The sequence below is a fragment of the Dicentrarchus labrax genome, unplaced genomic scaffold, assembly GCF_905237075.1.
Source record: "Dicentrarchus labrax unplaced genomic scaffold, dlabrax2021, whole genome shotgun sequence".
Lineage (NCBI taxonomy): Eukaryota > Metazoa > Chordata > Actinopteri > Moronidae > Dicentrarchus > Dicentrarchus labrax.
In genome coordinates, this window is record NW_026136710.1 from 15,427,192 (window position 1) to 15,498,423 (window position 71,232).

Sequence of the window (71,232 nt, forward strand, 5' to 3'; positions counted from 1 at the left end):
TGGTCAATGCACAAACCAGGTTTGAAAGAGCAATACACATTACTCCAATTCTTTAAACTTTGAGAACATTTTATGGCAAAGGTAAAAGCTCTTTCAGTATACCGCCCGAAAGTTTTGCAAACAGAGCCCCAGGTGAATTAAAGAGGGATGATAGTGTAGATATTGTTTGGATTGCATGAGAGAAGGGTGTGTGTGCATTGGGAAATAAAGTTTGAAGCAGCACACTGGAATAACAAGAACCCTGGCCCTCTGGTCCTTGAAGTGAGCATCTTCTGTGTGACTGCTCTGTGTAATGTAAGTTTAACAGCCCTCCACAGAATGCATGATATTTCACATCTGACTTCTACCTATCTAAAAAGAAAATTGTTTTGGAACAGAGAGGTGCTTGTGCCACGACAACTTTCTGTCTCTATGTGATAGGAATGAAACCAAAACAGTCCCATACTGGGAAATGTAATGGAAGTGGCCAAAGAGCCCAGTCCACAAATGGACTGGCTAGCTGGTTCCCATCTGGACACCATTCTGTAACAATAATGACTTTTATGAGGAACATTTTTCCTACTGTTAGTTTTAGTTTTTGCTGCCTAGCCTGACTTATTGTTAATTTATTTGTTTTTTTTGGGTTCGTCTGCCCTCTTACATTTTCATGTATTCATGCTGTTTTTAGTTTCCTTTTTCATGCATTGAAATATGCATCCCAGTCCTATGCCAAACCCACCATCCACTGATAAAGTACATCTGCCCTTTCTAACTTTAGATCTAACTTTACACCTCACAAGTCTAGCTGTAATAATGCTGTTGTTTTTAGTATATTCAATGTATGTATGTAAGACTTTTATTTATCAAGATCTATATTTCTTCACATTGCTTTTACATTTTTCCAACTGAATCTTGGTTAAGCTGAGGTCAAGTTTACACATGCAGAGACGTCACTTTCTAGTAACTTTTTTAGGTCTAATATCATCTGCCCCTCTTATAATACTGCATGATATAGCAGATATTCACTTTTGTTCATTAGCTTTTGGCATTTTACTCACCCTAATTCATTTGATTGATTTATTTGTTTGTGCAGGTTTTCCCATTGTCTAAATTGTCCATAGGTGTGATTGTCCTTGTTAACCTTTGATAAACTAGTGACCTGTCAATTTGCCTTTTATAAAGAGCACTGCTGGGATCATTAACAGGATGGAGACTAAATGGATGTAAGAAAAATTTCTACACCAGTTTTGTTGATATTTGTGTCGGTGATACATGTTGTCCATTAAAACTAAAACCATTTCGGTGCCATTCGCCATAACCGAGACTGCAGTACAAGTGAGATTCCTAATGGCAAACCCTCAGAGCAGCCCAGTTTTGGAGTGAGCATTTTTACCTTGCTGTTAGCATATTTTCCTGATCCTGTCTACCTACTGCTTTTCTGACAAATGTCTAAACACAATAAGGACTGTATGCACATTTGGGGTTAAAAATGTACCAATGAGGCCTGAGAGTAAAGAACCTAATATGCAATTTAAAACTGCATGCAATTAATTGTTCATCTCTTAAAGGAAAATCTGAAAAGGCTTTAAACATTTCCCAACAATCTGCTTGCTGCTGATTGTTTCGACTATATTCCTCCAGCAAGTAAAAGTACCCTCACAAAAAAACTTCAGTCATAATTTTTTCCATATGTCTTTGTTGCCCTTGGCCAGTAATAGCAATACATAAAGAGGCACAACTGCAAATGTTCCAGAAGGCATCATTACCTGCCACTTGAAATGTCAGCAAATAATTCATGTCACATACGTTTCCTTTTTTATATGTGACAAATGTTTCATATGTTGGCAGAGAAGAAGCAGAGAGCTGTTTCTTTAAAGGCAACACTGACAAGAACCAACACACCAATGGGCATCTGATGTTGGTAGAGAAGTAAATTTAGAGGTTCACCACCTTAGTCTTCTGTTGTTGTTGTTGTTGTTGTTGTCATTAAGTTTTTTTTTTTTTTTGCTATTAGGGTTTATTTCACATTCTCTTGGTCTATTTCAACATTGTCTTACTTCAAAGCAAGATATTTGACTTTAAGTGATGCACAGAAGCTCACTGAGTTGCAATTACAGAAGTCACCGGAAAAATAAAAACATAAGATGTAAAGCCATGCAATACAATAGCCCTACAAAACCTTAGTCAAAATGTTTGTGTTGTGTCAAATACCGAAGCTTACCAAAGCTCACCTCTTTCAGTCTCTTTGTCAGTTAGGTCTCTCCTGATTGAGCTCGTTTGGTGTTGACTTAAATCAGAATTTAAGGGGTTTGTATATTTTATTTTATTTTGTTCTATGTGTAGTCAATTTCCTATATATTTCCTGAAGTAAATGTGAAAAATTTGTTGCAGCTGTGGCTTTCAATTTTTCAATAAAAACCTTGCTTTTCTGTCACAGGCACTCTTTCAGTTCCATAAATCAAGTTGTGTGGCTAATGTATGGCTGTTGAGTTTATTTCTCTCGTGCATCTACCATTTAGTCAACTAACATATTAGCAGATGTTTTTGTTGTTTCTTTTACAAACATTGTTTATATCTCCTGACCAACTGTATCTTCTGTGAATGTGTAAGACTCAAACTTAAGGCAGAGTAGAAAATGAAAGCAATGATGAATGAGGTTGATATAATCAGTCACTCACCTGACATTTACAGTGGAGAAACTTACAGCCTTTACTTTTGTGTACCTATGACAAAAGCTTATTATATCACATCATCTTTCTTCCAGATCATGAGCAAGAGAACTTAGAGACAAGGATGTGTGTGAGAGAGAAAAAGTGCACAAATGAACACTGCTCAGAATACTGCAGGACTAACTGATGTTAATTGTGATGAATTATGTGCGTGGGGTCTTAAAACAATCCATCTTATGTGCGTGGGGTCTTAAAACAATCCATCTGGAAAGTAAATTCACTGCATGCTTTACACCCGACTCCTGCACTAACCAGCCTCCTGAACTTGCTCATTATTTACTGAGACTGACACCCAAGATGACCTCAGGAGTCAGGCAAGAGGACAGACTCAACAGAGAAATGGCTGAGGAATGAAGAATAAGAAGAGAAGCAGAGGGGAGGACAGGAAGAAGTGAAGTGAACTGGAATGGATGTTAAACGATACATTAGAAGACTGACTGCAAATATGTATTATTATTTAAAATGTCATGCATTATTATGTATTATGGGAAATGTCAAAAGCTGAAGGGCCTCAAGGTTGTACAAACTGAGAAGACATATTCACTTCAGTTGAATATGTTTCAACTTGAGCGCAAAATTCACACTCATCCTGAAGCTGAATGACTCCATGCTGTTGAGTTTTCACACATTTGTTTGTGTGCATTTTTTACTAGAATATACAAAACCTCTGTGACAGCCATGAACCTGATTTTATAAGAGAGATGTAGCCTACTGTAGTTAATCATAGAATCAGATTTTTTTCCCTGTGCCCATTTCCCAACACACTTCGGTCGATATTCCCACTCAACTTTTGGCTGGAGGAAACGTGTGTCCAATACACATGATGTTACTCGCCTCTTCTCTTTTCTAAATGCAAGAAAAGAGCTCCACCAGGAGGGTGAAACACGTGGGTGGTTTACATTCTCCCCTCTCTTCATGCAGGCACACTAAAGAAGCACTAGCTGCCCAGTATCCCTAGGAATTACATTCATATTGGACAATTTTGCAACTCACAATTTAAATCCAAATCCAGTGTTCTAACCCTAACATTTTCCATGATCAATCCCCTAACCATAATCAAGTGTTTTAGTTACTTAACCTTAAAGTTTTAAGCCTTAAGGGTTTTATGAAATCCAACCCCATTTTTGTATACTGTTTATGGTACAGTAGTCACACTGCAGTCTACATGGAGTGCTCCTCAGGCGTCTCGACTGGATGTACTGAAAAGTGAGGTTTAAATATGTTTTGTATATAGTTCTATACTTTTCTTTTGCTGTTTTGCCCTGACTTTGTTTTGGATTTTTGATGTTTGGTTTGCCCTGCTGAACATGATCTGTCATGTGACTTTACCTTTCAAACTAATCATGTGAATACTTGCCAACAGGTATAAGAATCAGCCCAAGGGCAACCATTCTGTATTTGCCCTGGAGATGGCCTGAATGGCTAAAACACGTAGTTACTATGAATAAATAGCTATGAGATATAAAAAGGTTTTTAAATTACTACCTTCTGGAGTGCCTCTGATTTCTTCAACAATTCTAAACTATTTAGAATTATCAATTTTATTGGTAGTGGCGGGGTCTGCCATTCTGTGCTAGATTCATTATGCCTACCTACACACAAGTGATTCACAGGAGAATGATGCATGCATGTAATTAAGCGCAATTTTATCTAATTTATAACAGTGTCACTCTTCACTGTTCAGTCTCTTTACACAGTGTCAGCTACTGCTAATGCAAATAGAATATCCTACAGCCGCTACTTCACATTAAAGGCATTCAACTGTCAAAACAGCCACAGAAAACACACACACTGCTGTGTTTGTCACAGCATTGCTCATAAAAAAAAATGTGTCTACAGAACAAAACAACAACCATTTTTGGCATTTTTTTATTCAGTGGATCACTTTTAATTTTTGTAGTAAAGTATTATAAGCTGTATTGTGGCTGCATGCAACAGGCTCCACATCTTCAACCCCTAAGCAAGGTAAAAGGAGGAAAAGTATTCATGCCATGAATGAAATTAAATCTCAGTTGCAATTATTATTGTTTATCTTTATTAAAACAAAATGATTGTTTGGCTGCGCTATGAACATACATCAGTTGCTCTTCTGTTGTATTTCTGACAAAGAATTTGCTCAAGGACAATTCTAGTATTAAACCACACTTGTTGTTACCACAGTAACCATGAATATCACAAAATCTGTGGGGGTTACAATATGTAAACCAATACCAAAACCACATTTAATTTGTCATAGCCATGTTCTGTCCCTTAATCATAGTAAAAATGTTGAAACTAGATGTAAACCAGGGTTTGGTAGTATTGATGTTCTTATCTGTCGATAGGGTTGCCAATAGACATGATCTCTTACTGTCTTTGCACCCATGAACACTGTCATGTCTATGAAATACTCAAATGATATATATGTATGGATATGTTAAGTCCACATTGTTAAACTGAGAAACTATTAACTGTTCAAAGTTGCAGTTCTGTACTTTGCATATCAATGGCATCATGGTGAAAGGGTAACCTTTTTTCAGTGGCAAGAGGAAAAAGAGAAGTTGTAAAAGATAGATAGGTAAATAGACTGAGAGAGAAGGAGAGGTCACCTGCAATCATTAATTCAGAAAAGTGTGCTCCTGTTTACTTTGTTGTATATATGCAATATACACCAACTTATCAGAGCAACCCACTGATGCGTGAAGGCTGAAATAATGTTCAGCCTTCAGGTACACTCTCTATACTTGTGTGGATGTTCTACTTTCAGCAACCTCTTATACTGTAGAGTAATTATTTTGTTTTAGCTGCATGCAAGCCAATTCAAAACACTGCTGTCAAGGATGTCAAGAGACTTTGAGATAAATATAAGGGCTTTACTAGCTAAAGTTCATCATATCCAGCTATGTACATTGATTTCCATCTGACTACAGAGTCACTCTTAACAGCTTAAATGTGACGGATAGGGGATGCTGCCATTTTACAATGAACATTTACTGTGAACTGTCTGCCAGTAAACAAGTGGTTAAAAAAAGAAAGACAGACATTTTTTTTGTATTTAACCTTACATTACACATAGGGCAGTTTTTAAGACATGCAATATGGAGTCCATCAGAACTCTTTAAGGGAGACCAGCAACTCATGAATCTCCACAGCAAGCAGTCTGAAGTGACAGTAACAAAACCTGTCTGCCAACAATCAGCAAATCTGTCCATGTTAGGGGGAGAGCAGAGAAACAAAATGATGCCAGAGCCCTGTCAATCCACGTAATGATGATAAACAAACAAAAAATGGCAGCTTGTTTTCATTCAGTGTATCAAAATCTGTGTGTGGAGGGATGGATTCTGCGTGGTCTCTGTCTACCTGCTAGTTACTCCTCCATTCAGTTATTTATAGTCTCAAGAATGATGAGAGACATGTTTGTGTGTGCAGGAATGTCTGCATTTCAACAAGGGCAATTACTGTTAGACTGGGCATGATGTTTTGATTTACCCTGTTACATGATTTCCTTAAACAAACGTGTTGAAGCATTAACATCGCATTGCTTACATTTCAAACTGAACACAACATTGTTGATGAAATACAAAGAAAATCATACTGTTTATGTAGTTAGGTAATAGCTATAGCTATAGATTGGCTAATGCAGCACCTACCTCATCAATATAAATGCCTTATATCACCATCAATTTGAGTACAACCTCCCCACTACAAATTTGCTGTTGCAAAATTAATTTATTAGTAATTTATTTTGCCTTTTGATTATGCCTGCATAAAATCATTTATGATTTCTGCTTGATAATATAGAACATTACATTGAAAGGAACCAGTAACAGTATGAGATCATTTCTATTAGAATATACGAACAAATGTCTATTGAAGGCATAACGTTTCGTAGTATTAACCAGATGAATCACCAGGCTGGTCCGCATGTTCCGCTTCTCCTGCATGTTTCAGAGTCTTTGCACGCAATTTTTCTCAACATCCACCCTTTTTGTCAGTCTGTGCTTCATTTTTACTTCATCCTGATCTGCATGGAAAAACAACAGAGTCAGACTGACAGTTATTGATAGGAAGAGGGAAGACACAAAGGAGAGCGGGGGAGGCAGAGACAGCCACTGAGGGGGTGAATCCATGGAATAGAGTTCACTCTCTGGAATATGAACAGCATTGTATATTGTGCGTAATGCTGGAAAATGAACAGCGTCTTTTAGAATACTGTTGTTGATGCTCACAGCCTACGGGTTTGTGCTAAGTTGACGGAGGTGGGTAGTCAGCAACCAGCAGAGAGCCAGCCAGGAACATCACAGAGACTGAAGAGAAACCTGCATCAGTCTGGAAGAATCCCCATCAACAAAAGCAGCAGAGACAATAATGTGCAGGGAGCCATATTCATTTGTCAACATCTGGTGTATTTTTCTATTAGAACCATACCTGTGAAAAATGTACCAATGCTGTCTAAATAAAAGTATATATCTGGAGGGAGATTTTTGTTCTGGACATTCTGGAGTCCCCCAGCTTAATATAAGAGCTATACTAAATCACTGCATCACTCACACTGCAATGTAATGCTCTTGCAATGCTTTTTTTGCATAAGAAAACTACATTTGGCAGAACTCACCAAGCCTCGCAGACTTTTTCTGTATTGTTTTGCTTAGTTGTTTTCACCATATTGAATATTTCAACAAAAGGTTCCCTGCATGGTTATTCTTACCTACATATCTGCATGTGACTCAAGTGTTGTAAGTGTGTGTGGTTACAGTCATGATAACGAACTAGCTAATAAACTAACTGGTTAGAGATGAAGGCGAACACCCAAACGTCCATCCACTATATTACTACCAAAACTTCACTTTCCATTAAATGTGCACATCATACTACCTCCTGTGTTGGTACTAAATGCAGGATATTTACTTGTTATTTTCCAGCAGACAGGGGCAAACAAACTTTTCAAGCTTTTGGAACCCACTGTTCCCAGTGTAAGATAGAGACAGACAAAGACAGAGTAGTATTACTGATATTTGCACTGTTTTCCCCATAGGCAACAGAGCTGTGCTGCAATTTGTCTTCATGTGTCTTTTTACTCATTCTCTCTGCTGCCCTCGCTATGCTTAACTTGATGTTTCTGTGTTTGTTGTTTATCTCCTTATTCTTTCCCCCCTGCACATCCTTGAGGAACACATTGGGTTATATTTTTCATCCACTCCCCTTTCCTCCTCAATTATTTTAATGGTTGGACCTTTTTGTATTCTCTGTGAGTCTTTTTCTTTTTCTTTTTCTTCCTGCTCCCCCTCTCCCTCTAAGCCCCCTCCTCATCCTCACCAACACCCCCACCAGCAGCCCTCCTGACAAAATGAGTAGATAATGAGACATGCTGTGCCAGAGTTGGACACTGTGTCACTGTCTACTTCCTGTCTACTCAGCGTTTGGGATTATGTTAATTGCCATGCCGCCTCCATGTCCGATACAAATGTAAGACACACGCATACACACAGCATAAACAGCAGGTAGTGTTGTTCTAGAAAATGCCACCATATCTACATATTGACATGATAAAAACATCTGTTGTGAATGACATTTCTACAGAGAAACTATGAGGATAAAAAACAAAATAGCTCAATACTGAGAGTGGGTAGGTGGCCTAGCAGAAGTTGTAATGTTTGTTTGTGTGTGTGTGTGTGTGTGTGTGTGTGTGTGTGTGTGTGTGTGTGTGTCTCAAGTCTCAACAGTCATTCCCATGGGGTCACTAATGCAACGGCTGGGGTTACTCTATGCTTTCCATTTCACACAAGGCAAGTGTTTACCCAGCGTTTACAGCCCTTTCTCACCTTCCCTTTATGTCTCTGTCTCACTGTTTTCTCTCCATCTTTCTTTTTTCTCTCTGTCACTTTTTCACAGATATTGGAACCATTGTGAGCACCGATTCAGTATGTGTGACAGGTGTGTGTGGTGAGTCTTTATTGTCTCCTTTGCTATTGCAGTGCTCCATATTCAGGTGTGGAAATTAATATCAAACGCACTTAGAGCTGCTTGTGATTGGTTGTTTGTAACCACCCCCCACAAACACAGACAGGAGGTAGATGATAAATGAATAATACAGAATTACACTGCCTCATATTCCATACATTACAGCTTATGTGCCCATCAACTTGAAGACCAACAAGTATTTTTTGTCTCTGTCTAGTTATTGCATTTACTTTTCTATCAATTTCTATTTGAAAATATATCCTCTTCTCTCTCCCATGCCCACCACGCACAAGGGAACTGGGGAAATTATTTCTTGTTCGGGCCAATATGTTATGTACACAAACATTCTCTCTCTCCTACAGATAGCAATGGGATAAGGAGGCTTTCCAAAGGTATTATCATATATTACACCTCCGTCTGCTGGGCTGTTTAGATGACACAGTTTCACCCCAGTGGTCATGCATGGGTAGATGTATATCATATTCTTGATTTTTTTTTAGCTATTTATTTATGGGTATTGTTTAAAGTGTAACTGTTTAACTTTTAGTATCTTTAAATGAAACACGTTTTATTTTGATTTGTCTAAAATATGTGTGTGGTAGTAAAGTGTTCTTTTATTGATTACAGCAACTACTGTTTATAAGAGCCACTCCATTGATCCCTGCAGTGGGCCTTGTGTTTACTTAAACCATGTCAGGTAGCAAATGAATCAATGAGACCATACTGTCTCTCTCTCTTCTAATCACAAGGATCTAGTACTATTTTTTTCATCAAAAGGTATTTAAATCAAATGTGGATTTACAAGAGGAGTGTGTATTATTTTAGCATAAGATGTTGCACATTTATTAAATAATGAAGTATTGTGTATAACATATTAAAATGGATATCATAGCTCAGAAAACATTACAGTTAGACATTACAGAAAACGCAACTAAAAAAACTACATCACAAAAACATATTACACTGTCAAGCAAGAAAAAAAAACTATATTAGAAAAAACACAATGGCATTTAAGAAGAAGACAATATTTCAGAAAACACAATGGCATCTCAACAAACGACACAAGAAATCACAAAACACAACAGCATTTGACAAATAACAAAGTCACAGAAAAACATTTCACAAGACAATTGACAAATAAGACAAGTCAGTCGCATTTTACAAAATTACATCATCAAAAACACACCAGCCTTTTAGAAAACATATGTCAGAAAATGTTATATCAAAGAACATGACATTTGAGGACAAAAAAAAAAAACCTATCCATGAATAGAAAGCAATATTCCAAGCTGCACCACAAAGGTTTAAAGGCTCGTACTAAAATCGAAAATTAAAACTGATTAATTTTGACAATGTGATTGAAAAGCATGATGTGCCACATTAATGACACAGTAACTTCAGGTAATCCAAAGCAGCTGCAGAGAAAGAAGAAATAATGATTTTTGCTTCCCTGTAGCGTTCTGCTTTCATTGATAACTACAACATGTTTAGCTCAGCAGGTACTTGGCAGTGGCATCCACTTTAGAGACACCTGTTCATTATTTCAAATGTTTAAATGTGTGGACGGGGTTCGGTTACGTGAAGGATTGTAAGGTCCACTGTGTAAGATTTAATCACATCTAGTAATGTAGTTGCAGACTGCAACCCCCTTTCCTCACCCTACCCTTCCAAGGGTGTAGGAGAAACTACGATTGTTTGGTTTGTCCGTTCTCAGCTACTGTAGAAACGTGGCGGTTCAGCATGGCCATAAAAGATTAAAGATTAAAAAAAAGTTAAATTCAGATCAATTCTTATTTTCAAGTGATTATACACTGATGAAAACATAATTATGAATATTATATTCAATTTCTACCAATAGATCTTTATATTACTCATAAACACAAAATACTGCAAACTCACAATCAAGTTGTGCACAGACCTTTCCATGACATCGTCCTTTGTATTTGCGCCTCAGTTCAATCACAGTTTATTTTCCTTAAGGTGTTGTTCATTCTTTGGCTGCTCTGGTCTACACTTTTAAACAGACTTTCATTTTAAACATTCTCAGCCCTTCATCTGACCTTATGGGAGCCTTAAGCAGAAATATCCACTTTAACATGACTCAAAGCTCTGGTGAAAGAGGCTTCTAAATGACCGTTTGACCTCAGCACAACAGTAGCTGTGGCAACCTGTGAACTCTGATACCAGACACACACATTCATACACACACACAATTTACATGGCTGCACTGTTGAGAAGCACATGCACTGAAGCAGAAAATTGGCAGGAATGTGAGGGGTTTCATCTGATATGATCTATGAGATGAAGCAGTGAAGCTTGTCACTCGATATAATCTAACATGACAGCACCATCCCTAACCATCTCTAATCCATTAATCACACAAAAGCACTCTCACACACATTGTTAAACACTCAAACGCGCACTTCCACATAAACAAAGAGACACATACAGTATCAACTGAACTTTTGCTATTAACTGATACAATTGTACCTTCACCTGAAAAAAAAAATTATATCCAGTATTATTAATCTGACCTCTGACTAGTTAGATAGTTGACCTGTGCTAAGTCCCGCCTCTTTTTGCTCTGTGGTCCAATAATAAGTGAGCCTGGGTCAACTTTCTCCTTTCATATGCTTTATGCTAAACTCGTCCATCGTGAAAAGACAACCAAATTGTGAAGATTATTAAAAGATAAAACCGACATGTTTAACTGATAACAGTTACCAAAATGCTTGCTAACTAGCTAATTTATGCACATCAATCATTAGCTAGCTAGTTAGTTGGCTGGTTAGCTAGTTAGCTAGCCTTTTGCTACAGAGCAGAACACTAGCAAACTAGCTAGCTACTCTACATTACTGCGTTAGTTCACTTAGATTGTTACATCCAATAGGTAATAATAGCAAAAACGCTAGCTAACTAGCCAGCTAATGATTGATGAGGATTAGCTCGAAGGCCCAATTCTCACATAAAGTAATGTTTATGAAACAAGTCACAATAACTTGAGTTAACTGAGTTTAAGCCTTTCTGTCTAATCCAATGGTCACTGTTCTATTCCCTGTAGAGTTGCCGCAGTGTTGTTTTCACAGCTCAACTGTGAAATACACCTTTATTTGTAGGACAAGATTGCATAATTAACCCAACCTTACAGTTATAATTATGCAAATATCTTATTTCCAATTCCCAGAGGGCATATGCTGTAAAGAATCAGAGGTGTCTTCAGACTGAATGAGAAGTATATTTAAAAGAAGGCACAACGGCATACACAAACTGGACTGGATTCACAAAGGGACACAAAAAGACGCAGATTCGCTCTATGTAGAAACGTCCCTATCAATTAAAAACAGCTCGACCAATAATGTGCCTTCCCTGAGCTTATGACTCCACTTCATGAAAATGAAAAGATAAAATTGGAAAAGTGAAGCTAGAACTAGCCTCGAACAGCTCCTGTACAAGGACTAATGCAGGCCACGTCTGAGGGTTGATGGCTGTTTGCATCACTCGTCAAACAGATGCAAATCCACTACCATAAGCCCTGTCTGGGGTCAGTGCACTATGGCTATCACAACCACAGCTTAAAAGATAACACTGTTTCTCCTTTGAGCTGCCAGATCTTTTACTTTGCTGAAAAGGCGAGACTGTAACTCAGAAGGGGCTAAGGCCACACTTTCCCTCAAACAGAGTGGCAGGAGTCAAGAAAGGTGGACGTAAAGAGGTAACATTCTGCTGAGTCTACAGTTTGCACAGTTTGGATCATTATGCAAATGACAGCATCTCAAACTGGAGTACGTTTGCTGGTTATACAACAGCAGTAAGAGATTTGCTGGTGGTCAAATCCTGGAGGTGGGGCAGGCTATTAATGCGAAAGAGAGGGAACAGTGTTACGTTATTTGGAACAACAATCTTCACTTTTCTGATATTTGCTTTTATAGACTTTCTTCTGCACTAGCTCAACAAATATGGGTTTCTAGGATGCTGCCTTTCTATAGAACAGCTTAAATTTTCAATTACGATGTGGTTTGGCAACTTCACTGGCCAACAGAGTAGACAGCTGGATAAAATTGTGCACTCAGCCTCAAAAATCATGGGATGTGAGCTGACTATCATCTCTGGCTCCTAGGAGACTCACATTTAGTGTGAAGGAAATTTAAAGATACTAGCAGCAATTCAGCAAGTGCACCCACCTTTCCTTCTTGGCTAAAGGAAAAGGCAATCCAAACAAAAACTATTCATTTTCACAACAGAATTTACCACATGAAAGATTAATGAACAGCTACTCAACTAATACATTAGCACAAAATAATCTCAGTGTCAGTTATCATATTAGGAAGAAAAATGTGTTAAAATGTTTTTCCGGTCTGGATGCTGTGAGGGGAAGGGAAGGGAACCTCACATCCAGGTAACTTTTATTAATTTAGACTTAATCTTAAAGTGAAAACTTAATGGTCACAGACTTCCAAATAGGTGGTACTACTGAACTTTGGTGTGCTGTAAGATATTTTCATTATCTTATATTAATTTAAGTGGCTATCCCACCTCTCATGAAGTGCAGGAAGCTGTTTCCTCGGTGGTGAAAGTTTCACCATTCCTCAAACAGCAACAGCTGAATCCAAATGTGCAAACTCTGGACTGGCACACCGAGCCCTCGTTGACTGTGGTTTTATGTATTCTGATGTTGACTGGAGTGCTCAGAATGGCTGCGTGAGTTCACAAGGGTGCAGCGGTGTGAGACTGCACAAAGGAGATGAATGTGACAGCCTTTCCAATACAATCCTTACATTGGCAACAGCAATCCAAAATATGAAGTAGAGCAGCCAGCAAACAAGTACACAGGCACCATAAATATATATGCAAATCTTATTATGCATTGAGGAATCGGTCACCATAATGCCAGAGAAGAAGTATGAAGAAATGTGTAACACCTGCTGTGTTGATCAGATCTGATGACACCACTGGTACTATAGAAGAAGATATCTGTCCATTTGAAACTGCTGTAAAACTGGAAATCAGCAGATGATGACGATTTCTTCCTTATATGGGAGAACTGCAGAGTTCTTAGGTATGAGACTCGAACTTTTCAAACTTCTTTGGCATACAGTATGATTGGGATAAGCTTATCAGTAATTGTGTCCTGTACCTATAAAATGTGGTCACACGCAGATAGTGTGCTGTATACCTTATCTCTGTGGAGCGCTGTGAAGTGTATCTGTCTGTCTGTCTGTCTGTCTGGAAGCTTCAGCCTCCATTTTCACCACAGCTTCTTCTAGACTAGAGGAGGCTTTTGAATGTTTGGATTTAGGATGATAGAAACAGTCCGGTCAGTAACTGGAAATACCCAGGAGTCTATCCAGTTCCCAACAGCTCACAGAAGTCCCGTAATTCACAATCTGCCACTCCTGTGTGTGTGTGTGTAGTGAACTGTGTGTGTGTATACTGGCTTAGAGTTAAATGACATACAGATGCAGCTGCCTAGCATTGCCGGCTGGTCCATGACAGGCCCTTGCTTATCTGAATGGAATGAATGGATATATCCGGCTGGCAGCCAGCTGGGGTGGCAATTCTGAGTAGTTGGTACTGTAAATGCATAGCTTTGTACCAACTGCACAGATGTTTGCTGTAAGCTAATTTGCATCTAATCGTGTCTTTACATTGACTTCTGCGCAATTGTGCACCTCTAAAATTTGCCTTGCAATCTGTCTACAGACACAGTAACAAGTAGGGCTGGACAAAATGTTAATTTTACCTTTTACAGACTCCCAGTGGAATTGTATCGCGGCAATATGATCATATTATGTTATCAAATTCTGTTTTTCAAATAAATGGTTCCAAGCTAATTCTAATTAAATACTAATGAAATTAGTTATTGAAGTTTTTGTTTTAGAGATATGAATTGTGTGATCAGGGATATACATATACCATATTGTGAAATATATCAATATTAGGTGAGATTAATATCAAATTATGATATTGATTTCAATCATATTGCCCAGCCCTAATAACAAGCTTCATTATCAGGACCTGGATCAGTCAACTCATTAAGTTCCTAATGGAGGCTAAGCTGCTCTTTAATCAGCCGATTATCAGAGCTGTAGAGGAGAGTGGGCACAGTCAACAACATACAAACACGATTTTTATTTTGTATCTTTCACTGCTTCATTCTGCTGTGTGTTCCGTCGCTCTCCTTTACCTGTCCTGCTTTATCTGTTCTGTGTTTAACTCTTTCCTCTTGTGGGCATTCTCTCTGCTCCAATCAACCTTTCATTTTTTCTCTCATACTTTGACTGACACTTTAGCCATGCTGAAGGATTTTATATCTGCTCAGCTGTCCTCTGATCTATCAGTTTCCAGCATCCAGTTAGACTATTCATCCTGTGTTCCACATGAGATGATTGATTTTTTGATTTCCTGCCATGGCTGTATTTTGGGGGGCACTGCTGGAGGCAACGTCGGAACCGACTCTTACGTAAAGTTGCAAAGTTCAAGACGTGATAAGACGAAAGTATGCAAATGTCTCCAGATCCCTGTGCGTGTATGCAGAGTTGTCTCTGCTGTGAACCATCCAAATTCATTATAAATTGCTGGGCACTTGTGGGAGGGAGGTGCTGGCTGTCTTATTGATTTTTCCGCAGCCCTCAGTTTCTCCTCGCTAACCTCAGGCCTCATGCCTCTGATGGCCAAAGAGTTCAGCATCAGGCCAATAAAAGAAAGAAACTTCTTTGTGTATTGGCTCCAATGATTTAAAGGTTGAGGATTTTGAGAAGCCTCCTCTACTGATCTTAAAAGAAAAGTTCAAATAGACGAAGGGAGTTCAGTTTCAACTAGAGACTGCTGCACATCAAACAGAGCCACATATGTATGCATGGTATTCTGTGCTTTCTCAGACTGGGTGTGGCCATTCCTTTCCACTTCCCTCCCTCTTCCTCTTCTACCCATGTCGAGGGAGAATATAATTGATGGTTGGAGAGAAATAATTCAAAACGAGGAGAATAATGATAAGGCTGAGAAAGGCTATATGAGAAACCTGCGAGGAGTGGCAGGAAGACTTTGGAGAATGACACTGTAATTTGCTAATCATCATTTTCATCTGGTGACTATTATTCTATATTAGGCAATTACAGTAACTGTTTAGTCTATGAAATTGCCCATGAAAAACTCCCATCACAATTTCCCAGAGCCCAAGGTGACACACTAAAATTGCTTGTTTTGGCAGAACCACAGTCCAAACCCAAATATGTTCATTTTACAACAAAATACAACAGAGAAAAGCTGCAAATTGTCACATTTGAGAAGCTGGAACCAGCAAATGCTGGCATTTTTGACTTCTGCTCTCACCTCTGAGCAGGATTCTCCTGTATCCTGACAAAGCCTTGGAGTCTGAACAGAGCTTGTTGAAAAACAACCGTTGTAGCTGCAAGAATCGGATGCCAGGAGGTGGTTATGTTTGTCATTGCAGCACCATGATAAGCAACCACCACCTTTTGGTGGCACCCCAAGGGGCTGGTGAGATGAAGAAGGGGACCCTCTGAGCCTGGATTGGACAGGGTGCACTTGACTCAACAGAGAAGTACTGGCAGAGAGGCTGCTGCTGTTGCTGCAGTATTAACAACTATGTGGTTACATAATGTAGAATAAAACTCCCAGGCTTCAGGAAATTTCTAATTCTCCCTTTAGAAATCTCAAGCGTGTCATACAATTTGAGCAAGTTTGGGTTAGTTATTTTCTAATCAAGTCTTCATTTCCACTTATTAGCAGATTTGTGGGGAGTTAAGAGGCTAAAGATATGCTTGTCAGCATCTATCCTGTTGAGTGATACGGTGTGTGTGTGTGTGTGTGTGTGTGTGTGTGTGTGTGTGTGTGTGTGTGATGCAGGCGGCTGTGACTGTACATGAGCATGTGTGTACTCAGGCATACTGTATAACCCTTCAATAAATGCTTGTGTAACTGGCTGACGTTTCCCTTCAGTGCTCCAATAATAGCCTCTACTTGTTTCTCTCCTTGTATGACCCCTTGCATGTCTCCCTCTGTTCAGACACTGTCGATTATGTTGGTGCCCCTTTTGATTTACTCAGGGAAAATGCAGAACAATGTCTGGGCAAGCAGACCCACATGGGCACAAAAGGAAGTGTCAACCATCCGTATAGGCTACAAAGTAGGATTGTAAAAATCAAAATCAAGTGTCCACCCAGGGCAAACATATCATGTGGCATAATGTGTGGCTGTCCCTTTTATGCCTCGAATGTTGTAAATATGACACGCACAAATTCAGTTTCTTCCAGGAGACTGTCCTCTGTAGACTTGTTGGAGCCAAACAAGACAAGAGGAACTAGTGTGATGTTATAAAGCCATGTCGTTTATAGGTCAATAAAATGTGAAACTACAAGATGGGAGTCAACTATCTTGCTTACAGTTTCCCTCCAACTGTCGGCGTTGGTGTCTTTTAACCATTATCATGATCATTCCCCAACCAATGTAGTGTAACCGTGTGGACAAAGATGACCAGAACAAAGGTGTCATTTTAACCCAAACCCCTTTTCCTAACCATGTTGTGTTTGTGTCTTAGCCTAACCAAGCCTTAAATGGTAACTTATTTTTAAACCTGAGCCCTATTTTCCTGTGTTTTTGTGTCTAAGTGACTAATGGGGACAACAATTTTGGCAATGTACGTCCACTAAAAGTGTTTGCTTTTGCCACTGACAGCCTGAAAGTGTCTGAAAACATTATGGAAAGGATCCCTACAGAGATAGACCTTTCTGTCAAAGATCAAGATCATTGTTGTTCAAGCAGAAACAGCAGCTGTTTTCAAAGTGACCACTATTGACAAAAATAGTAATTTTACCTCAATCTCAACACTTAATTCAAACTCTACAGAAGGAAAAATAAAAATCACTAAAACCCTGTTTTTTTCTACTGTTCCAACAATTACCAACTCTGGTTGGGTTGAAATAAATAATTTGTGTGCTTGTGCCACTTGACTAATTTCCCGCTGTGTATTCAGACACTCTCTGGAAGCTTATTCACCCAAAGACAGAGTTTTTTTGCTTTACCTTATTTCTTTCTTTTTAAATTCTGCTGAGACTGACTCAGAGAGAGAGACTACAGGCAAATTGGATTGTAAACATGTTCAAGGTCCTGTCACTCAACAATCACTGGCTTTAATCCCCAATCCACCTAACACCTTGAATATTACAGGTTTGATGTTTAGCCTCTGCACCAAAAACAAGTCTTTCTCTTCAATCTTAAATCCAGTGCTTCTGCTCCCTAATGTCCCTTGTACGAAAGAAGAAAACAATCCAATATTTGCATGGGAGCACTAGAATAAACTATAATCGTTTTTTTTTTATGTTGAATGTTGAACCACAAAATGCTCTGATTGCACAAATTTTAATGAAAAAGTTTGGAGGTCAATTAGAAATGAATTGAAGCGAGAACACATTTTTTCATAGCTTGCTGCTTTTCAATTTTTGGTTTCTACCTTTGCTCTGTGCAGAAAGTATGTGTCGTTTTTTTTGCTTGCAAATTTAAAATTTAGTAAAGAACCCATTATCAGCTAAGGCTAACCCTATGTTTTAAAATATTAATCTGTCAGTCTGAAATCTGATGACATCTGGGAAGATAATTCCTGATAAATCCAAGCCCTTGTCACAATTTTCATTCTCCTGTGATGTTGCTGCATCAGTGAATTGCTTTTCAGATGCTTTGTGTGTGAATGTGTGGCTCACACAGAGTTGTTTTTAATCTCTGTCACAGTCTAGACAATCTGCATATGCAGGTTTATTTCATGTCATTTAGTCACGAAGAGTCCTCTGGGTAACATAGTTGATGAAACAAAGTGCCTTTACTGAGACAAATCCTATATATTTCTACATAAATTCCATTAACAGCAAATTCGGTATAGATAGAAGTAAAGATAAAAACACATGTATAGTTCATCTGTCCTCATGTTTATGCAAACTGGAAAGGGAAAAAGCCACAGCCACCTCACTTTTCCCTTGTTTTGATTTTATTTTGCCTTTAGGCACCTGCTCAGTACATAAATCCCTAAAACACAAGGCGTATACAGAAAACAAAATTAGCATGGTGATCTAAAACATAAATGAAAACCAAGCTAAGTTAAAGCTTCTCTCTAGTGTATACTGAGGTTAATGGGATGATGGCAGGCATTGTTATGGATTAAAATGTGGTCAGCACCCAGCAATTCACCATTCTCATTGTTTACTTAGTGTTTTAATTTAGAGTAAGGTACATTACATAATTAGTATCTTGTACACATTTTCTTAGCCTGGTAAACATCTCCAGGCCATTTGGCATGGACAGTAGAATGGCTTTTTCGGTTAAGTGAGATAGACTGTGCAAGTTACCTTTTAGTTATTGATTCTTGCTGTAGTTTAAAACTAAAGTTTCAGCTCTCATAAATAAAACACATTGGTGGTGCCTAATATTTGTATTCCCATGTGCATCTCTTAAGGTGTTGTCTGGTTCCACAGGGCTCAGAGGCTAATATCTTTAGAAAATAGTATTATTCTTCTAACTTCTCTCAAATGGCTGCAGAATGTTCCTCTTACATACCAAAATTAAAAGTTTTAAATTCCGTTCTCTGTATTAGAACTGCATGTTTGGATGAATAGAATACAAATGAGTATTATTCTGCTTCATCTTCACTTACCCTCCTTCCTGTCCTTACCATTCATCAAGAGTACATGTGTGGTGAAGAATGACAAACGCAGGACACACGTCTGCACAAGACCTGGGAGGGGTGCACGCTCCCACAAGTGGGTTGAGTCAGTTCCATGAGATTCTTCTGCATGCCCTCACATGTGGAGCTGTAGCCTTTAGTTTTAAGGGGATTCGGTGAAATGCAGCTTCCTCTGTTTCTCTATCGCTTTCTCCCCTAAATTAATTCCCTTTGTCCATTTTCTGTTTCCGCCCGCCTTTGCCTCTTTCATTTTGCTACAGGCAAAATGAATAAAAGATGGGGGACAGGTGAAAGGACGAGCAGAAATGATTAAACAGACCAGTGATTATGGTGCAGGAATAAGAGGTGATACGAAAGGAGAATAGATATGATTAACAAGATCACTTTGGGGATCTAGAGGAAGGGCTTTAGTTGTTTATTCTTTTAGTTGTTGTTTCTTTTTAGAAATATTGTATCACGTACAACTAGAAACTAAGAAACTAATTTTGTGTACTTGTTGTTACATGTATTAACTGGAGCTATACTGGACAGATATTTGCAGGGGTTAAAGGTACGGTCCAATAAAAGGTGCCCGTAGGAAGTACCAGGAAGAGGCTGCCTGTCAAAACCGTCACAACCGCAAGAAAACATATCTGCTAATGTGGTCAACATAGACAACAGTTAGTTTTCTTCTTCCAGTGTGTTTGTACCCAACACATACCTGTGGGTTTTTAATCTGGAGAGCTGGAGGGAACCTTGCTGCCTTTCCAAAACTAACTCCTGTTGCAGCTGACTGTCTGACATCAAGTGCCGGGAGTTTTTCCCGGCAGTCATTTCTTGCAAAATCATCCAAGTAAAATGACACAGACGGCTAACTCTGGCATATAAATGGTATGTTTGCACATCTTTACTTCCTTCTTCTTTACTTTGCTACACACACAGTGCTGAAGGGTGTGTTTGATTTATTGCTCCCATACCTTCAATTTTCTGTCCCAACCAAACCACACCCTTTATTGACATAATTTGCACCGGGGGCAGGGATAAATGATAAATGATTCACCAAAATTCCAAACATTTTGAGACTTCTTTCATTTACGATCCCAATGTTCTGAAAATTTAAAGAATTGTAAACTGTTCCCGTTGTCAATTAATTAATTTGGAATTTTCTTCTAATTCAAAATAAAATAAATGTGAAATTATTATGTTATGAATTGGAAAGTTTTGTCAACATTCACAAATTATTATGTGTTTAAACCATTTAAATAAATAATTTGCTATGCTTGAGGTCAACTGTTTCTAATTTCTTTCTACACCATGCAGGCGTTAAAAAATTAAACTGAAAGCGTGTGTTCACAATGAAGCTGGGGGTGGTAAGAGAGGTGAAGCGATGACAGCTGGCGTAGTAGCACTGACGAGAGGTTCTCTTGAATGGGTTTAAAGATGGAGGAAGGTGTTTAACGGAATGTAGGAAAAAAAACAAAAACATACTTTGGGCCAACAAATTTCTGTAATCCCTCCTTTTGAATTATGAAACAATTTTTTTGTTGAATGGCTCACGGCTGAGACATTGCCCACATAATACAACCTGTTACCAGAGGTCATACAGGTCATACAGATCAGTGGACATTATTTCATTTTAAGAGGTCCCAAGTCGAAAAGGTGGAGGAGCTATGGATTATTAATCGCAGCAACATTACCGCATGAACCTCGCCATGAGGTGAAAGGAGGATGGAGAGGAGGATGGAAATCAAAATCAGCTCATCCCCTCCCAGGTCATCCAAGTGTGGGTGTTCTTTTGTGCCAAGGTTACCTGTGACAGTGATCCAAGACAAGGCCGCCTCACCAGACTGCATTGAGACTGAACTGATCCAGCATGTTTAACATTCCACAGAAAGCTCTGGGACTGATTTAGAGCCTGAAGAAAATGAAAGCCTGATGGGGTTTCAGAGGGAGGCAAACTCAGTTTCAATCAGCATCACATAACGAAGGTAAACAATTGCAATTACAGTAATTAGTGTTGGTTAAACTTCAGCTTTGCTAGACTTTCTGGCTGAAAATAGAATTGTTTTTTTGTTTATGTCAGGGGAGTAAAAACTCTTCACTCAAGACTGCCATCTATAGTTCAAATCCTCCCTCCACTGAGACTGGAAATCTCTCCTGTGCCTGTTTGATCTGCATATCTTTTTATTCCTGCACTTCCAGTCAATATAAGATAAATACAAATTAACTTTCATTGAAATCGGTATTTGAGTTTGATTGACTTTCCTACAAATAGTAAATGTGACTTTCATCCACCTCCATTTCTCATTTCCAGTCGTTTTCACTCCCTTTTCAGTGCTGTCATGGCTGTGATCAGTGATGCCTCCAGGAGTCGATGAGGTTCATCTGCTGCGATCCTACCTTGTCAATGTCATTCTTGAATACCTGAGGAGCCTTGAGCCACAGTTCACGGCTTACTGTAATCATTTGCCTCGGCTGAAAAAGAGAAACGGTGCTTAAATCTAGCAGTTTCTTCTGGAGCAACTGAAAAAAAGCTACCAGCCTTATTTGACTAAACATACACAGAGGAGGCTGTCCATTTGGCAGACGTGCAGCGGCACCTGTTTGGGGTTGTCGATTATGGCAGTTGGTTTATAATAATGAGATTTAAGGCCAGGGTGTGTGTCACCAGAGTGTGTTAGTCTGTCACACTGTGATTTAGACCTCTATCATTGATTTGTGAATGATCTTTTTCTCCAAAAGGAGCTTAAGAACTTTTCTGTTCCTTGCCAGCTTTTTGTTTTATAATCCTCACAATCTATTTCTCCATGTTCAGACTCACATGACTTTAAACTCTTTGGCTGTCTGTAGTGTATTTTTCAGTATATAAATTTTCTTTTGTAAGTCGATGAAAAGCGTGTCTTCTTACTCCAGTTTTGTTGCTGGTTTGAGAAAGAAGCAAAATAGCCAAAAGAAGGAGTTGTTATTCTGCAGCTTTTGGGTGTGGAATAGGTCAGACACCTTAATTTGAAAAACAAAATGTGAGATATACAGGACATACTGAATTGGAATGATAAAAAAAACAACAGCACAACAAAGCACCCAAAAACAAAAATACAATAACACTGATTTCTATCAGGTCTTTCCCTCTAGTTCCTTTTTTTTCCTCTTTTTCAAACTTTGTTTTCTCCTGATATTCCACTTTGTTTGTTTGCAAACTACTATCAAGATGTGAGTATCTTGACATGATTCTGTATTGTATGAACTAAACAAAGTAGCAACCGTGCAAGAGAGAGGCACATTTTCACATCTGTAGCGTTGTGATGTAAAATAATTCAGGTTGGGTCATTCCTCCTCATTTCCTTCACAATCATCCTCCTCCAGGTCTTGTTTAGCTGCTATTCGTCATTTGAAGCCTTCAACTACAATCCATCCTGATAAATTACAGGATCTATTCGTGGCGAGCTCAGATGGAAGAAAAGCCATTCTAGAGTGTCCCTTTATTGTCCCTCTGAAACTAAAATGAAAGCACAAAAATTTCTGCAGTTTTGTGTTAAAGATGAAATCATGAGCTATTTACATAAATGGCGCCGGCAGCTTGTTATAAAAGGTAATGAAACTGGGGGAGGCAGATTGCCTGAGAGCAAACACTGAATGTAAAAACGTCTTTCTGTGACAAAGCCAAAGCGAGCAAACATGCCTTTCTGTATTGATATGTGCAACTTCCTCTTACAGCATCCACAAATACTTCAAAAGGATTATTATTAGATTAGTTATAATAGGAGTGGTAGTACGGCTGTAGCCTGTATGTCAATATATGGTATAAGACGTATAAAACAGGCAGTATCAAAGTAGGGCTGCAAAAACCGTTTATTTTAACTATCAATTCATGCTGATCTTTTTTTTATTAACTGATTATTTATTTAGTCACTAACAGTGAAAGTGACGGAGAGAACAAATGAAATGAAAAGCAGAGAGACAATAACACCCTTCATCTTCGTCTGACAGGTAAACATCAAAGCTAGTGATATCTGCCTTTGCCCTCCAGCATGGCTGGGAGACTCAGGCCAATATAATATTTTACTGATTTATTTTTCTGTACACAACATCACAAGGTAGATTTGACCATATAACTTGGAGCTGGACTCAGCTGACATTCACATTGCATTCTGATAGAGCAGATAGACCTTGTGAGGTGGCCTTGCTTGCTTTGCTCTTAATCTTTACTTTATTGTGCAATGTTTTGATGCTGGTTAGTCTAAGGAAGTTATCATACTTAATGTGGAAATAATAGATTTCATGTTAAAATATATAAGAAGTATCATAGACTAATTTCCTTTTTTAAGCTGAGTGAGCTTTGCAGTCTCTGAATAAAACTCAAACTAAAATGTATTTTGGCTCAATGAGCAGCAGTGCTTCATTTTCAGCTTGAAGAGTTCTTCAGTTAAGGTGAGAGGAATCTTGAGAAAACGTCCTTCTCACATTTGAGGGTTAGAAAAGGTAGAGCGGAGTCTCGCAGCTGTTGCTGTATGAGGTGATGGAGCTGACCTGTAGGAAAGAGAGAGCGGCTCAAGGGTTAAACTTTGAGGCCAGTGTTATTTGAATTTTTTATGCGTCCAGAACAAGAACGCCACACTTGCATGTTTGTGTCTGATTTTGTGTCTATGTAACCTCAATTTCCCACGTGTCAGTGATTTTGTGCCCCACCATGCACACAATTTAATCCGCAAAACACACAATTACAAGAGTGACAGAGAAGTTAATGAATAGTGTTGTGCTCCACTGAAGGACTCCCAAGGGTAGATCTGTTAAGCATTAACAGCAATCAGAGTTTTGTTTAATATATGCCATCAAGTGATAATGATGTGTGGTGAAATGTAGCGTGCCCATGATTGTCCAACATAGCATAAAGTGGAGAATGGAGTTATGATTTTACTTCCTGCTTTTAGGCCATGTTCAGTTTGATGACTGGACAGCGAGGCATGTAGCACTTATGACAGAAATTTGAATTTTGTCTGGTTAAATACACATGAATGCAGCTCCTCTTTAGCTCAGATAATGGCCAGTGTTGGGCAGTAATGCATTACTTACAGTAGTAACACGTTACAGTAGCGTTACTTTTTTCGTAATTAATAATTTAAGGGATAACAATTTGAAATTTAGTAAGTCGAGGTAACAGACTGTCTGTTACCTCGACAATTTTGGGGTCCAGCTAACTTGGCACAAGGCTGGCGGTATGGGTAGACAGCTAGCCTCTATCAAAAGAGGAGAAGTTAAACTCCCTGTCTGTGTCTTGTGATGTGTCTGTGATGTGTCTTCTTAGCTCACTTGCTAACATTATCCAGTTGTAAGCCTAGGACATAGCTGGTATTGTTCAGAGTTGGAGTCAACCTCGCAGCTTTACTGTAAGATGCACGCAACTTCTGGAAAGCTGCATGTGATCACCGTTACACTAGCTGTTGGTGGTCAGTAAATGTCATCAATGTGTAGGCTAGCTTCTTGTTAAACATGTTGGTCTAATATTTCTACATGTGTTAAATATAGAAAATATGCAGAGCTCCCACGCATCATGGGAAACTTGGATAACCTGGAAGTTGTCAAAAAACCTTTTTCACAGCAGCCATTTTGACATGAAATAGTAGGGTAAACACGTGTGTTATCAATTATATTAGGTACGCCTCAGTTCGATTTAGTGTAGCAGAGCCTTACCAGTGAGACAACATGTCCCCTGAGTCTGTTTGACCTCAACGGAACGTAAGGTCTATTTAAAAAGAAAAAAGTAGGACATGGAGTGTCCCATAAATGATGTGAGCAAAAGTTTGTGAGAAAAACTGTCCTGAAAAACAATTTCTTAAAAACTGGGGTTTATTCAGCACACACACACACACAGGGGGATGAGGGCGGCCACAGCAGGAACGGGTGGGTGAGATGGCGGAAGAGACCGGAGACACAGAGGCACAGGAGAGCGGACACAGGAAGCCAAACGGGGCGGGGAGAAACTACAGGAACGCACAGGGATAACACAAGAGACTGAAGCCTAACTCAAACGAGAGGACCACGAGAGTACCACCCATAGGCTGAAACAATCTGGCGATGAATGGGAGGAAGACCGGGGTTCTTGAAGACTGAGGCATGATGAATGATTGAGAGCAGGTGAGACAGCAGGCAGCAGGTGAGGAGAATGGAGGCCGCACCCTCAGACACACAGGGAGGGGGAGGAGCAAAGGGAGCAGGAGGGAGCAGAGCCATGACAGTACCCCCCTCAACGGATGCCTCCTGGCGGCCTACCGGGCTTGTCAGGATGGGATCGGTGAAGTCCGAAAGAGGGAGGAATCCAGGATGAAGTGCCGGGGAACAGAACGCTCCTCCGGCCCGTACCCTTCCCAGTCCACCAGGTACTGGAAACCCCGGCCCCGCCGTCGGACGTCCAGGATCTGGCGAACTGTGTAGGCTGGGTGGTCGCAATGAGCCGGGGCGGAGGGGGTGGCCGGAGGGCACAGAGGGCTGGAGGAGACAGGCTTCAGGAGAGATCGTGAAACACAGGATGCACATGTAGTGACGGAGGGAGTTTTAACCTCACCGCCACAGGATTGATGATTTTGTCCACTTCAAAGGTCCAATAAATCGTGGAGCCAGCTTTCGAGACTCTACCTGCAATGGCAGGTCTCGAGAAGACAGCCATACCTTCTGACCAGGTGTGTAATCGGGGGCAGGGAGTCGGTGGCGGTCCGCCAGGCGTTGGTTTCTAGCCGCTGTCCGTAGCAGGGCTGCACGAGCCTCAGTCCAAATCCGGCGACAGCGGCGCAGGTGGTCCTGTACTGACGGGACCGCCACCTCCCTTCTGAGATGGGAACAATGGAGGTTGAAAACCATAAGCTGCCATGAATGGGGACATACCTGTGGCAGCGCAGGTGAGGGAGTTGTGAGCATATTCGATCCACGGAAGAAATGTGCACCAGGAGACCGGATGTCGGGCGGCGACGCAGCGCAAGGCAGCCTCCAGTTGCTGGTTAGCCCGTTCTGTCTGGCCGTTGGATTGTGGGTGGTAACCTGAGGATAGACTGACAGAAGCGCCCAAGGCCTGGCAGAAGGCTCGCCAAACCTGGGAGGCGAATTGTGGACCACGGTCTGAAACTAGGTCTTGAGGGATTCCATGTAGGCGGAACACATGGGTGACCAGGAGTTTGGCAGTCTCTAGGGACGAGGGAGCTTGGGCAGAGGCACGAAATGGACAGACTTAGAAAAACGGTCAACAATAGTGAGAATGGTGTCATTACCTTCAGAGGTAGGCAGTCCAGTAACAAAGTCCAGGGCGATATGGGACCAGGGGCGACTTGGAACGGGCAAGGGTGTAATTGTCCAGCTGGCAGCTGGTGGGAGGATTTCCGCGGGCACAGACAGAACAGGCGGCTACAAAGGCTCTGTGTCTCTCGCCATGGATGGCCCCAACTTTTTCTCCTATAATTCCTAATAAAGCGGCGGTAAAGTTAGCAAACCCAGAAGCGCTGCAACTGTTTGCAGTGGTGGGTTGGCCAATCAGCCCGGCCTGAATTTGGCTGGGTCAGCCTTAACCTGCCCCCGCTCAATAAAACCCCAGAAAGACACGGATGTACATTGAACTGCATTTCTCGGCTTTACGTAAAGCTTGTTCTCCAGGAGTCTTGGGTCCTGCGGACATGCTGACATGTTCCTCCTGGGACTGCGAAAGTGAGTATGTCATCTAAATAGCCAGGAACCTGTTCAGCATGTCTCTCAGCACATCATTACCATGGCTGGAACACAGCGGCGCATTGGTAATCAAGGCATCACCAAATATTCGAAGTGGCCTAAAGGGGTGTTAAAGGCAGTTTCACTCATCTCCTCTCGATTGCTGATGGTATCGTTGGGGTCTAATTTGAGAACACTTTAGCCTTATGGGGTTCAAATGCGGGTCAATGAGAGGAGGGGTCTTATTTTAATGGTGATGTCATTAAGCCCTGATAATAATGGGGCGGAGGGACTGGTCTTTCTTTGTTACAAAGAACCTGCCCTACCGGAGCGGGGTGAATAAGCCCTGCCGCTAGTAGTCACTATATATTTCTCATGGCTTGGCTCAGGTTGGAAAGGTTATACAGGCGACTAGACGGCAGAGTGGAACCAGGGAGCAGCTCTATTGCGCAATCATATGGCCTAGAGGAGGTATGAGCGGCACGATTTTACTAAAACTCCTAGGTTGTGGTATTTACAGGGACGGCAGATAGACAGGGGGCTGGGAGGTTTGGGAACAGTGGATGTGTTACACTAGCGGACTGGAACAATGTGAATGACAGTGGCACTAGCAATGAGTGAGCCAGTAGACCAGTGGATTGGGGTTGTGGAGTTTGTAGCCAGGGGTAACGTAATGCAACAAGTTAGTGTTTGCTGGTGATGAAATAACCAGTAAGCTAATCTCCTCGTATTACAGAAGGATAAGTGTGGGGACGGTTGCCGAGTAATGTTGGCTAAATGTTTCCCGTCTAAGGCGTTAACGGGTTGGTTGTCAGGAGTTTGATAGTGGAATGTTTGCCTGAAGCACGAATGCGAGTCAATGAAACTCTCCTCGGCACCAGTCACTAGTGCTGTGAGGGAATGGAATTTAACTGCAGTGAAGGGATGCTTTTAATTGAGCGACTAAGAGGGGCAGAGGAGGAAGCGGGGACTTGGCTACAGGAGCAACACTTCTGTTTCTTTCTTTGGCAGCTGGGGCAGGCAGCCAAGGTGACCGTGCTGGCACAAAATCATAACCCGGACCTCATCCGGCGTTGGCGTTTGCTGAGTGAGGCGGGTGACCAATGCATAGGCTCTTCTACGGGCTCGGGGGTACCTGGCTGGGGGTTTGCATGGGGCTGCTAACTGGGGATCTACAGATGGTGGCTCTGGGTAAGGCATGGAAAGGAGGCTTGTGGCCTTACGCGTTAGAAGACGTTGTCGCCTATGCTAGTGAGATTAGCTGTCAAGGCTAGCAGCGTATAGTTGTTTAAACTCACAGCATAAAAACAGTCTGCAACGCTTATCAACCACTCTCTGCCGCTAAACAACAAAACTGATGCTCTTTTTTTTTTTTTTTTTTTTTTTTTTGCGGGTCCTCTGGCCAGATTGTTCTGACAGGGCTGGTGTTAGACTGGACCCAGGAGCAGACACCCAGACAGTATGGAAGGTTTAAAGGGGTTTTATTCCACGCACACACACACACACAGGGGGATGAGGGGCGGCCACAGCAGGAACGGGTGGGTGAGATGGCGGAAGAGACCGGAGACACAGAGGCACAGGAGAGCGGACACAGGAAGCCAAACTGCACAAGGGACCCTGGGGCACGGGAGAGAAACGGTTAGACAAGGGGACACGCACAGGGATAACACAAGAGACTTTTTAATTAAAAAAAAAAAAAAAAAAAAAAAAAAAAAACAAAAAAAAAAAAAAAAAAAAAGGAATGAAAGGAAAGAAAGGGGGGGTTTTTTTAAAAAAAGAGGAAATAAAAAATAATGAAGAGGGGAGAAAAAAGAGGGGGGGGGGGGAGAAAAAAGGGGCCCCACCAAAAAAAAAAAGGGGGGGGGGAGAAGAAGGGGGGGGGGGGGGGGAGCAATGAAATTTTGGGTTTTTTTTGGGGAAATAAAAATTTTTTTTTTCCTGTGAAAAGAAACCTTTCAATGAGTAATGTGAGGCTAATTCATAAATTTTTTTTTCAATTTGCCCAATACTGGTAACTAAGCATGTGGAGGCAAAAAATTACCCTCTATTGGTTCTATTAAATGAATACTGCCTAGAAACACTTAACACGGCCAGGCTAATTAAAGAATCTACTGTGCAAAATGTGTAAGTGTAGACGGGTTAAAGCAATTATCTCTAGAAATTTGTTCAGGATACGCATCTTCCTCCCTCCTTTTCACACTCACCCCAAGAAGCATTTCTCAAATTTCCTAGAAGGCGAAGCCAAGATGAAACAGTCAGTGGGATGACTATTTAAGTTATTAATTACTACTGTTACCGCTAATTACTCATTAACAATTAATTCACGAATTAAAGAATAATTTATAGTCTGTTAATGAGTTCCTATGTTGTGACTGATAACACTGTTAATAAACCAGGAGTGATTGAATGCAACATGAATAGCATGTTAATTAAGTCTGTCATTAAGTTATGTTTTGATATTATTTTATTGTCTGGTAAAGAATACTGATTAATTCATATATTCTGGAGCATAATCAGGCAAAAAAATATTATTTCATATTTTTCTGCGCTTTGTCATACGTCTTTTTCATGATCAAACAGTAAAGCCTTGTTCCTTGTTTTTCTTGTTTGCTTGCTGACATTTAAGGATCACACAGAGATAAATCCATCATAAAGGAAACATATATCCAAGTCTCCATCCATAATGCATTACATCTGTAAAAGGTTGTGTTAACAGGCATGATGTGCTTTATCTCAACTGGAAACTGCCACTCCTGTCTGGGCATGTTCGCTGTGAGATGCTGGAGGTCATTTTGGGAAATATAGGAAGTCAATAGCTAAGGCAGAAGTAGACAAGAGATAAAGTGGATAAAACACAAATATATATTATACCACCTAATCACAAACAGCTCTGGAATAGCCTACTCCAGACATCCCTGATTTATTATATTTACCACTGCATGGACGATGCTATTTACAGTAAATCCTCGGTGCAGGTTTTGCTGTTGGGTTGGCCCACATGCAAATCACCCCAGCAGTGTTAGCGCTGTACTTCCCCACTGAGCATTACATGATTATATCAGATCCAGCTTTTAATCATGAAAGTGAAAATGCAATTAAGCTGGATTGCACTGAGCGTAAACCTCTACCCCTGTCTGTCTGGTTAATTAGGTGGTTCGTGTGAAAGGCCTTACATTCACTCCACGGTTAACTCCTGCCATGGCCAAAATGACCACATATGTCTTGTGATGGCATTTTAATAGCTAATGAAATTTCTCATTTAAAAATAGTAAAAAGGAGACAGGAGGTGTGAGGTGCCAGGAGTAGGAGCAGCAGAGGTGTGGATATATTAAATTATGTATGCTTGCTTGTGTGTGTGTGTGTGTGTGTGTGTGTGTGTGTGTGTGTGTGTGTTAAACAGACAGAAAGAAACTCCACAGGACAGTCTTTTTAAGTGTAGACCAACTATAAAAATATTCAAATCCTTATGAGGCTTGAATGATGTTGCAAACACCTATTCACTTTACTCATTTCAGATGAGACTTCCACATTTATTATTCTGTAAATAATCCAGTGTTACACTTTTTAATACCAGGTGTCCATGTATTATTTCCAGTCATCTCCGCTTTGACAAGACTTTATAGAGGAAGCCTGACACATATTACAGCTGGACTTTGCCTCACTGGTGTCCTACTGCTGCTTCACTGGGGACTCATCATCAGCGATGTAACAGAATTGCTCCCCAGCTGCCTGCCTACTCCTAGGGTGTGCCAGTCAGCTAAATCACTGCTAAGCACTGCTGGGCCTGCCAACAAGCATGCATTATTGATTTACATTGAAAACTGTTAACAAGAAAGAGTGTGGGCTTGTGCTGCTCCACCGGTAGATCATGGCATCAAAACTGCCATGTGTAGATTCCCTCTGGGGCCACCGCTGGCTATTGTGTGTAAAAGTATCTTGTTCTCTTCTTTTATTTCATGAGGTGGCTTTATTTTTTACTTCCTTAGCTGTATAACCTAAGCTAACCAAAGGTTTTCTTCCTAAACACTTAATGGTTCTATAATAACTTATATATTTGTAAGCAAATGTAAGGACATTTTAAAAGGGTTAATGTATTTGTCAAAACTTAAAGCATTCATATGCACAAATTTTTAATGATTTATAATGCAGTGTAATTATACAATATATAATGCCATCAAGCATCAATTAATTGTTCATAAATCACTTACAGATGCTTTTAGGAAGAGTAATAAAGGAGGAGTTATAGTTGATTATTACATTTATAAGCACTAACAATGTCCTTAAATCTACATATAACTACATTATATGTATGTTATAATGTGTTTATATTGCAATCATTGTAATAAGCTGCATATAAATGCTAAAGGGGGTTACAATAAAGTAATGTATTATATTTAATCCATGTATTGCTGTTTGTGTCCTTCACTATCACAGTATTCAAAGTGGCAAATACAATTGTTTTTGCATATGAAAATGTTCATTCAGTGTATCCATTATTTTAAGTGTTGTGAGGCATCATGGTGTTAAAATATTTTGTTTTTTGTTCAAAATCAAACTCATACTTCAGTTATCAAACTGAGCAAAGGCAAAGCTCTTTATCTATTAGTTAATTATTGTTAAATAAGCTTTTGGTTTTCTCTTCATCCTTCTTGTTGAGAACTTCATCTGCCTTTTTTAGTGAATCTCAGTCTCTTGTCTCTACTTTCCAGGATGGTATACACCACTCTGCTGACTGAGCTAATTCAGAGTGACACTGCTAGAGATTGTCTCTGCGTAAGGAGTCCCACCAACCAATGCATTACAATGGCACCTTACAACATCTTAAGCTCCATCACTGTTATGCCGTAAAAACACCTTGCCTTGGATGTAGAAGCTGGAACAAGAATGCTGGCAGAGAAAGCTGGCCCGTACATCTGTTTTAGCTTTAGTGTGGACTGGACAGACTGCTAATTAGTAATTAGCAGCTCATTATTGTCTGGACAGGACACTAGCCAAAAACAACTGAATTACCTATGTGAGCCACTGCGTGTGTTGCTGGTCCAGGGACTGTAGGGGAATCAGTGTAGTGGCCAACCATGTAAACCCCACTTATGAGACTGTTTATTTGTTCCTCTTACACATTTATGTCATTAAGGGTAAAAGAAAAACTATGTTGCTACAGCATCACCAGCACAAAAAAAACCTATATGTTCTGATTTGCTGACTCAGAAAACATATAGTAAAAGTAAAACAAAATGCAATTGCACATATAATATTTCTGTTGACGAGTAAATATTGGTTATTCATTATTAAATGTGGATATCTCAGAAAACCTGAGTCTAACTAAATTGAATTATGCTGAAGTGCTGATTCAGGTATCGATTATCATACTATAAGGCCCAAAGAGTATCACTTTCCATCTTCAGATTCTAATGTTGAAGCTACCTCTAGTGGTAGGAAGAAAGAAAGGCATCAAATAATGGAGGGAGTAATGAAATAAAAATTTCATTCATATCAAAAATATATTAAATCCAAGATACCAAAGTGGTTACAAAGCCTCTGAAGAGAAATGTGTTTCCAGGTCTCTGCTTAATAAATAATACATGTCTAAAACTGTGGTCTGAAGGGCATTGGAGGTGCTGTGAGTGCAAGCTTGTTTTTCATTTTAAATCTGTGTTCAAGCCCTGTGAAAAGACTTGTACCAAGTGTTCACCTACTGAAGTGTCCAAAAGACAGAAATCTGTTGTGCTTTGACCCCCCCTTAGAGAGGTATAACATTTCTCACTTACAGGTTGGTTGGTGTATAAAAATTAAAGGTCAGAATTTCCATATTTTCTACAGTACATTCGAACTAGAAGCATTGCTGCAGCTGAGTAAGTGTTGAAAAAGAAAACAGGGATTTACCGCTATTTAATGTTATGTCTATACATATATGTGTGCATTGCTGAGTTGTTGTATTGATAAAATTATTTCATTTGGGTTTTAAAAATGGGCAAATGAACATAATTCAATCAAATTGTAAAGAAATGATATAACTTGGCTACAACTTTAGCTGTTTATTGAAATCACACCAGTTTCTTTACATTTGGTTCAACTTTGGACCAATCCTATATTTTTACAGATATGGTAACAAGGAAATAAAGGACTGACTTTGAACAGGTGTTTGACAGTAATGTCAGTTTGTGAGCAAACATCCTGCCACACCTTGATGGATATAAGGATGCATCTGTCTTCAGGATGGTTCTGAGATATGAGTTTCAACATATTCAGCATTCATTGAGGTAAAAAAAAGTTTGGGGCTTTTGTTCTGAAAATTAAACTTTACACAAAATCAGGTCATATTCAAAATAAAATACAGTCTGTAAAATGTCTCTTGAAAACCCAAAGCCTAGTATTGTACCGTGAACCAAGAAACCCAGAAGATCTTTAGTACCCACAAGCACTCACTCGATGCATTATTTATGAAAACCAGCACTTTTGATTGGAGACAGAAGCTTTTTGCTGTCCGTGTCACTCATGTGAAAAGGCCATGCTGTAGGACTCTCGAGGATCTGTTATTTATTTTTCTGTCTGATAAATGATGCAGATGCAGTGATCCTTCCGACTCATTTTCACCTTTGTGAAGAGACAGAGGAAGACTCAGGCAGTGCACACTCACAGCTCTACACAGACAATGAGGCAAGTTGATCATAGAAACAGGTCCATCCCCAGCTGTGCGTTTCAAAACTGAACTGATGTGATTATCAGAAACAAATACCTTGTGGTTCTGGCTCATTTGTTACTGTAATATCACAATAATGTTTGATTTAAGAAGCCCATGATTTATAAGGAAAGCACAAAAAAAAACACCATTGTCATCAAGGCTTGCTAATTCGCACACCTGAATCAGGTTTATTTTATTGGGCACAGCTGTGTCCACCCTGCCGTGATAAAGGGTCTGTCGGCTGTGCAGTGACGCAGAAGTGTATGTACGTTGGTTTGAGACAGTCAGCATATAAAAGAACAAAGCTGCTTACTTTCAGTTTTACACTGCACAATGGAATGTGTTAACATAGGTGAGATTTTAGTGCAATGTAATGACTTTAAATTGGGCCTGAAAAAAACATCTCAACCTTAACTGCAGTTGGCATCTGTGTGAGACTGCAACCAATTCTAATTATATCTAAGGACCTTTTTACCAGAACTCACCATTTATGCAAAGACCAAGACAAACTATATTGTGAGTGTTAGCCAACTTCATAGAGTGATATACAGCTCTGTGCATCAGGTTTATTTACAGTGTGTCAGTCTGTCCATGTACTTCATAATATGATGATTTTTCCACAAGCATACATCATTTGTCACAAGATGCTGAGGTGCTGTTACGCTGCACCTGTGCAAACTGCACTAGTCAGCCTGAAGTTTGCATTTACAGTTCAGTTCAGTTCAGGCAAAAGCAGAGTAGGACCGCTGACTTGGATGTTTACCATTATATAAACAGTTCGAAGAAGGGCTGGCAGAGATCCTGGTGTAGGAAGAAAGGGAGAGTTGATTATTGTTTAAACTAAGACACTGAAGAGATTAACTTATTACAATGTGTTGAATATGGTTGTCAGTCAGTCCGCTGAACAAGAGTGAACCTCAAGGAAAAGTCCAGGGGCCTCATGTACTAACGTTGCGTACGCACAAAATTCGTGTATACGCCATTTTTCATGTTCACGTTCGGATGTACTAAAAGTGAAATTAACGTGAGAATGTCCGTCACGTCTTGTATGTACCGTAACCCTTTCACAATATAGCAGTACAGTATATCAGTCTACCGTAATACAGGGACTCCACCACCTGTGGCCTGAACACTCTGGCGATGGGCAGATAGGTCTTCATATCTGACCACTTCTTTTTCAACTCCGCTGCAGTGCGGTTCTCCGACCCTACCAACTTTACTGCCTGTGCCACGCAAAATTTTTTTTTTTTGGGGGGCTCTACCTCCGTCAGCAGCACCTCCAACTCACACTCCGTAAAATTTCTTTTTTTCCTGGCTTTTGCCATTTTCCTAAAGACAGCACTATCTAGGCCTATTTATACTAATTAGCATATTCAAATCGGTGTATTTGAGGGAGGGGACAGGATGGAGCGTTGTGCTCTTGCATGTGCGTTCAATTTCACGTTGATTGCGATGTACAAAGACAATGTGCGTGGGATTCTGCGTATGCACGTTTTGATACATCTGAATTTTTTTTTGCGTACGGAGCTTTCACTCTTTCACTGTACGCCACATTCTAGTAGGAAATCCACGCAAGTCTTAGTACATGAGGCCCCTGGTGTATTCTTTTCAAGTGTCATAGCAATAACAGCGAGCCAGCATGCATAACAGACCCTGAAAACATAGTCAAATGTTGCCGGAATCTACCAAACCAAGAACATTTGGTGTAACTTTAACATCTAAGAAAGTGGTGGAATGTAATTAAGTACATTTACTCAAGTATTGTACTTAAATACAAATTTTGAGGTACACTGGAATACACCATTTTCATGTAACTTTATACCTTATACATACACTATACTCTACACTATATCTCAGTGGCAAATACTGTATTTTTTGTTACTAGTTAATTTTCAGGTTAGAATTTTTCATACTCTTCCTGTCCAGTGGAAACCATGATTGTTTTATTTGAAATTTTCTTTAAAAAAAATATATATAAACTGGAAGACTTTATTGTTCCTTAATGATTTGAGAGAACTCTATTTCTTACATTAAATAAACTATTCAAACCCCTCTAGGATTTGCCAGAAGGATTTGCTGGAAAATGCATTGCCATAAAACTGAAAACAGGGCTGCTTTTCTGAACTCGTGAAAAGTTAAATTTTTAGAGCACAACAAACATGGTGATCTTACGACGCAGTGCAGTAACCACCCAGCAGTAGCCTATATAAAGCAGCTCAACCTCAAACATCTGCAGCAGTAAAATGCAAAATAGACATTCAAGCACATCAAATATAAAACCATTTTTCTACACAAGGAATCCTTTTTCTTTGGATACTTTGAGTATACCTACATTTTGCTGATAATATAAGCCGACAACAGCGCTTTCAAACCCACTGAACAGCTCCACTTCATAAAACAGAGACATGTTTCCGTTGTACCTGTCGCTTGAACGCACAGGTGGTGGATAGCTCCTTTGTTTCCTAATCCGACGGTAACGCGCCTGCGTGCTCGCGCTCTTTATGGTACAGGTAGGCTCAGCCCAGCCCACTGGAGGACACACTGCAGGTAAGCTCGACCCTCACCGCCAATAACGAAAGTAACAGGAACACCGAGGATGTGTTACTTCTCTTCTCTGTTGTAGAAATAATTCGGGGAGCATGGCAGCTGTAAGTATTTATCAGCAACTGTTTTGGGGAGTTAACTTAACGTCGCGTGAGCAGAAAAAAAATGGCTAATTCATCCTGCTAGTGTAGCATCTGGCGGCGTATTAAAGCGTGTTGCTATTTTTGAATTGTGTATATTAAATGTAGCGGGTGCTAGCAACGTTTAAGTGCGCAACAGGTGGCCACTTTCTAAGCATTTGTTCTTTCCTAGCAGCAGCGGGATGATATGACAGTTACAGCAGGGAGCACAGTCAACATGGAGGATTTTTTCAAAACGGTAAACTTCACACACACACCCACACACACACACACACACACAAACACACAGCTTGTGTCAGTTTACGACTTGTCATATCTAGCAGCCTAACGTAAATGTTTGTCTGTGTGTGTGTGTGTGTGTGTGTGTGTAGGTGGGGGAGGTGAGAGGCCTCATTGAAACAATCTCCTGTCAAGCAGAGGAGGTGGAGAGGAGACATGGCGCCATCATTTCCACTCCAAACCAAGACAAGAGTAGGCTATGTATATAGCACCAGCATCTTGGTGCATATCAGTCAGAGCTGATAGAAAAGTAGAAACTTGATACCTTCACTGTTGTGCAGAGATCTTTCTACTCCTTCAGGGCACACAACATTGAGAAGACAAACAAAAGCCTTTGACAAACACACCTGTGTATGCTTGTAGAGACAGGTTTTCTGTAGGTTAATGCTTAGAAATAAACAAACCACATCACCACAGGTACCATCACATCATACTTAGGTCATTTTAGGACATTATTTGAATTTTAACACAAGATTTGAGCATGTGGCAATGCATGTATGTAGATACAGAACCTGCATACCTGTAGAATAAATATGCTCCTACACACTGATAATAACAATGTTACATTCACGATCCCGATATGTGGTTGCAGATGCCATCCACTCGGAGTTATTGATAAATCTTTTTGATGTGGTTTGATCTAAATGGAACCTAAATTGACTGGTCAGAGATCTCTTGAGGTAAAATAATAGACTATATCAAAGCTGCAATTATCATAATATTAAACTAGTTAAATCTATAAATTAGAACATGATACATATATTCACCTTGATGACAGATTGAATGCTGATATGGTTCCCTCTGTGAAGTGAACCTGTGTTGTTCTCAGGAAACAAGGGTGAGCTGGAGCTGCTGAACAATGAGACCAAGAAGAACGCCAACTTGGTCCGAGCCAAGTTAAAATGTGAGGGGAGATAAGTATTTTTAAATCCTTGCACAATGTGTTTTTGTACAGTAGATATTGATTTGTCTCATACTGGAGTTGTGGCGCAACACAACTAGTGTAGTTGTTCATACAAGAGTTTGTAAATGTGTGTGGCTGTGGACCATCATTGTTTGAGACGATGAGGAACTGTGCATCACGTCGTCAAATTCTGGGACTGCATAGTTCATAACACAGGATTTGACTTGCAAATGGAGAGAGGCTACTGAACTGGGCTCTGAACACACTGTCTCAGATTAATAAAACCCAGATTTTATGACGATACAGAAGTTACAGAAACTTTATAGCTTTCTGTAAGCTGTGAATAGTGTGTCTGAGTGTTAATTGGAGTTTTAAGTTGGTCCTGTGCTTGTTTTCATATTAGATTTGTCTGATGTGTTCTTCCAGCAATGCAGAAGGACTTTCCTGCGGATGAGAATTGTAAAGGTGCTTCAGTAATCCAACGTATTCAGAAGAACCAGGTATGCCAGTAATTGTATTTCTAGTGAAAAGCCAGCAGCATGCTCAACTCTGAGTTTATTACATCCGCTGGGGAAATAATCCTATATGCCTTAGTCTTTATGTATCTCACAAAATCACCACTGACAGTGATCTGTGTACAAGATTGATATTTGAATTCATTCTTTTTCATTTGAGTTCAATAATCTGATTTGAAATTCTGCCTTTGATCAGCACTCTCACCTGACTCGGTGGTTTGCTGAAGTCATGAGGGGCCACCATAAGGTGCAAATCTCCTTCAGAGAGAAATGCAAAGCACAAATTCAGAGACAACTGGAGATAGGTGAGTAACCAAAAACACATGGAACCAAAACATAAACACTTGTTCCTCCTACCACTCTGCTCAGTGTTGTGTAAATGGACTTCCTATCATACACCAAGATTTTATCATGCAAGTATCAGTATTGTATTTTAGAAAGGAAGGACACCTTGCCAACTCTTTTTTTTTTTTTTTTTCATTTTAATTATCTGTCTTAAATGACTTCAGATTACACACACAAGCACAGGTTGTGCTTTAATCCTAGAGGGGACTCAATTGAGTTTGGTTGGGAGAAAGTGGCGCAGCAGTACAGGAGAGGTGTAATTGCGCCATCCTGTGGTTAACATCCAGAAATGCATGCCCAATCTTGTTCTTTGTGCCTTTGTAGGACACACTTCCGGTTAGCTCACTACACAATGTTATTTTGTGTCAGTGAAAATATATTATATAGATAATGTTTTATGAGATTGTGAATGTCTATTTTGTGATAGGTAATTTAAGCCTGTGCACTTCTGTTTAAAGGGATGTTTTTTTGATATGACAGACTGTTAAGCTAACCTGTACACCCTGTACAATCACCTTTAAAATGTCAGGCTTGTCTCTGTTTCAGTGGATAAAGTGACTACAGATGACGAGCTGGAGGAGATGTTGCACCGTGAAGATCTTGCCATCTTCATATCTGATGTTAGTGAGATTTCCTTCAGTTCTGGGCAACACAAATGACTATGCTATCATTAGTAATACCTACTGTAGTTCTATTTTTCCTCTTGATCACTTGCACATGCAGTGAAAGTGTAATGTAAAGATGTTTCGATGACGCTTCTAAAAACAATTACTTTCACAGATCAACTCTAATGCTCGGATTTCAAGCCAGGCTCTGAGTGAGATTGAATCTCGTCATCAGGACATCATCTGTCTCGAGTCCAGCATCAAAGAGATGCACGAGATATTTGCTGACACTGCCATGTTGCTGGAGATTCAGGTAAAATGCCTCATTTGGAAATGTTTAATAACCACTGTTATAAAGGAATGTACTTGTGTCATTGAACCCAAAACCTGGCTGGTGTTGGTTTTGTTTTTTTCTTCTATCAGGGGGAGTTGATCAACAACATAGAAAAGAATGTGATGAGTGCTGCAGAGTATATAGAGGTGTCCAAAGACGAAACCTATAAAGCAGTCACGTACAAGAAAAACCCTTACAAGATAGCATCTCTCCCGAACTTCTTGAAGCCCTTCAAGAGGCAAACCACTGCTAAAACTGATCAAAACACCTCAGACTTAAAACATGACTGAGCTCCTGAAACTGTTTGAACATTGACTGCACCAAAAATCCTGATCAACATCAAAGTCTGTGCTTGATGGAACACACTTTTCATCTTATTTAAGGTACAGTGCCTGTCTGCCTACTCAAATGCCTTTTTACCCCTAAAGGATAATGAGGAAGCTGTGTTTTTTTTTTTTTACTTAAATGTGAATTTGAACTGCTATGATAATGAACTGTCAAGTGAAAGTGACAATATGCTGTGGACAAGGCTTGAATTCCAGCTTACCTGTGGACTGTCAAAAGGACAAGTGCTGCATACAACCTCAAACAAATCATTATTTTAACTATGTTGTCTGTCAGTGTTTACAGACTACCAATTCTGGGATTAAACCTGGTTAAAACAGTAATTTAACACAACAACTGTACAACAAAAGCAACAAATTTGAATGCAAGACACCTTCTAGTTTGGTCTGATCATGTATTCACTCACTGTTAGCTGGTCCTCCCATTACTGGCCAGTAGGTGGCATGACAACATTAGTTAAAACTCTGAACTGGGGTCATTAGCCTTCCTCTTTGCAGTCTTGCTGAACTCTGTTTGTTTTGTTTTTTTCTGTGATACTGTGGTTTTACTAATGAAATGTAATGTAATATCATGTTGTCTAATACTCAAAAAGATATGTGTGTAATATCTTTGTATAAAGTAAGACCATGCCAATCCTAAAATAAACCAATGTGGCCACTGTGAATAATGTGTTACTGGTGCTTTATGTTAAGGTGATTTAAAGGGGGGAACGGGTTGCTGTTATCTACTGGAATCAATCATTATGTGTGATGTACAAAAAAATAGCCAGATGTCTGTATCCACTCGTAAAATGTTTTATGCTATTTACAAGAAAATATATAATGAAATTAAACATTACACTGACTCATTAAAGTGTTTTTAGCCTCAGGGTGTCTGCTGCCATCATCCTGTCAGTTTGTTCTATTTGGGTTATGACTATGCAAAATTATTGACATTCCCATCAGCCTCAGCTGTGCTTTGTGTTTAGTACTAATAGTTAATGCTAACATGCTAAAGTTAGATGGCAAACATACCTATGAAACAGCATTGGCAATATACCGTGTTAGCATACTGACTTTAGCATTTAGCTCAAAGCACAACTGTTCCTATGTCCCTTCCTTCATCTATTTATACAACCCTGTGTTGTAAAATAATAAAGCAATCCTCCTTTTAACCTTGTAAGTACAAGGAATGCTGCACTAAAAGGTCTAAATGGTGATGTACATACATATGAGGGTAAAATTAAAGGTAAAAAACAACATGGAGTGTCTCAGTTTGGCCACCACAAGCCAATAGAACAGCTTCAGTTTGCCATGGGATATCTGTAACCCTACTGGAGGGATGATTAGTTTCCAAAAAATACTTCCTCATTCAGTGTTTTGATGGTGGTGGTGGAGGAGACTGCTTTGTATCATCAGTCTAACATCTGGGCTGGGGTTAAAACCGGTGACTGTAAAGGTCATATCATATGATATCCATACTTTGCATACTCATCAAGCCATTCATTGATCCTGTGTCCTGTAGATGGAGGCATATCATCCTGAAGGAGAACACCCATAAAAGCATATGTATTAGTTATGATCCTCCACTCATTTATTCAGGTTTTCTCTTTAGGCTCCTTGATAGGTAACTGCCTGAAGCGAGTCTTCCTCTGTGTGCTTCTCACTGGGATCTGACTGTAGAGGAGGACAGGCAAAAACTCTCTTTCCTGCATCGTGGGAATGCTGCCAAGATGAACCCACTGACTTGTCTCTCAGACTCTGTTCCTCTCTCTCCCCTCCTCCTCCTCCTCCCCTTCCTCTCTACCTCCTGGATAAGATTTCACACCACCTTTGCACTTTGCTGAAACCACTTATTTCCAAATGGGAAACTGAAGAGGAATAAAAGTCATAGATAAGGATGGTAATGTAATTTAAAGAAAGAAAAAAAGGAGAGAAATTAAACAGACACAGGCCTACATAAAAACATGGTTTCTTTATTGGTTGTGCCAGGATGGTGAGGCCCTCAGCATACAGGGCTTTGCCACAATTTAAAAGGGCTGAGTGGTGTAGAATGAGGGGCCTGGATGTCTGCTTTGATTGGCAGGTCATCCCTCAGTCTGCCATTTAAACAAACAGGGCTAATGTGCTGAAAATGGCCCGTCTCCAAAAGAACCATTAAACATTTCCCCAGTTGGAATGGACTACAATGATGGACATATGGATCGGAGGGGAAAGGCTAAAGGACAAAGGGGGAACAGTCTCTTTTCTCTGCTTCCTTGTGGAGCCTCCAGAGTCAGGCTTTTACTTCTTGGCTTTGCCCTGGGCAGCCACGGCCGCCATGGCCTTCTTCACTGTTTCCTCATCGCCGAGGAAAGCCATGGGCTTAATGGGCTTCAGGTTTGCGTCCAGCTCATACACAATTGGGATTCCTGTGGGCAGGTTCAACTCCATGATGGCTGCATCAGACATACCTGGGAAGACAGGCAGACAGGACGGAGGGAATGTAATTGATACAGTAAAAGGCTGTCTGGGGCCCAGCTAGGCAGACAGGAAGGACAGTGGTCTTACATAATACAAGAAGTCAGCAGGGCAGATTTTCTATATATCTGATTGCATTTTAGGTTATTTCAATTTTACAGTAATTTGCAATTTATAATCTTAGAAATTTGATCTACTTCTTTCTCTTATCCTTCCTGACATCTACCACTCCTGTCTGACATTTAGTATTGCCCTTGAGGCTCTCTGGCTCTATAACTCCCTTATCTATGTCTGGCAACTCCTCGAAAAAGTACAACCTTTCTACATAAAGGTCGTGACTGTAATGGGAACCAAGCTCATGACCCTGTCCCTGAGCTCTAGTGTGAGAGTCCCTGCATGCTATTTTTATGCACCGTAATCCACAACTGTGTGTGTGTGTGTGTGTGGGTGTGGGTGTGGGTGTGGGTGTGTGTGTGTGTGTTGTAAAGACAAGTGTCTGGCTATGATTATTTAAGCCTTCGCCTTCTATGCAAATGCAATGAAAACTATTTTCAAACTGAAATATTTGGTTAATTTACCATTTGCCACTTTATGGTGTTGTATTATTTAAAGTCAACATTCAACTCTGCTTTTCACTCCAGAACTTTCTTCTTTATCTGCTTTTCTTTTAAGCTTTGTCCACTTACAAACTGCAATGCTCACCCTCTAAGTGCTTGACAATGCCACGGAGGCTGTTGCCGTGGGCAGCGATGATAACGTTCTTTCCCGCCTTGATTTCAGGGGCAATGACATCATTCCAGAAAGGCAGGGCACGGGCAATGGTGTCCTTCAGTGACTCACATGTGGGGAGCTCACCGGGCTTCAGATTCTTGTAGCGCCGGGACTGGAGGTAGCCGGAACAGTAGAAGGTTGTTTACTCCCACAACAATAAACAGAAGTGACTAAACTCACTGACAAGACTGTTCAGCAAACATTGGAGCACTCACCTCACTGATGATTTTGTTGTAAGGGTGGTCCTTGTCCATGGGTGGAGGTGGGATGTCAAAGGAGCGGCGCCAGATCTTCACCTGCTCCTCACCGTGCTTTTCAGCCGTCTCGGCTTTGTTGAGACCAGTGAGGCCTCCGTAGTGACGCTCATTCAGGCGCCAGGTACGAATTACAGGCAGCCACATCTGGTCTGTGCCTTCCATGATGGTCCACAGGGTCTTGATCGCGCGCTTCAGCACGGAGGTGTAGCACACATCAAACTTGAGGCCTGCATCCTTGATAGCCTGGGCTCCACGCTTGGCCTCCTCCACACCCTTCTCACTGAGGTCAGCATCGAACCAGCCACAGAAGCGGTTCTCTTGGTTCCAGGCGCTCTCACCGTGGCGGACGATAACCAAACGATGTGCAGCAGCCATGCTTGCAGTGTGTCTCCTGAGTTTGCCTTAAACCAAGCACAGTGCCCTCAGCCCTTCTAAGTTGTGCACACACACTGGCTGACCAACAGTGAGCCGCAGCTAGCATACCACACTCTTTTTATAGCCGCCAGTGCAGAGCAGACAGGCCTCCTTCACTTTCCACCTGTGAGAGGCATGCATGCACTGATGGACATACAAGCCCAGCCAATAGAACCAGACCACTGCTGGGCTGGAGGGACATGTGGTGGCTGGGAAGGGCAGAGGTCAGATATTAGGCCAAAATAGCAACATGACTTTTAAACTGAGATCTGTGGAACAAAAGTGTAAAGATCAGAGTTGGCTGGGGTGTCTCACTCTGTGATGAACAGTTTCATCACTGAGAGAGAAACTGCACCTCATTACACTGTGAAGATTTCATATGTTTAGTAAATATTTGGGCATTTGTTGTGTGTATAACAATGACAGTCTGGCTCATACAGGTTCGCTCAGTTTAAACTCTGAGGTTGGGGGAGATCCATGGGTAACATGTTGCCAAAACACAGCTGATTTAACAGTCGTATACAGTATCCACTTACAGTAGGCTATGTGCTTTCTCTACTGTGTACATGTAGATGCAGCTACTTCTACTACTACTCTTACTACTAAGAATGATCATTAATATAGTTTTAAAAAATAAAGTTTTCTTCTTGTTCCTACAGTTGGATGTTTGAGTTTCACTGTGCAGAATGATGTATGTGCACAGTTTGACACTAGAAATACGTTTTTACATTCATCTGCTATTTACTGAAAATCTGATTTTTAAGGGGCAGGCCTATGATGATTATTAGGAGTATGATTTCTGCCATCACAAATAGTTTGGAAGTCAATCCAGTATGCAACTTATAAAAGTGTGATGTATAAACTTAAAGACACCAGTGCATCTTGTGCCAGGCAGGAAAACTTTGCATATTCATAGATTTTGACATTTTTAATTGTAGAAGGAATAGATGCCTTTTTAAGGATTTAAAACATTATTGTTCCAAGCTACTCTTTGTATATATGTAATAATACATGAGCTCTTGAGAGAACTTGATGAAAGCAGAAACAGTAAAAGGCATAAAAGGAGTGTACAAAAGTTTATCTCTTAAAATAATTTAAAGTTCATATAGCCTCCCCAAAGATCTTGAACAACGTGCTGAAAAAACATCATAAAATCTCTATTTAAAATCTTTAACAGGCAATGGAGTTGATAAAGTGTTATTTCTGTCCATCACCTCTAGGAGTTGCTCTAGTATCACTTACAGAAATAGTTTTTCACATGCTACATGTTACACTGTATCAAGTAAGACTGTGGAAGCCTGGCATTTTATCTCAAAGGTGTTACATTTTACTAAGAAACTGTTAGGTGTACTTATAAATACGATGTTATTATCCTTAGCAAGTCTCTTCAAGCATGGGCCTGGCTGCAAACCAAAAGATCAAAGTCTGCTCTGTGCAAGGAAATGGCCCGGTGTCAGTATAACATACTTTTATTATATTTAATAATTCAAGTCATTCTGTGTCTTGAGGTCAGAAATGCCTATTGTTTCAGCCTGCTGGAAATATTATGTGCCACTGAGACAAATAATCGAAGACAAATATTCTGCAGTATCCTTCATGTAATTTAATGTTGGGAAGCAAAGATGCACTCGGGACAGACATAAAAGTGCTGATGAAGCTTGGAAACTAAGCCCCAGTGCCAAGTCAACACCTCCTGCCACTTCCAATCAAATTATGATCTGTATATAGAAAAAGAGAGAGAAATACAATAGTCCAAAAATATAATATTAATGGAACCACAGGCAGGACGCCAATCGTGGGATCTTGAAAAAGGGTTAGGTTACTGTATTGGTCAAAGTAGATAGTAACAAGGATAACTTTGGATGAGCCGTGTCTCTTCGGTTCTATGGTGGATTGACGTTAACAAAATGAATGTGAAAACATGGTTTTCAGTCTCTAAATAATGGAGAATTTACACCTAGTCTGCATTTCTTAGCATGCTTTAGCCAAACAGACGAATCAGCTGTATGCTAACTGTCACAAATACTTGGTAGGTAAGTTATAAAGTAGGCTATTTTCTTCGGAAGCTGGTGGAGATTGAAGGAAAAATTTGAGTCGTATTTATTGGCTGGCAAAAAAGGCTTTACAATGTTCTCATTACATTCAAGTTTTTAATTTGTGCATTAAAGAGAGAGAGACAGAGAGAGACCAGCCATTACTGTTTCTACCCGTGTTGGTGAACTCTGATAATATATGCTATTAGTTTTCCATACGATCCTTTTGCAGAGGCAGAACATAATATCACTCTGTCAAACTGAACTTAAATCAGAGTTTGGGTTCTCAGAAGGCCGGATGTCATGTTGCACTGGGTTCGAGGGCATCTGATTGCACTGCAGCTGCTTATTCATAATGTGTGATACAGTATGTTTGTGGCGTTTGTTTTGCAGTCTGGCTGTCATGTTTTGTTATGAGTTTGAAATAAAAATCTGACAATAAAGAAAAACAGAATTGAAGTGAATTTTATATATATATAGCAAAATTAGCTTTAATTATTTACCATAAATTGTCAATTATAAAGCAGGCAATATTATTTATGGTGGTAGCTGTGTAACATTCGGCTTGTTTTTACATGTTTGTCTGCCCCCTAGTGGTAAAAAAATGTATTAGTGTGCCTTTAAAGTGTTGACAAATACGACTCATAGAGCAAACTATTTAACTTCACAGGATTGCCACCAAGCATGAGCTAATCCCAGTGAATCATTGATCCTGTACAGGTAACAGCCACCACATAATTATTCTTAATTAACAAGCAACAACCCTAGAAATTAGCACTGTAAGTGACTGCATTCATTTGGGAAGAGAAGTTAATGGTCTCCTTTCTCTCTTTCCTTTCCCCAGGTCCTTTAAGCATCGTGTCTGCCAAAAAATGGCCCTGGTGCAGATTGTCAGACTGCTGTTCAGGTGGGAAAGAGAGTACACAGGGGAGTATGTGTGATCACTACTGTAGCGATGACTCAGCCTGCAGCAGAGTCCATGCAGCTCCCAGTGAAGTCCCCCACCTCTCGCTGCCTGCCTTACTTCTGTTTGGGCACAGCACTGTCTGTGAGTGCTGGGGGCCTTTGCTGCATAAGCAAATTACTGGGGCGTTCAAACTATGGATCATACACATATACACGGAGGAAAAAAGGAAAATAGCGACACACACACAAACAGACGCATTTGGCTGTAAAACACAGCGACACATTTCATTTATGCACGGAGCTCGAAAGCAAGGTGAGTTTCCCAACATTTCACCAAGCTACTGCATACCTGCAGATACACACACACACACACACACACACACACACACACACACACACACACACACACACACACACACTCAGTCAGTCACACAAAAAAAGAAAATGCATGTCAGCAGCTAGGTGTAATTGACCTGCCAGGGTATGTGCTGCAGATGAGAGGGACTGCTTGTCTTTTATAGAATTGTAAGAACAACCTGACAGAAGGCAAAAAAGGCTTTTTTATCACTGATTTAAAAAAATAATAATACTTTCAAAAATGAAGAATATCTCTTTTTCTTATAAAGGTATAATGTGAAGTGGTTATGTTTTGATGATCATAACATTTACTTTTTCCCATGTCAAATCACAAGGACAACCTTATATGCCTTATTTATTACTCTAAATGTCTTTTGTCATGTGCATGTACACTACTAATTAGTAAGTACTAATTAACCAATCTCATGTACCTCTTACCTTCCGTATGGGTGAGATTTTATCACTGCAGGTCTTTTAAGGTCGTGGCTGTAGTTCTCCTCTCCACCTGAAGGAGAGATGCTGTGTCACGATTGTTAAATCAGGACACCCCACCCCCACCCTCCCCTCTCTCTCTCCTGCAGTGTTGATAGCGCATAGTATATCTATGTTTTAGCCATGTTTTTACTCTACATTATGTATTGAACTCCTCATAGTCGTTTTCAGTATTGCTGTCAAAGTCCAGGTCGAGGTTCAATGTTAAGAATAGTGATGTGCTCTGTTTCTTCTTTTGTTTGCATTTATGTTTTAGTTGCACCATGAAGCACGCTGTGATTCATCTGTTTTATTACAAGTGATGTTATTTAGAAACTTGTCTTGGTTGAACTGTCAATGTCAAAGAACAAACAGACAAACAGAAATATGTATCCTTAAATTCAGTCATTTTGTGACCTCTCCTCTCCTGTCTTTTCTTCTCTCAATCATTAACCCTCACTTTTTTCCCTCCTACACCGATTCCCATGGTCCCTCTCTGTCTCATCTCTTGCTGTTGCAGTGTAAGCCTATCGAGCCTGCATTGTCAGAGTTTGGGGAAAGCGCTTGCGTCAGAGCTCACTGTCCTGCTATAAAAGCGCAGGCTGCTGCAGCAGCAAGCAGTCGAGGCTTCAACCTGAGCCCTGCACACACCTCTACACACACACATACACAAAGAGGAGAGGGAGAGCAGCCTGTCCTCCCACCACTCGACCATGAGTAGCATCGGATATGACCCCTACTACTCCACCACGTCATACAGACGCTGGTATGTCGAAGCCCCCCCTCGTGTTGTGACCAGAGGGAGGACCCACTCTGTCTACTCCTCCCATGCTTCCCCGCTGTCCTCCTCCCGTCTACAGTACTCCTCTCCCGGCCGGGTGCTGCTCTCCTCCTCCTCACAAGCCTCTTCCCTGGAGCTGGAGCTCAGCCAGGCAGCCCAGATCAGCTCTGAATTCCGCACTGTTCGCACCCAAGAGCGCAGCCAGCTGCAGGACCTCAACGATCGCTTTGCTGGCTTCATTGAGAGAGTGCGTGAGTTGGAGCAGCAGAACCGTGCTCTAGAGGCAGAGCTACTGCTGCTGAGGCAGAAGCACGCTGAGCCATCCCGCCTGAGAGCACTGTATGAGCAAGAGGCCCGGTCCCTGAGAGCCGCTGTGGATGAGGCCAGGGCAGAACAGCAGGCAGTCCTAGGACAGAGAGAGCGGCTTGAGCAAACCCTGAGTGCCCTGCAGGGTCGATATGAGGAGGAAGTGCTGGCTCGTGAAGAGGCTGAGGGCAGGCTGATGGAGGCCCGCCGTGAGGCCGACCAGGCTGCTTTAGCTAAGGCTGAGCTGGAGAAGAGCATCGAAACTCTGCTGGAGGAGCTGGCCTTCCTCAAGAGGATTCATGATGGGGAGGTGGCTGAGCTTCAGGCCCAGGTGCAGCTGGGTGTCCAGGTGGCAGTAGAGTCTGAGGCCGCAACACCAGACCTCTCTGGGGCTCTCAGGGACATCCGGTCCCAGTATGAAAGGCTGGCAGCAAGAAACATGCAGGCAGCAGAGGAGTGGTTCAGAGGGAAGGTGGGATCCATGACTGAGACCGTTGCCCATCACACCGACGCCATGAAAAGCTCCAAGGACGAAGCAGGAGAGTACCGACGCCAGCTCCAAACCCGCTTGTTGGAGATCGATGCATGCAGAGGCCTCAATGAATCCCTGGAGAAACAGCTGCATGAGATGGAGGAAAAGCAGAGTGCTGAGATAGCTGCTATGCAGGTCAGGAGTGGTTGCAAGTGTATTGTATTATGATGTGTTATTAATAATTCAGAATTTTTTGTGGGGGCATATTTTTGGAAATCTCTTCATTTCATTCTGTCCTTGAGAAAAAAAACTTGACTTTGTCTTCTTTTTAGGACACCATTGCAGAGTTGGAGGGTGAGCTGAGGGGCACCAAACAGGAAATGGCACGCTACCTGAAAGAGTACCAGGACCTTCTAAATGTCAAGATGGCTCTGGACATCGAGATTGCTGCATACAGGTGAGAAGCAATGACAGTGAGCCTGAGAAATCGTACTGGATTTCTAAAACAAAAAGAATCAAATAGATCAAATGTCTGATAGTGTTAATTTTAGCCCAAGTGATGCATGAATACCTACTGGTAGGGAAACTGAGACAGAGTTTTAGTTTTAGAGGTTATTCACAAGGTAACTTAAGGTGGAAATATCTGGTAACATTTAAGTGACGGGGACATTCAAGTCAGAGTGCTTTAGCAAAATGGCTCTCAGGATAGGATAGAAAAGAAAATGTATGTTTGTAAACACATTCTGGGAAAAAGCTATAATCAGAGATCCATTAGGATAAATAAGTGTCACATTCTTCACTTTATATCAGACACTGAGGTGTTGTCTGCTAATTAATGGCCACTAACTGACCAACTTTTGACCAACCTGTATAGGAAGCTGCTGGAAGGGGAGGAGTCTCGCTTCAGTGGGGGAGTGGCTGGGGGCGTGTCCTCTTTGTACAGCCACAGTTTTTCAGCACCATCCTATGCCCGGCCAGTGTTCTCCAGCCTGAGCTCCGGCACCTCCTACATGATGACATCCCGCCTGCTTAGCTCCAGCGTCAGCACCACCGAGGGGATCATCTCTGCCAGCCACGCCCAGCGAGCAGAGGCCAGCCCACCCGGCGACGAGGAGGAGGAGGAGGAGGTAAAGGAGGAACAGGAGGAGGAGAAGGAAGAAGAGGGAGGAGAGGAGACAGAGGAGACAAAAGAGGAAGAGGAAAAAGGGGAGGAAGAGGAAGGAGAGGAGGAGGGAGATAAAGAGAAAGAAGACGAAGAGGAGGCTAAGGAAGGAGATGAAGAAGTTAAGGAGGGAGAAGAGGGTTAGTGGAGTTTTTGATTATATTCTGTATTTGCTCAATTAAACATCAATTATTAAGGTGATGATGATAAATAATAATGAAATTCCCATCTATTGATACAGGTGGTGATGAGAAGGAGCAAAAGGAGGAGGTGACAGAGGCCGCTGAAGAGGAGGAGGGTGAGAAAGACGACAAAGGAGAAGACAAAGAAGAAGGAGAGGTGACTGAGGTTAAAGAAGAAGCACAAGAGGAGGTAAAAACAGAAGGAGCCGACGACAAAGGTGAGGATGCAAAAGAAGAAGAGAAAGAGGAGAAGGAGGAAGAAAAGAAAAGCGAAGAGAAAGAAGATAAAGCAGACACCAAGAAAGACGACAAAGCTGACGACAAAGACGACAAAGCTGACGACAAAGATGACAAAGCTGACGACAAAGATGACAAAGCTGACGAGAAAGCTGACGACAAAGACGACAAAGTTGACGAAAAAGATGACAAAGCTGCTCCGAAACCAGATGATAAAGCTGACACCAAAAAGGAGAAAGAGGAAGCAAAATCAGCCAAACCCGAAGCTGCCGAAGAAAAGAGCACAAAGGATAAAAAGTAAGCCAGCAGCCTCAGCAAACTAACCAGAAGAGGCATCTACGCTACTCTCTCAAATCTGCTTGTTAACATGGTGCTCAGTAAAACAGTCCAATAGCCAGTTACAGCAACAAATCAAGGCTAACTGCTTGCTTCCAGAGTAGTCAATAAAGGTCTGGTTGCACGCTTCCTGATGAGTCTATTATGTGTAATTGCTGAATGTGAGTGTGTGAGTTTTTGGTGGTTAAATAAACACCTCTTAAAGCCACGTGTGTCGTTGATTTTGACGTTGGTAAAACATTAACAATTCCTTATGTATCTTCTAACACCTGACCAGATGAAGGACGCAGATTTACAGCATAAGCGCCTGTAAACGCTGTTGTTCTATAATCACCTCGTCGGTGCTGGTTGAGAAATGTGTTATTCACTAATTCCATGTTTCCCAGTCAGTCTGGTGATTATAAACAGTGACCTTCCTGTTGCAATCATACTTTTTGGGGTTTTCAAAGTCTGGCACTGTTGGGGGCAAGGGGGAGGGTGGTACACAGTGTCAGGCTTTGTCAGACAAAATTTGAGACAACCCCTCCCCTCCCCTCTATTTTAATGTCAAATAAATATTGATAAGGAAACACTAAAAAGTTGCATCATGCTCTAGGTTTTGGAATTTCCATAATGCTTCTGTGGATGTAAACAGGAGGTATAATTTTGCCAGTTATTCAATTAATTTGGTAAAACTTTAGCTTGTTTTTTTAGCCTACCGATATATTTGTTTACATTTTTACAAATTGGCACCATTAAAATATGACGAATTAGCTATTAGCAGTTCCTGTTTGCAATCTACCTTTGGATGTACACACAGCTGTCACTGGATTACTTTTATTACATGAGGATTGTTAAGTTCTTTAGCATCTTCTTTCTATAATTTCTAAGCATTCATGGCTGTTTATTCGCAGTAGAAAAAACAGAGTTATATGGATCATGTAAACGATACATGTGCTCAGACTTTACTGACTCAGAGAGGAAGGAATGCCATTTTTGGCATAAACTGCAGCATTTGGTGCTAAGGGTTCTAAGTACCTTAATGGCCTCAATAAGCTGTGTCACAACTGCTACAGAAACTGCTGACTGTGTTGGTAAGTGGGCCAAACAATAACTAACTTATTATTATTTAGAACATGCACCCGTCCCTTTGAAGAAATTAAAAGTTGATAAGCAATCAAACACACCCTTACTCATTTTAATACACACAAGGGTTTTACTGCTGCCAATATTAAAGTAAGCATATTTATCTTGTGCTGAACTGTTAAAACATAGTGTAACAGTTTAGAGAAGAGTCATGGAGTCAATGAAATTACTCAGTAACATCAGTTACAGTACAAACTTTGTCTAAGCTAATATTAATATTAGCATTATCCACCAGAAGCTACTGGTCATACAAGACCAAGCAGCTAAATCCTGTATAACAAACATAGAAAATGTGTTTTCCTGTTTATGTATTTTGATTAACTTTTCACTCATAAGATAAAGAATAGTATTTTATTCATTCTTAAATATGTAATAGATATATAAGATATGTAACATATAAGTTATAGTCTCACTTTGAGAGTAACATGGAGGAAAGGCAGAACATCCAGGTGTGCTGCTCTTCTTTTGAATACCATCAAGCCAAGCTCCCACACCTTTTGTTCAGGTTGTAATGTGTCTAAACTGAGACAAAGTGGCAGATTACCAGCTGAAGTAAGCAATTAGCTGTAATTTAGTGCTTTTACTGACAAACTAAGAGAAATGATGATGATAATGATTACTCCAGTGTGAAGGAGTGTAATTGTCCCATTTACATGTGAAATGTAATGTAATCTGGCACCCATTGAAATTAATTACATGATACAGGATTACCCACAATATTGTTTTTGCAATTGCGCCAAATTACTACTTTTAGTAGTTTACATTCAGTTTCAGAAGTACAACATGTGTAATCTTTACTAATATGATAAGAAGCCATCAGTGATGCACATTATCCTCTTGATACCTGGCGTCACCCAGCAGCTGCTCTGTTGTTTTACTCCCGTGGGTGAACATTAACTGTGGAGAGTCTGCAGCAGCCGGATGGAGCATACCTCCCTGGTAGCAGGTTTAAAAAAGTAATTATAAAAATCTTTAGACTCTGATGCAGTGCTATTTCTTTGCACACAGCCTCTCAGTGGTAACATCTGCCATCACTTCTCTGGGTTTATGCTGCTGTCGACAAGACACTGAACAAAGCCTCATATTTAAAACCTCTCGCCAAACTAGTTCAGCAGCACATCAGTCGAATATTAAACGTAAGACATATCTCTCTGCAATGTGTTAACCGATTAGTCAAGAAATAAATCATCCTTTCATGTGGTCAGTCAAACCTTATTGCACTGTTTCTCCTAAATTAAATATCCACTAAACATGTCATGAAAATGATTAATAGAATTAATTTAAAGGAAATCAAATGACTTGTTTAATTAGATTAGATAAGCTACATGTTTTACAGATAACATTATTGGCAAAATTGTCAATATGTGAGAGCTGCTTTTGACAATTAAATGATTTCTATATTGTCTGAATATTAATCATAAATCTCGATACAAGATACATTTACACTCCCCTCCAAAAGTATTGGAACAGTGGAGCCAATTCTTTTTATTTTTGCTGTAGACTGAAAATATTTGGGTTTGACATCAAAAGATGAACATAAGACAAGAGATCAACATTTCAGCTTTTATTTCCAGGTATTTACATCTGGATCTGATACATAACTTAGAGGATAGCACCTTATGTTTGAACCCATGCATTTTTCATGTGAGCGAAAGTATTGGAATATGTGATTGACAGGTGTGTTTTGTTTTCCAGGTGTGTCCTATTACATTGATTATTCAAACACTAAATAGCGCTGAATGTCTATGCTCAGTTTCAGATTTGGGTTTTGCCTGTGCATTTATAGTTAGAGGTGTAACCAACATGAAAACCAGAGAGCTGTCTATGGGTGAAAAACAAGCAATTGTGAAGCTGATAGAAGATGGAAAATCAACCAGAGCCATTGCACGATCATTGGCCATAGCCAGTGCAACCATTTGGAATGTCCTGAAGAAGAAAGAAACCACTGGTGTACTAAGTAACAGACGTCCAACGGGTAGACCAAGGAAAACAGCAGCAGTTGATGACAGAAACTGTGAAAAAAAAAAAAAAAGACCTCAAAACAACTGTTCGTGACATCAGCAACAACCTCCAGAGGGCAGGAGTGAAGGTATCGCAATCTACTGTTCGCAGAAGACTTCATGAAACAAAAGTACAGAGGCTACACCAGAAGATGCAAACCACTCTTAGCAAAAGGGGCCGCGATTCAAAAGCAGAGACAAGCCAAGTTGGAACAAAGTGAAAGACAAAGAAACCACCAAAGGGGAAAGTTGGAAGGGATCCACGACCCAAACAACAAGCCATCGAACACAGGGAGATGTCAGGTTGGGCCACCTTCCACGGGCTCATTAATATTCATTATGATGTAACACAGATGGCAGCACAAAGAACTCAGAGTACAGAAACATTTGTCGCCAATTTAAAGAAAGATGCAACCAAACGATGGGAGGTCCTTCATCATGCAGCAAGAATAACCCAAAACACACTGCCAAAACAACAAAGGAGTTCATTAGGTACAAGAAGGTGGAAGGTTTTAGACTGGCAAAGTCAATCTCCAGACCTAAAACCTATAGAGCATGCATTTTGCCTGCTAAAGAGGAGACTGAAAGGAGTAACCCCCCCCAAAAAAAAAAACAAAACTGACAGAGGCTGCAGTGAAAGCCTGGAAAAGCATAACAAAAGAAGAATGCAAAAGTTTGGTGATGTCAATGGGTCACAGGCTTGACGCAGTTATTTTAAGCAAAGGAATTGCAACTAAATATTAAGTCTTATTCACTTTAATCTATTTTAAGTCTATCTGTTCCAATACTTTTGCTCACCTAAAAACGTAACAAATAATGCTATCTTCTAAGTTGTGTATCAGATCCAGATGTAAAAACCTGGAAATAAAAGCTGAAATGTTGATCTCTTGACTCATGGTCATCTTTTGATGTCAAACCCAAATGTTTTCAGTCTACAGCAAAAATAAAAGAATTGGCCTCACTGTTCCAATACTTTTGGAGGGGAGTGTATGTGGCCAATATATTTCCCCTTCCTGTCTTAGTAAGTGTGAAATCACAAAATGAGATATAGGACATCTGTGGGAAGGACCAGAGACAACTGTTAGATATATTAGGCATTTTTTAATTTTAATTAATTTACGTTACTTTTTAATATTCATTAATAACTGTCTCCTCACAGATTGGTAAGATTTTGTGGTTAAAATAAATTGAAGTAGAGTATTATATATGTCTTATCTCTTTTATCATGGTTGTACTTATCGTTATTTTTCATATTATTGTTGGGTATTCTATTCCATTTTTTGTTTTTTCCAATTTACTTGACATGTTGACATGATGACATACTGTCATGTTTTACTATTGGTTCAACCCTGTAAAGCTCTTTGTAACTTTGATTTTAAATGTTTTGTATACCAGTGTATTATTATATTAGTTAAATTAGTTGACCACATTAAATAACAGGGAGTTATAAGCTGTAATATTTTCGCTTAAAGCTATTATTTCATAACATTTACTGTAAAATAGCAATACATTCAACTATTCAACAACTTAATGTGAACACTAATGTATTGTTTGATATGTGTGTATATGCATTTGCAAAGCATACCCTTATACATGAATGTAAAATGACAAGACACAAACATTATTTCTTTTACTTCATTATGACATTTATTGAGCAAATGCTGCTGGGAAATCGATCATGATGAGTAAAGTCATGGGATTGCAAACAGTAGCACCTCATTTATTTCTTTAAATTCAAGTCCATCCTATGCATACAAGAATGCATGTATGTGCGCATTTACAGTAGTTGTTTTTTTCTTTTCAGCTGCACTCAAGTAAACATAACAGACACTGATAAAAAGCATGTTTAAGGCTAGGAGTTTCTTCAGGTTTGTTAAGCTTTAACTGCTTCAGTTACTGGATGTACATGGTCATGTGTTTATCATCATCGCTCCCCATCTCTTTCTTCACTGTATGTTGTGTATTTGTTAGTTTCTTTTTGGCTCAGTTGGTCTCTTCAGGTCAAGTAAGGCTTCTTCAGTGTCTATGTGGAGGACCCTCCCTCCTGCCTGTCCTCCTCCTTTTACCTAAACTCAAAATACCTCTGAACTTTAATAATACTTCTCTCACTCTCCCACCCGTATTGCATTTATTCCTTACACACATTTACTCTTTTTACAGTGTATCTTCTACCATACATACAGATTAGAGAGAAACATTCTCCCCTCTCCTGAGCTAGCATGCAGAGACCCCCCCTCCCTCCCTCCCATGATCTCACCCATGAACTGCAGAAAGAAAGAAAACGAGGATAAAATGTCTCAGACGCTTGCTCCTGACCGCATCTTCAGCGAAGCCCATTTAAAGCTATCACTCAACATGCATTTTTGAAATTTGTAGCATTTAAGTTTTGGCTTCTCTCTATGATTTGTTTTGTATGTTTGAGAGTGGTTATCTTTATTACATCGCTCTAGCTGTATGATTTTTCTTTGTTATGTTAGTTCGGGTTTGATTGCTTGTCTTTGCATTGTCTCCTCTGGCCCCCCACCTTCTCCGCCGGATCAGCCGTATGGAGTCTCCTCAATCGCCCTCGGTCACCTGCTTGATGGACTGGGTGGAGTGCTTCTCCATCTTCTTGGTGGACACCAGCATCTCCTGCGTTACCTCCTCCACCTCCTCCACCTCCTTCACTGTCTCGGTCACAGTGACGGATTTGGTGACGTGCTTGGATCCATCCTCTCCGGTGGTGATGGTCTCCACGGTTTTGGTGATGACCACCTTCTGGCTGCCATCTTCCTTGACGGGGCTCTCGTCCACGCCGTTGGCGATTACGTCTGCTTCTTTCTCCTCATCCTTCTTCTCTTTCTCCTCTGAGCTGGTCTTGTCTACGTCGCCATTCATGGCAACATCCTTCTTTTCAACCTTCTTGTCATCTGTTGAGTCGCTCTTTTTCTCTGATTTCTCTTCAGCAGCCTTCGGAGCCTCAGGCTTGGCGGTCTTTGGGGATTCAGCTTTTGGGGATTCAGCTTTTGGGGATTCAGCTTTTGGGGATTCAGCTTTTGGGGATTCAGGTTTCGGGGACTCAGACTTAGGGGACTCAGCTTTTGGGGAGCTGGGTTTTGGAGATCCAGCCTTCGGTGAGCCCTCTTTGGGGGACTCAGACTTTGGAGAGGCAGGCTTGGGAGATTCAGATTTAGGAGATTCAGGTTTAGGTGATTCAGACTTGGGGGATCCAGGCTTGGGGGACTCTGGTTTTAATGCCTCTGGTTTGGGGGCCTCTTCCTTCTTGGCCTCAGGCTTTGCAGCCTCTGTTTTCGGAGCTTCTGTCTTGGCTACAGCTTCAGATTTGTCGTCCGCTTTCTCATCTTTCACCTTCTTCTCATCTTTTTCGCTATCTTCCTTTTTGCCTTTGTCTGCATCCTCTTTTTCATCTTTCTCATCTTTCTCATCTCCGCTTTTAGATGCTTTGTCAGTGCCTGCATCCTCTTCCTGATCGCCACCCTCCTCTTCGGCGGCAGCTTCCTCCTCCCCTCCGCTGCCTTCTTTGTCTCCGGCCTTCTCTTTGTCAGGAGAGGCTTTAGACTCTGGAGCTTTGGAGCACAATACTGTCTCCTCTACTTCCTCCTCCTCCTCGCCTCCCTCTTCTCCTTCATCGCCTCCCTCGGCATCATCCCCCTTTCCACCTTCATCCTCTCCCTCGCCTTCTTCTTCCTTCTCTCCTTCCTCTCCACCCTCTCCCTCTTCTTCCTCATCATCGCCTTTTCCCTCCTCTTCCTCCTCTTCCTCTTTTGCGGGTGCGCTAGAGCTAACTTTGGCTTCAGTGGCGGCTACGACTTCCTCCTCTTCGACCTCTGCCTCATCCCCCTCGCCCTCTGCTTCTTCACCCTCTCCTGCCTCTTCGCCTTCCACTGCCTCTCCCTCTTCTCCTTCTTCTCCAAGTGTGGCAGACAGCTCTTGTGCTATCTCTGCCAGGGCCTCGTCAATGTCAACCTTGTCATCCTCCACCCTTGTCTCCTCAATGATCTCCTCCACAAACTTGTGCTGCACCTTGAGCTTGGGAGTTTCTGATTTGGGCTTGGAGATTTTGGTGGAGGTGACCACCTGGCGGTAAGGGAAAGTGCTAAAGTGGGTCTCCTCGCCCTCGAGGAGTTTCCTGGGGACAGCAAATGTATACATCATGCATTTAATATTCACTTTGGGTACAGGGGATAGTAGAAATTGTGTAAAACTGACTGTAAATGTTGTTTCTACACTATTTTTAAAATGTCAGTATATACCTGTATGCAGCAATCTCAATGTCCAAGGCCATCTTGACATTGAGCAGGTCCTGGTACTCACGCAGGTGACGAGCCATCTCCCATTTGGTGCTCTTGAGCTCATTATCCAGCTGGTGAATTGTCTCCTGGGGAAAACAGAGCACATAATACAAGGTTGATAAAGTGGAACAAAACTACATTCTCTTTTGCAGTTTTCAGAAAGTCCATAGACTACGCAGACTCTCAAAATCCTTTTCTTATTGACCTCAATGTAGTTAATATTCTATTCTCCGAGCACATTTCATAAACTCTGCAGGACTGCAACAAAGGCTGTTGCTTTAATATATTCTGACGCAATACAGTATTCTAGGGATGTTGAATGCTTCTTTTTCAAGGGCAGCCTCCACACTTGTCAATACACCCCCACCCCCACCCCAAAATCTCAGTGGTGTGATGTAAGGACAGAGCCAATGAAGGCATCGACCCATGCCTCTGACTCAGCAGCACACACACAGATCGAGCAAGAGAAGGGGGGGAGAAAGAGAGAAAGAGAGAGAGAGAGAGAGAGAGAGAGAGAGAGAGAGAGAAAGAGAGAGAGACTGCTGCATTGTCTCCCTTGAACTATCTCCTGACACCCAAGCTTGTGAAGAAAGTAAGCGCTGGGGACTTGTAAGCGCAATGATGCGCTCATAGCAATCATTACGCAGCAGAAAATGTTTAAACACAGGGCATCAACCCTGATACAGAAGAAAAATCATTATCTGTTTGACCGTTATTAAGGAGGTTTTCAGTTGTTACGTCCCTCTAATAAAAAAAAACTACGTCATTAAGATATAAAAAATATGAACTAATAAGCAGATTAACTTCCATCATGATACCAATTCAACCCTGATTAATAAGTTTTAAACACATAAAAGTGTTCAGTCGCAAAACATCAAAGTACCATATCTAATAATAAAAAGTATATTCTATGTGCTCTGTGGCTGTCCCGGGGCTGTTTCCTACCTGCAAGCTGGCCAGATCGTTGTTGTGGCGGTCCTCGATGTCATTCAGCTGCCTCTCCAGCGACTCTCTTGTCCCGCGGACGGACTCCAACTCAACCGTCTTGGACTGCAGCTGGCGCCGGTAGTCGGATATCTCATCACGGGCGGACTTTATGGCGTCCTTGTTCTGCTCCGCAGCCTCGGTGAGCTTGGCGTAGCGGCACATGAACCAGCTCTCCACCTGCTGCAGGTTCTGGTTGGAGTGGCCCTCCAGCTCGCGGCGGATCTCCCGGAGCGCCTCGGTGATGTCCGCCTTCTGGAGGTCTTTCCTCTCCACGGTCACCTGAGACGCCTGAATCTGGGCAATGAGGTCGCTCACCTCTTCCTCGTGGTTGTTGCGGATGAAGGCGATCTCATCCTGCAGGGACTGAACTTTCTTCTCCAACTCGGACTTCACCAACTCCGAGTCGCCGGTGTCCTTCTTCAGGACGCGGATGATGGCCTCTGTCTCCTCCCGGATGCGAGCCTCTTCGTCAAAGCGGTCCCTGAGCCGCTGGATGTCCTCCTCGATGTGGTCGGTGTCGAGCTGGATTTGCGCCTTGTCATGGTGGATTTGCTCCAGCATGGAGCGCAGCTCCTGCAGCTCCTGGTCATAGAGGTCGCCCAGCTGGGAGCGAGACACCTGCTTCTGCCGCAGTGCCTGGATCTCCGCCTCGATCTGCTGGTTCTGCTGCTCCAGGTAGTGCACCTTGTCAATGTAAACAACAAACCGGTCGTTGAGCCCTTGAAGTTGTTCTTTCTCATTAGATCGCTTGTAGTCTCCGTTCAGCATGGAAGACTGGTTATAATCAACGCTGTCGGCGGAGCTGAGCACCGTTGAGCTGTAAGCTCGGGACACCGGCATATTCACGCTCCTCTTGTAAGACGTGGTCATGGTGGAGCCGGGGCTTGCCCGGGACCAAGACTGGGAGCGGAAGCCGCTGGAGGGGGTGCCGACGGAGCGGCTGTAGCCGTAGCTGGTCGTCCTATTATCCATACTTCTCCTGAAGGGGCTCCCTATCGTGTCCACCGGGTAACTCATCCGGTCAGACTACCGTAGGGGATGTGCGCAGGAATGAAGGGGGACGGTGCAGGAGGTGGAGGCGTTTGGCGAGTGTGTATGTGGGTGTATGTGTGTGTGTGTGTATGCAGGTGAGGGGTGTATGGCTCTCACAGCGACTAAGACCTCCTCTGTCTGCTCCTTATATATCTGAGGCTGTGCCGTTAACAAGGCAAGGAAAGCTGTTTCGTTTCGTCCATTGATGGAAGGGAAGGGAGGGCGCATTCCCCTCAGGCCGTCTGCTAGTGGTCCCCGGTCCCGTTCAGTCTCCACCACGTGGGCTGGAGGCGCTATACGGCTGTCCGATTTAAATAAACAGATACAGTCCTTATGTGTATGTTGGAAAAATTGACTTAGATTTTAGTTTGTTTAGTTTAAATCTCCTCAGAATCTAAAGTCATCATTATAAATCAACCTAACAGGATATTGGTTTGATGTGACTGCTCTTATGAAACGGTCATTCTTTCAGCACCACGGACAGCGACCAGCAAAACTAGCAATCAGTTCTGCCCTTGGCTGAAAACCCCTTCTGTGATGACATGACAGCAGTTTATTTTACAACTTATTAAAGTGAACTGTGAGAGACCACATCATGATTATTGTTGACACACAGACTGAGGAATGTGAACCTCTTGAAACTTACACCAAGTGATCCTCAGCTCCTCCATATATATAATGTGTGCTTTAACACTCAAGGTGACCAGGTTATTTGAATTTTTCTCTTAAATTAAAATTAATTATTGTTCAAAATTAGTTTTATTGGGATTCTGTACACTTTTCCATATTGGATCATAGAATCAGGGCAATACTGAACAAGTACCCACAGAACTGAGATTATAATAATTTTATATAATGACAGGTAGTATACTTCAAAGTTAAATGTATTGCTGTTCAATAGAACTCCTGTTCACCGATTCACAAATTGATTCATTCATGTCTACAATCTGATTTGATTTTAGTCATTTATTTATTATAGATTACATCATTTAAATATAAGGTGAAAGGCACAAAGACAGAATTAACAACTAATCTTTTAATTTAATAACTAATAAATACTGGGACATTTTCTAATCTCTTGTATGGGGGACCACATGCACTTTGTCCTGCATTACTTTACTACATACTATACGGTGTGTAGTATCAACATGTCTACAGCTATCTGAAGGATCCTCACTATTGTAGGTGCAAAGCCACATGGGAATTGTGGCTTATCCATTCATTTGCTGAGGCATTTCCCCCATCCCCCTGTACGGTGAAGCGTCAGTGCGGGCTGCCTGTCCGGTGGCTCGGCCTCTCCAACAGGCTATTGATCTCTTATCAATCTTGACACTTCACTCTAATCTCGGGTCACTGCGGTCAATGCAAAACGATTACCAGTTGTTTGAGGTAATGCACCAAAAACAGCTGCATTGGTGCTTTTTGTGCATTTAATGCTGTCAAAATAATCACCACTCATCCACAGTTGCAACCATATTGTAAGTCCTCTGAACTGACACAAACTTGTACATATATGGCATTTCTGCTTCTTCATACTAGTTTAGTGGCAATTATTGCACTCTTGACCACGTATCACCTTTAAAAGTCTGCTTAGTCTTGGTGTACCATATGAGTAGAGAACCAGTTCTGCTTTTCAATAGTGAATTTGCCATTAATCACCTGTCCACATTTTCTTGCCCCCCGTCATTGGCTTTCCACTGTGAGCTTTAGTCAAGCAGAGCTAATGCATCAAGCATGGCCAATTTTAGATCGCTCCAGAGACAGAAAGGCAGACAGAGAAAGAATAGAGAGAGAGCGCTAGACTGAGAGGGAGGGAGAGATGGTCACAATGACTTTCTCCTTGTGCATGTGTGTGTGTGTGTGTGTGTGTGTGTGTGTGTGTGTGTGTGTGTGTGTGTGTGTGCGTGCGTGCGTGCGTGCGTCTATTTTAAGCATTAATATGTATTCTAAATGATTATATACTCCAGAAGCCGCACCCACATCCTCCTTGCTTGCTGACGTTACAGTGTCCTTGATCACTGCTCCGTGAGTTTCTCTGTTCAGGCCTTTGCCTGCTGCCTGCATGATTTTAGACACATATATTTCATTGTTGGGCTGTTCACTTAGAAGCTTGAGGTGCTTTTGGATGCCCCTACGAGGGCACGGTGGTGTGATGTACACGGCGGAGTGAGGGTGGGATGGGTTGGGCAAAAACAGGGGAGTCATTCAACATCAGTTCTGGGCTCCAGCGCACTGCAGAGGGGTTGGAGTGTTTTCAAATGGCACTGCAGTAGAAATAGGCTCCAGCAAGCAGACGAGCCCATCCCAGTCTGTCCCAACATGCCGGCAGCAGGCCGCAGTCAGAATATATAGAGAGTGCACTGAATGAGGTCAAGGCACGGGCAACCTTAGGTGACATATATGCTTATACAGAGAGTAAAAGGGCAGCATGACCTTTTATTCAGCTGGTATGCTGTTGAGTAGCACATATAAGTTGCAGCGTTGCAATGTTTGTTAATAGCAGGATAATAAAGCAGTGATATGACAGATTAAATGCATATTCCAAAATCCTCCTTTAATATAGTATCAGGATTTCATAAATACTGAAGTCAAGTGTCTCTAAATTTTTTTATTATATATATTTTATTTTAGAATTCTGGTGGGAGAAAATTAATTTTTAGTCAAATTCAAATATATTTAGTCCATACTGGAATCAGTCAAATACCCACAATGTGTCATTTTCAATTGCAGAATGTGAACTTCCCTAGATTGCTCCCTAATTCCCCTAAAATATAAGACGATTGTGTCCAATGGTAGCTATGGACCTACATTGTATTTACTACCTCAGAAACAAAACTATGTAACTTTTGCTCAGCAGCAGCCACTATGACCACAACTGACCACTGTAATATAATGGTAAACGCTCCAATGTAGTGCAAGTCGACAAAAGGACTAAGTAATGGTTGTTACATGATAATTACAGTAACATTAGTCACCATAAGCTAATGGTAATACAGGTCAAAGCAAAGTTTCATTTGGTTAAAGTCTAAGCACTTTTTGCGGCATGCATTTGCTGCATGAATGCACAGCTTTTACCTGTAATGGAGTACTGAGGTATTGCAACTTAAGTAAAGGATCTGAATACTTCTTCCACAGCTGCTGTGATGTGTCCTAACGTGGCTGCCAATTGCACTTCCGTCCCTAATATATTCACAAGGAGAAAAGGGAGAAAGTCACGACTCAGTGGAGAGGAAGAATGACATTGAGATAGAGAGAAGCAAATGCTGGAACCTTTAATTAAGATTTACATTGATCTCAGCCCAGTGCTGTAGTGGGACCTCACAGGCTTACAACTTGTGTGTGTGTGTGTGTGTGTGTGTGTGTGTGTGTGTGTGTGTGTGTGTGTGTGTGTGTGTGTGTGTGTGTGTGTGTGTGTGTGTGTGTGTGTGTGTGTGTGTGTGTGTGTGAGTTTGTGTGAGGCCAGAAGATTAATGATCCATGTCAGGGGTGGTGTCAATGTTGTGATTGCTACAGATCTAACACAGTTTTCACACACTTTACACATTAGCAGTTTTAAGTGAAATGAAAACACTGCTGTTTTCTGTACAGCAGCACATTAATGAATGTAAACACGAGTTTGCATTTTGAGTAAGTCATTAAGTGGTCAGAAAGCACCTGGATTGGGTTGAGTACACTACACTAGTACACTTCATGGACAAAAGTAGGTGGACACCCAAATACCCCACCCACATCTGACACGTCTGTTGAACATCTCACCTGACTGCAGGGATTTTCTCCCACTCACCCCAGGTTGGGCGCTGATATGCTGGATGGAGATGAGGTAAAGACTTTTTGCAAGCCAGTCAAGTTCTAAGATTTCTATATGGTCATTTTGTGCATAGGGGCTATGTCATGTTGTCATGTCAGGAAACTGTTGCCACACTTTTGCACAGTGTTCCTGGTTTCCATCCACCAGCTTTTGTGCGCATGAAAATGCAAACAACAAATTTTGCACTACATTTGGATAGAAACCTTGCTATTGTCTGCTGTAGCATTTGGATTTTTGTGTGTGTGCATGTAGCTACAGGCAGCCAGTCTGAGGAAGACGTAGAGGACAGTTTGGGGCGACTGCAGGTGGCCAGACAGAATGACTTGACACACACACAGCCATAAATACTGAGCTGCTCGGGACACCAGCCTGAACAATGTCTACTCCATCTCTGCTGCTGCTGTTATCTATTAGACTGTCCGCCTCTTTATCACTGCTGCTCTTCTCTTCTTTTTTTTGCATCCCCTGTTTTATTTCCTCATTACTTTTTTCAACTTCTTAATCACTTTATATTAAATTTCTTTCTTTATTTCTGCCATTTCCTTATCTTTTTTGCTATCACGTCCTATTCTCTCCATCTGTCCCCAGCCACCCTCTGACTTCCTTCCTTCCTCCCTCCCTCTGTCTCCCTCCTGCCTCCTCCCTGTCTTTCCGTTCATCACTGTCTAGCTCGCACACTCCCAACATACCATAACGGTTGTCTCCTCTTGTTCACCATGATAACATTATTGCTTTTACACCCTCTACAACACTAGCATCCATCTGTTACATCTGGCATCATTTGCGGCAGTTAACCACGAGCGGTTGTCAAGGAGATGTCCTTCACAGGATACAATACATAAACATGTTGGGTACCAAGGTCGTAACTAAGTCCTGATGCACCATTACACCTGAGCCATTGTGTGCTTCCAGTTTGCCATTACAGAATGATAGCATAAGGTTGACAATGTTTCACTACGTCACATTTCCATGTTTGCATCATTATGTATGTGTGTGCACTGCTGAGAATCGACGGTGAAGGAGTTTGAGTATTGCATTTTCAGCAGTCATTTGAGGTTTCTTGTACTATATATTGATTAACATTTTCCCTCAGAGGTTTTTACAGCTCTGCTGATGCACATTTCAGCAACAGAAAATCTATATTTGGGTTGAGAGAAAAATATTTTGTAAAACACATGACACTGAACCTGCAGAAAACTAAAGCATGCTCTAACTGGTGGTATCATTGTTATTCTCTCCTTTTACAGGTTAAGCTTCACTGACCGGCGTCTGGCTAATTACAAACTCATGCAGTGGTTTTGTTCAAGACGTCTGGAATATTTGCATTTGATGGAATGGTTCAGGGGTATATTTTGAGCTGCGGAATATTACACCTGTGTTTATGGCAACAGGATGGTGTATGTGAAACCTTAGAGAAGTAACATCGCTGTGTGGTGTTTTTATGCATTTCACTTGTTGGCTACACAGACGATTTTTATTTTTTTGTTTTCTTTTTGGATTTTTGTTTTTTCCTGGAATTTCTTGACTACAAGAAAAATAGAGAATATCACCAGATTTATCCTGTAAGAGCGGAAACAAGGAAAATTAGAATACATGTATGATACTGTCATATAGACTGGAATAAGAGGATTTTATTGAGAGGATATAATGGGACAATAAAGGTAGGGGGGGGGGGATGTAACTAATAACATTTACATATAGTGTGTTCATTCATTATATGATGATTTGTTATTGATTGAAGTTCCCAACAGTATGGAAAGTAGTTGAAATTCACTTTGACCAACTACAACAGTAAAATGCATCTGCCATAATGGAAAAAATAATATAATAAAACTGTATCGTATTAAGTACATTAGCTAACACTAATACATGATGAGTCATCATTGATGAGAATTATACAATTAGCTTCACATAAATAAATGATTTATATGTTTGTCTTATGGATTTCTTGCCAGAAAGACCAAATAATTCACAGTGTAAAAAAATAAAAATAAAATCATAGTGTGTGTTGAATGTTCATGACCAACTGAGTCCTTCCTGATCTGTGAAACAATCCTATATTCACAATGGATAACTTCGGACTGCAGTTCTCTGCAAAGGTCAAAGCTGCGTTGGCTCATGAGATGGATGTGTGAGAGGTGTAAGGTGAAGAGGATCAGATGATGAGCTAAGCACAGACTGACAGGCTGTAGATAGCCGATGGGGTGATGTTAGTGGGAGGGCCGGAGGCAGTGATGATGTCATGTATAGTGGCACGGCAAAAAAGAGCAGTAGGGGGGTTTGCATAGGAGAAGAGGAAGGGAGGGGTTATACTAGGACACGCAGTTTATCTGCAATGCATCAGTAGCTCTCTCTCTCTCTCTCTCTCTCTCTCTCTCTCTCTCTCTCACTTTCTTGGGCAGACAGATGCAGCGTCTTTTCTCATAGGAGATTCTCTGTGGACGGCTAAGTAGCCACAGAAATAAAACTGTTCCACATTCTCCTCGCACAGGGAAAATGGCTGGCAAAAACCCAAGAAATACTTTTGTCACACACACATCCATTATGACACATACACAGGAAATTAAGCTGTCAGACTGGACTGTCAAGTTTGATGGTAAAAATTCTGATCATTTTATCTTTCATCAAATTAATAACCCTAACCCTGGAGTGAAGATGCACTGACACACAAACCATTTGCTCGTAGGAAGTATTTCCTTGGCAGGGGAGACATCAAACTTTCAATCAAATGTCAACATCAGTTTCAATCTGTCACCCTTTAATTACGTTATGTGACAAAATATATGTCCAACAAAGTGGGGAGCGTGGTATAAATCTTTTTATTCCCTGAGTTAATGCAAATGCAATTTAAAACACACACACACACACACACACACACACACACACACACACACACACTTTATAAACTTGTTTCCTTATGTCCCATTAATGATAGGAATAATAATTTTGTGCTGAATAACCAGTGATTTATATTCCTGTTTGCACTTTATGCAGCATTTGGTGCTACGGATAAATGATTTAGAGTCTCATCTGATAATCAGACTGCTTATTCATTCTATGTATTATGATAATATTTGTTCTGACCTGCAGTCACACCACCATCAGTTACCCTGACAGCTTTGTATGTGTTCCAGCCATTGCACTCTCTGATCACACCGCAGCCAGTGGTGGAATGTATCTAAGCACATACACTCAAGTGCTGTACTTAAGTACAACTTTGAGGTACGTGTATTTTATTTTAGTATTTTTATTTAATGTTACTATATACTAGTTACCTTGCAGATTCATATTATTAATACAAAATATAAATCAAATATCAATTAATCAAATAAATCATATGTATTAATTTGTAAAGTGAGTTAGTTAGTTAGTAACTTAGTTAATTAGTTAGTTAGTTAGTTAGTTAGTTAGTTAGTTAGTTAGTTAGTTAGTTAGTTAGTTAGTTAGTTAGTCATAATGCACATTTTGTTGCTGTTTTTTGGTCAAAGTTTAAAAGGTATCATCCCAATATTACAGAGACTTGGCTACCAAAAGACTTTGGACTTGTGATATATGTTGTCTGAATACCAAATCCAGTAGACTAACAAGCAAACACGGACATCGTAGAAAATTGAAGAATGTTTTGAATTTGTCCGTCACCTAATGTTTCAGATTCTGAAGCATTACTCAACAAACTTTTCAAAGTCGGTTGTTCTGCATCTGCATTATCATGCAATGATAAAACTGTGAGGAAAAATACCTAATGTTGGCACTACTCTGCCTCTAATTGGCTAGTGTTCATTGTTGGTTTGGTTGATTAGGCTTGGTGTGAGGAATGAGATGGTTAGGATTAGAAAAAAAAAACAGGGTCAGAGGCAGTGCCCATGTAACTGCATCTCTGTGTAAATACATAGCTAGCTTAACACTGAAAAACGGAGTGCTGAAAATGCCCTAAAATGGATAAAACCCTGCAAAAGATTTAGGGTAAAATTTATTTTGTCATTAGGGTTGTGCTGAATTAGGGTAGTGGGACCTTTTTTGATCCAATTCAGGCACTGCCTATGGAGTTGATCGAGGGAAGAAGAACAGCAGTTCAGCAATCCTTCAATAGACAAATCAAATGTATATATGTAAAATGAAAGACTTTGATATGGTAATAGTATTCTAACAATATACCAACAATGTCTTACCATAGACTGTTAACTATAAAGCACTTTCTACTGCCTTCAGCATGTTTGTGGCATTCTCTTCCTTGCTAAGCCCCTGTTAAGCCTGAACCATGAGTTTCAGCATGTACTGTGTGTGCTGGTCAATATCTCCCCGCGCCAATGTCATTGAGACAAATTCATTTACACATGTTGCACTTTGCAAATAAAGATCCTGCACTGTACTGCTGCTGCTGCTACAGGAAGGTGTTGTGGATGCTGTCTGCTGTTATTCGGAACAAAAGGAAGGATCACAGAGTGTGTTAAACATGCAAACACTGTCATACACACAACACACACATAGTGCACAGCAGATCAGTGTCTTTCTGTGTCTCACATACATGCTGACAAGGTCTTCCCTTGTGATGAGTCTTAAAGTATTTAAAGCTGAAGTCAGCAGCTTTTCTCGTCTGAAGAAGAAGTGAACGATCAGCACAAGCCAAGCAGATTTAACTGAATTACCCCACTGAGGGTGACCAGTGTGAGACCCCTATTTACTTATTTAATCGATGTCTGTTTTTTCCTCTCATTCACAAAATCAGACTGCATTCATCATGTAAGAGGGTTATTTTTTTTAAATAAATACTCATGTTCACGGTTCACTTTTAGCAATTTTATTCAAAAATATGTATTTTGGGTCCTGCATATGATTCTGTGGTTAGAAAGAGTTTACATACATACCAACTCAAGAGATGATACAACTGCTCACACTGAGATAAGCTTGTGTGTGTGAGGATGCTTTTTGTGTTTGTGTTATACCACTTTATTCTATCCATCCATGCATTAATGCTTCCCTCTCTCCCTGTTCGACGCACTCAGCAAAGCAAACATATGCCATTTGATACAAATATTGTTATTTAATTTATCGGTGTAATAGGGAAACGCATCTGGGGTCATTTCCAGAGTTCTATCTATCCAGTTATCTCCAACATTTTCAGTGGTCTGACATCATGTTTTTAATCTGCAGTCTCTCTTCACCCTCCTTTTCTGCAACCCTCCTCCCTCTTCTGCTGTCTCCACCTACACAGAAGCAGATTCACTGTCTCTCGTTTTATGTCTCCATCCTGCTCCATCATTTTCTAGACATTTTAATGCTATGCCCTCTGTGGATGGTCTAGTCAGTGCTCGTTCTTTAGGAAATTACCTCAATGCGTATTTTCTGATGCACCAGACAAAACTAGACTAAGAATTAGACATACTTAAATGACTTGCAAAAATGCTTCAAGATATATCTGCAAGACACATGACTTGGGAGACTATACATGCAAACCAGTGGGGCCTTATGGGTCAAGCACCTAGGATGCCCAGTTATGAATAAGATGCATAACATAGAACTATTCACTGCAGCCAACACTTAACAGATGAACCCTGTCTCTGTCAGCACTTATTTCATCACATTTGTAAATTGATGGTAGTAAATGAACAGAACTGTTATGGAGAATAGTGTCAGCACAAAGTGTAATGAAACATTTGAGAATAAACAGAATATTATAGGGTTGATATGTAAGTGGAAAAGGAACTATTCAGCTAGTCTCTGTTCAACTTGGATGACTCAACTGAATCTAACTGATATGAGTCATCAGTTATTGTACAGTACCTGTGTGTTTCTATGGGTGTGTGTTCAGTTCAGTTCAGATCTTTCTAGTCCCACAAGAGGAAATTATGTTTGCAGCAAAGCAGCATAAAAACATAAACATTTTAATTTCAGCATTAATTCCATTCAAAGAAAAAGTCAAGAAAAGATGGGATTGTTTTAAATTTATTTAGAGTTATTAAACTTAGACCTATGTAGAGAGACATGAAGCCAAAGTAAGAAAATAGTCTGTGAAAATAAAGTGGAAGAAACCATTGGACGTGTTTATTAAAAATTAAATTCTAAATCATAAATCACTCCTTTTGATATTACTTTCAAGAAACCCCAGCTTGTGATGACAGAGGGTGAAGTTGCTGGGTTGACAGGGATGTCAGCATCAACAGATTTTAACAGACCAAAATCACCATAGGGAGAGAAAGCTATATTGTGTCTATAGTTAGCATGATTGAGTGGTAGTATAATGAAAATAGAAAATAGGAACTAGGATGAGACCTTGCAGTACTCCCATATAGACTGACCCAAATCAATTAAACATTATGATAGAAGTTTTAAAAGAGATTTCTACTGGCAAAGCCATTTAGGTTTAGTGTCAGTACATCCCATGTAGTGTTTTTGATGATGCTATGCTATTAACAGCCTTAAATGTCAAGAATCCAGTCACCAGCATTTCTGCAAGAGGGAGCTCATTTGTGACTCAAAGGAGTATTAAAAACAGAAACTCAACTAGATGGCAAGATTCAATGAATGGTAATGCCAGTTGGTTGGTCCACTACTTTGGTTTCGAACTCCAGACTGAAATATTTCAACAACTGCTGAATATAATGCCATGACATTCTTCTGATCCCCAGATGATGAAACCTAATGAGTCTGGTTGCCTCATGCCTTTTCATGTACCGCAACTATCAGGTAATATTTATCCCTCATCAGTCTACTAGATGGATTGGCATAAGCTTTGGTACAAACATTTATCATTCCCAGGCCATTAAACCTAATGACTTGGAGACCCCCTGACATTTTCTCCAGCCCTACCATGAGGTTGCATTCGTGGGTTTGAAGGAAATGTATTAACTAACTATTGGATTTATCGCCATGAACTTTGGCTCAGACATTTATGTTACCCTCAAGATGAATTCTAATAACTTTGGTTGTCCTTTACCTTTTCATCCAGCGCCACCACATCTATGGCCACCATAGCCAAAAGTCTGGCTACCCCACTTGCCACTCCACACAGCTTCATATTTTGGATCATTGTTAAACCATTTCTCTTCTGCCGGAGCACCACTGGGGACGCTTTTCATCTCATTGCACTGCCCCCTGTATTCTGGGATTGTGCAAGTTAGCAAATGTTAGCATGCTAACATGTAAAACTAGGACATTGACAACATTATACC

The 71,232-nt window shown here is 40.8% G+C and overlaps 4 protein-coding genes and 2 long non-coding RNA genes across 9 annotated transcripts; 2 read left to right on the plus strand and 4 right to left on the minus strand.

Moving 5' to 3' along the window:
- Window positions 1-26,314: 26,314 nt before the first annotated feature.
- Window positions 26,315-26,626, minus strand: LOC127370673 (uncharacterized). Its single transcript, XR_007886267.1, has 2 exons — window positions 26,574-26,626; window positions 26,315-26,398 (listed from the first exon to the last, which is right to left on the minus strand). It is a non-coding gene; the product is annotated as an uncharacterized LOC127370673 (long non-coding RNA).
- A 6,397-nt stretch (window positions 26,627-33,023) lies between these two features.
- LOC127370671 (uncharacterized) lies at window positions 33,024-36,154 on the minus strand. The gene is made up of 2 exons (XR_007886265.1): window positions 36,018-36,154; window positions 33,024-34,486 (listed from the first exon to the last, which is right to left on the minus strand). It is a non-coding gene; the product is annotated as an uncharacterized LOC127370671 (long non-coding RNA).
- Window positions 36,155-36,176: 22 nt separating this feature from the next.
- On the plus strand, window positions 36,177-40,563 carry LOC127370666 (syntaxin-2-like). 4 transcript variants are annotated; one of them, XM_051412926.1, is made up of 9 exons: window positions 36,177-36,232; window positions 36,545-36,607; window positions 36,741-36,840; window positions 37,478-37,552; window positions 37,979-38,052; window positions 38,264-38,372; window positions 38,959-39,032; window positions 39,193-39,330; window positions 39,441-40,563. In XM_051412926.1, exons 2-9 carry the CDS (start codon window positions 36,557-36,559, stop codon window positions 39,639-39,641), a joined length of 822 nt encoding a protein of 273 aa, XP_051268886.1. In that variant the 5' UTR covers window positions 36,177-36,232; window positions 36,545-36,556; the 3' UTR covers window positions 39,642-40,563. The 4 variants fall into 4 exon arrangements, with proteins under 4 accessions (XP_051268886.1, XP_051268887.1, XP_051268885.1 ...); XM_051412927.1 differs by having other exon boundaries at window positions 36,217-36,232; window positions 36,542-36,607; XM_051412925.1 differs by having other exon boundaries at window positions 36,226-36,333.
- Window positions 40,564-41,630: 1,067 nt separating this feature from the next.
- On the minus strand, window positions 41,631-43,636 carry pgam2 (phosphoglycerate mutase 2 (muscle)). Its single transcript, XM_051412930.1, has 3 exons — window positions 43,121-43,636; window positions 42,837-43,017; window positions 41,631-42,127 (listed from the first exon to the last, which is right to left on the minus strand). Exons 1-3 carry the CDS (start codon window positions 43,535-43,537, stop codon window positions 41,958-41,960), a joined length of 768 nt encoding a protein of 255 aa, XP_051268890.1. The 5' UTR covers window positions 43,538-43,636; the 3' UTR covers window positions 41,631-41,957.
- A 4,264-nt stretch (window positions 43,637-47,900) lies between these two features.
- On the plus strand, window positions 47,901-51,027 carry nefla (neurofilament light chain a). The gene is made up of 4 exons (XM_051412914.1): window positions 47,901-49,097; window positions 49,235-49,359; window positions 49,777-50,204; window positions 50,306-51,027. The coding sequence occupies exons 1-4, from the start codon at window positions 48,057-48,059 to the stop codon at window positions 50,782-50,784; spliced, it is 2,073 nt and encodes a 690-aa protein (XP_051268874.1). The 5' UTR covers window positions 47,901-48,056; the 3' UTR covers window positions 50,785-51,027.
- A 4,538-nt stretch (window positions 51,028-55,565) lies between these two features.
- nefma (neurofilament medium chain a) lies at window positions 55,566-60,460 on the minus strand. Its single transcript, XM_051412913.1, has 3 exons — window positions 59,182-60,460; window positions 58,198-58,322; window positions 55,566-58,073 (listed from the first exon to the last, which is right to left on the minus strand). The coding sequence occupies exons 1-3, from the start codon at window positions 60,238-60,240 to the stop codon at window positions 56,501-56,503; spliced, it is 2,757 nt and encodes a 918-aa protein (XP_051268873.1). The 5' UTR covers window positions 60,241-60,460; the 3' UTR covers window positions 55,566-56,500.
- Between the last annotated feature and the right edge of the window lie 10,772 nt (window positions 60,461-71,232).

Bases quoted from the DNA above. Each gene is read 5' to 3' on its own strand.
- pgam2 (XM_051412930.1), bottom strand. From the start codon at position 43,537: ATGGCTGCTGCACATCGTTTGGTTATCGTCCGCCACGGTGAGAGCGCC. The intron at 43,018-43,120 runs GTGAGTGCTCCA...GGCTACCTCCAG, and splicing joins ACAACAAAATCATCAGTGAG to TCCCGGCGCTACAAGAATCT. The intron at 42,128-42,836 runs GTGAGCATTGCA...CTGTCTTCCCAG, and splicing joins CATTGTCAAGCACTTAGAGG to GTATGTCTGATGCAGCCATC.
- LOC127370666 (XM_051412924.1), top strand. The intron at 38,373-38,958 runs GTGAGTAACCAA...TCTCTGTTTCAG, and splicing joins TCAGAGACAACTGGAGATAG to TGGATAAAGTGACTACAGAT. The intron at 39,331-39,440 runs GTAAAATGCCTC...TTCTTCTATCAG, and splicing joins CCATGTTGCTGGAGATTCAG to GGGGAGTTGATCAACAACAT.
- nefma (XM_051412913.1), bottom strand. From the start codon at position 60,240: ATGAGTTACCCGGTGGACACGATAGGGAGCCCCTTCAGGAGAAGTATG. The intron at 58,323-59,181 runs GTAGGAAACAGC...TGTTTTCCCCAG, and splicing joins ACGATCTGGCCAGCTTGCAG to GAGACAATTCACCAGCTGGA. The intron at 58,074-58,197 runs GTATATACTGAC...TGCTGTCCCCAG, and splicing joins ATTGAGATTGCTGCATACAG to GAAACTCCTCGAGGGCGAGG.
- nefla (XM_051412914.1), top strand. From the start codon at position 48,057: ATGAGTAGCATCGGATATGACCCCTACTACTCCACCACGTCATACAGA. The intron at 49,098-49,234 runs GTCAGGAGTGGT...TCTTCTTTTTAG, and splicing joins CTGAGATAGCTGCTATGCAG to GACACCATTGCAGAGTTGGA. The intron at 49,360-49,776 runs GTGAGAAGCAAT...CAACCTGTATAG, and splicing joins ATCGAGATTGCTGCATACAG to GAAGCTGCTGGAAGGGGAGG.